General features: G+C 38.7%; 7 protein-coding genes across 30 annotated transcripts; 3 read left to right on the forward strand and 4 right to left on the reverse strand.

The window, feature by feature from the left end:
• The first annotated feature begins 11,082 nt into the window (after window positions 1–11,082).
• Window positions 11,083–16,183, forward strand: LOC112280308 (uncharacterized). Of its 4 annotated transcripts, none has more exons than XM_090248814.1 (13): window positions 11,083–11,325; window positions 12,295–12,508; window positions 12,831–12,920; window positions 13,087–13,152; window positions 13,244–13,309; window positions 13,559–13,644; window positions 13,910–13,955; window positions 14,138–14,192; window positions 14,486–14,562; window positions 14,683–15,126; window positions 15,216–15,320; window positions 15,476–15,652; window positions 15,775–16,183. In XM_090248814.1, exons 2-13 carry the CDS (start codon window positions 12,455–12,457, stop codon window positions 15,877–15,879), a joined length of 1,371 nt encoding a protein of 456 aa, XP_090104940.1. In that variant the 5' UTR covers window positions 11,083–11,325; window positions 12,295–12,454; the 3' UTR covers window positions 15,880–16,183. The 4 variants fall into 4 exon arrangements, with proteins under 4 accessions (XP_090104940.1, XP_090104939.1, XP_090104941.1 ...); XM_090248813.1 differs by having other exon boundaries at window positions 11,087–11,549; XM_090248815.1 differs by having other exon boundaries at window positions 11,098–11,345.
• Window positions 16,184–25,735: 9,552 nt separating this feature from the next.
• Window positions 25,736–30,459, reverse strand: LOC112280353 (histone-lysine N-methyltransferase SUVR4). 2 transcript variants are annotated; one of them, XM_024515752.3, is made up of 8 exons: window positions 29,241–30,459; window positions 29,044–29,136; window positions 28,011–28,850; window positions 27,261–27,476; window positions 26,777–27,048; window positions 26,550–26,616; window positions 26,285–26,335; window positions 25,736–26,086 (listed from the first exon to the last, which is right to left on the reverse strand). In XM_024515752.3, the coding sequence occupies exons 1-8, from the start codon at window positions 29,373–29,375 to the stop codon at window positions 25,994–25,996; spliced, it is 1,767 nt and encodes a 588-aa protein (XP_024371520.1). In that variant the 5' UTR covers window positions 29,376–30,459; the 3' UTR covers window positions 25,736–25,993. The 2 variants fall into 2 exon arrangements, with proteins under 2 accessions (XP_024371520.1, XP_024371521.1); XM_024515753.3 differs by lacking the exon at window positions 26,550–26,616 and having other exon boundaries at window positions 29,241–30,428.
• Window positions 30,460–35,255: 4,796 nt separating this feature from the next.
• On the forward strand, window positions 35,256–38,006 carry LOC112280223 (uncharacterized). The gene is made up of 4 exons (XM_024515454.3): window positions 35,256–35,923; window positions 36,046–36,823; window positions 36,938–37,016; window positions 37,151–38,006. Exons 1-4 carry the CDS (start codon window positions 35,554–35,556, stop codon window positions 37,268–37,270), a joined length of 1,347 nt encoding a protein of 448 aa, XP_024371222.1. The 5' UTR covers window positions 35,256–35,553; the 3' UTR covers window positions 37,271–38,006.
• Window positions 38,007–40,371: 2,365 nt separating this feature from the next.
• Window positions 40,372–42,636, forward strand: LOC112280225 (uncharacterized). The gene is made up of 3 exons (XM_024515455.3): window positions 40,372–40,513; window positions 40,689–42,066; window positions 42,356–42,636. The coding sequence occupies exons 1-2, from the start codon at window positions 40,490–40,492 to the stop codon at window positions 41,748–41,750; spliced, it is 1,086 nt and encodes a 361-aa protein (XP_024371223.1). The 5' UTR covers window positions 40,372–40,489; the 3' UTR covers window positions 41,751–42,066; window positions 42,356–42,636.
• A 5,793-nt stretch (window positions 42,637–48,429) lies between these two features.
• LOC112280311 (uncharacterized) lies at window positions 48,430–50,693 on the reverse strand. Its single transcript, XM_024515659.3, has 3 exons — window positions 50,552–50,693; window positions 49,000–50,376; window positions 48,430–48,710 (listed from the first exon to the last, which is right to left on the reverse strand). Exons 1-2 carry the CDS (start codon window positions 50,573–50,575, stop codon window positions 49,315–49,317), a joined length of 1,086 nt encoding a protein of 361 aa, XP_024371427.1. The 5' UTR covers window positions 50,576–50,693; the 3' UTR covers window positions 48,430–48,710; window positions 49,000–49,314.
• Window positions 50,694–53,058: 2,365 nt separating this feature from the next.
• Window positions 53,059–60,078, reverse strand: LOC112280310 (protein STICHEL-like 1). Of its 2 annotated transcripts, XM_024515657.3 has the most exons (6): window positions 59,850–60,078; window positions 55,893–58,257; window positions 55,142–55,732; window positions 54,242–55,019; window positions 54,049–54,127; window positions 53,059–53,914 (listed from the first exon to the last, which is right to left on the reverse strand). In XM_024515657.3, exons 2-6 carry the CDS (start codon window positions 58,237–58,239, stop codon window positions 53,795–53,797), a joined length of 3,915 nt encoding a protein of 1,304 aa, XP_024371425.1. In that variant the 5' UTR covers window positions 58,240–58,257; window positions 59,850–60,078; the 3' UTR covers window positions 53,059–53,794. The 2 variants fall into 2 exon arrangements, with proteins under 2 accessions (XP_024371425.1, XP_024371424.1); XM_024515656.3 differs by lacking the exon at window positions 59,850–60,078 and having other exon boundaries at window positions 55,893–58,902.
• A 5,121-nt stretch (window positions 60,079–65,199) lies between these two features.
• LOC112279310 (uncharacterized) lies at window positions 65,200–67,390 on the reverse strand. Of its 19 annotated transcripts, none has more exons than XM_024513631.3 (4): window positions 67,121–67,389; window positions 66,421–66,468; window positions 66,061–66,094; window positions 65,200–65,705 (listed from the first exon to the last, which is right to left on the reverse strand). In XM_024513631.3, the coding sequence occupies exons 1-4, from the start codon at window positions 67,347–67,349 to the stop codon at window positions 65,672–65,674; spliced, it is 345 nt and encodes a 114-aa protein (XP_024369399.1). In that variant the 5' UTR covers window positions 67,350–67,389; the 3' UTR covers window positions 65,200–65,671. The 19 variants fall into 19 exon arrangements, 7 of the variants coding, with proteins under 7 accessions (XP_024369399.1, XP_024369401.1, XP_073389167.1 ...); XM_024513633.3 differs by having other exon boundaries at window positions 65,200–65,764; XM_073533066.2 differs by having other exon boundaries at window positions 66,921–67,335.
• Window positions 67,391–70,012: the final 2,622 nt, after the last annotated feature.

The raw sequence follows: 70,012 nt of genomic DNA on the forward strand, positions 1-70,012 counted from the left end.
AGTTTAAGATTCTACTAAGCAAGTAGAAATCCATAAGATTAATACATCCAAACCATTATTGATAGGTGTAATAATTTTCATATATGCTGCAAAAATAATATAAACTTTTATTATATATGTTGTTGTGATATAACACAACTAATAGATGAAAATGGTGAAGAAATTATTATATTATAGAAGATCTTATTTCAAATATTTTACCAAATTATCTTAGAAAATAGAAAATATTCCAAAAAAAAATAAAACTAAAGATGTAAATGCTATCTTTTTGTAAAGTAGGCTTTAAATTACTTTGTAAGACCATAAATAAGGCAAAACAAGGTAGATTAAAAAAAAAGATATAAAAATATGTAAGAAGAAGTTAGAATTTTATTTTAACAAAAATTAATTCAAAATGACAAAATTTGATACCTAAAGAAGACATATTATTAATTTAGGTCGAAATCAGATTTAAAGGTACAAAACTAGGCACCTACAACAACTTTGGGATTTGTATGCATATCAAAAAGTGGAATTTGAAAGAAAACTTGATAAGATTTCTTTAGACATTAATTTTGAGTGATTTAAGCATGTAATGATTTTGTAAGAGCTTTGCAAAGTCACAATTATTTTGGATGATTCTAGAATTTGTAAAATAAAAAGAATATTATATTTTGGAAAATTTTGTAAGTTTGGTAGTAGATATACAGTTCAAATTTTGAAGACTTATGAAAATAGTTGTTTAAATTATATGCTATAAGTTTGAACTTAATCAAATAATTGAATTGAAGATTATTGAATTTTAAGTAGGTTGAGGTCTCAAAAGTTAGACTTTGAAGGGCAATTAGGATTTCTAAGATCTTTAGTAATTTACTAATTTGATTAGAGTGAAATTTATGTATAAAGATAATAGACTTGATTTGCTACATATATGTGAAATTTGAAAATAATTAACTAGTTTGAAAAGGAGATATTGGCACCGGAAGTTCAACATTTAGATTGGAATAAGAAGCCAGCCAATACCTGAGCAGATTTTAGGATTTTATTCTATTTGATAAGTGCAATCATCTTTAAACTTATTATACTATTTTTTAATTAAGGAGCAGAGAGGTGTATAAATTTTTAAGTAAGATCAATGATTTAATCAATAGATATTAGGGTTCTAATGTGCTTTAGGATTTAATTTAGGATTTAGAATTTGTTTAAGAATTGATTTAAGATTTAGAGTTTTCCTAGGATTTGATTTAGAATTTAGAATTTGTCTAAGATTTGATTTAGGATTTAGGGTTTGTTTAGGATTTTTTAAATATTTATTTAGGATTTTATTTTGGATTTAGGATTTGATTTAAAATTTAAGAATTTATTAAAAGTTTGGTTTAGGATTTAGGGATTGTCTAAGTTTTGATTTAAGATTTAGAATTTATTTAGGGCTTGATTTAGGATTTAAGATTTATCTAGGATTTGGTTTAGGATTTAAGATTTGTTAATGGTTTGATTTAGAATTTAATTTAGGATTTAAGATTTATTTAGGATTTGATTTAAGATTTAAGGTTTATCTAGGATTTGGTTTAGAGTTTAAGATTTGTCTAAGATTTGATTTAAGATTTAGGATTTATTTAGGGTTTAGTTTAAAGTTTAAGATTTGTCTAGGATTTGATTTAGAATTTAAGATTTATCTAATATTTGATTTAAGATTTGGAATTTGTTTAGAATTTTGTTTAAGATGTAGGATTTGTTTAAGATTTGATTTAGGATTTAGGATTTAACTTAGATTTAGGATTTTTTTAGGATTTATTTTAGAATTAAGAATTTATTTAAGATTTGATTTAGGATTTAGGATTTTTTTAGGATTTGATTCAAGGTTTAAGATTTTTCTAGGATTTTATTTAAGATTTAGGATTTATTTAAGATTTGATTTATGATTTGGATTAAGATTTAGGATTTGTTTAGGATTTGATTTAGGATTGAAAATTTATTTAAGGTTTAATTTAGAATTTAGGATTTATCTAGGATTTGGTTTAGGATTAAGAATTTATTTAAGGTTTGGTTTTAAATTTAAGATTTGTCTAGGATTTGGTTTAGGATTTAGGATTTATTTAGAATTTTATTTAAGATTTATGATTTTTCTAGGATTTTGTTTAGGATTTAGGGTTTTTTTAAGATTTGATTCAAGGTTTAGGATTTGTCTAAAATTTGGTTTAGAATTTAAGATTTTTCTAGGATTTGATTTAGGATTTAGGATTTAGGATTTGCTTAGAATTTAGGATTTGGCCTAGGATTTGATTAAAATCTATTAAGATTTCAATTAAGATTAAATTATAATTTAATTAAAATTTATTTAAGATATATTTTTTATTATTATAATATTTCTTTAGGATTTCTTAAGGATTCTTTTAAGGTTTGTTGGAGATTTTTTTTCAACTCTTTTAAAATTTCTTATTATTTATTTTGTAATTTCTTTAATACTTCTTTTGAATTTGCTTAAAGCTTGCTTAAAATTATTAAATATTTAATTATAATTATTTAATATTTTATTAGAATTAAATTTTTTTTGTTATAATTTTTATTCTTACTTTCATAGCTAAGTGCCTGGTGCATTCTCGAGTAAGATTTTAGATAATACAACAATGTTATATCTATTATTGATGGAAAAAAAAATTAAGTGGCATTCCAAGCCATTACCAAGATTATTAAGACGTCTTTGAAAAAATAATATAGATATTCTTCTAGAACATTGTTCTTATGATTGTTCCATTGATCTTCAAAAAATAGTTCAATTGCCATTTGAATCAATCTATACCCTATCACAGAACAAGTTGGCTCCACTCAGGAAATATATTAATGAGAATTTGGCTAAGAACTTCATATGCTATTTTAAATCTCTAATTGGAGTTTTTATCTTATTTGTGAAGAAAAAAGATTGATCTTTAAGGATGTATGTAGACTATTGAAGTCTCAACAACATCACTATCAAAAATAGGTACCCTCTATTCTTAATTTTAAGATTTTTTGACCAATTAAATCAAATAAAGATATATAAAAAATAGATCTACAAGGAGAATAAAATCGAGTTTTCATTACAAAAAGAATTAAAAATTAAATTTTAAATCAAGTATGAAAATTTTGAATATAATGTCATATCTTATGGACTTGAAAATGCACCAACTACTTTTCAACATCTAATGAATGATATCTTTTGTAAATTTCTTGAAAATTTTATCATCTATTATTTAAATAATATTTTGATTTATTTCAAGAATATAGAATAACATGAAGTTCATATTTGTTGTGTATTACAAAAGCTAAGAAATGCAAGATTATATGTTAATATAAAAAAGTGTATATTTTATACTACTCAAGTTGACTTATCAAGTTGATTTAATTTAAGATATATTATTTTAAATAATGTTCTTATGATAGATCTTAATAAAGTTCAAACTATTGTATATTAGAAGATCTCAAAAATAGTCAAAGATGTGTAATATATTTTGAAATTTACCAATCATTACCAAATCTTTATTAAGAACTTTTATCAAGTTGCAACTCTTCTTACTTATCTAACATGTAAAGACAAACTTGAATAGAGCAAAGAAATTTAAGCATTTTTTGAAGCCTTAAAGATAGCATTTATTTTTATACCAATTTTGTATTGCATTGGCATTTTAAAGGTATTCTGTATAGAAACAGATGCATTAGACTTTACTATGGATGTTATTTTGTCACAAATGAGAGCAGATAATAAGCTCTATCTAATAGCTTTTCATTCCAAGAAATTTTTAGCAGTAAAGATTAATTATGAGATCCATGACAAAGATGTTCTTGCAATTGTAGATTCATTTCAAGAATGCCATCATTATCTAAAAGATACTTTTAATCTAATCATTATATGTACTTGTAATGAAGCAGGGATAAGATAATTATATTATTGTTGCGTAGAGATAGATAATTGAGACCATTTTTTAGAAGTTTTTAAAAGTTATTAGAATTTTTTAGAATTTTTTAGAATTTGGATTAGATTGGTGGTCTATGTGGAATCCTAAAAGAATTAAAGGTGGTTATTTAAGTATGACTCACCTCTAGAATCTTCTAAAAAGACACTTATATTAATGGAGTCCACTATTAAGAACATTCTATAAAATTCCAAGATGATTGAATAAATTATAAATAGGACTAATCAAGGCCATGAAGGACATTTGATTAAGTATGGCTTTGATTCCTTTCTCTCAGTAAACTTTGGTTTACATTTTTATTTATTTATTTATTTATTTATTTTTTGTAATTTTATCTTTTATATTCTATTCTATTTAGTTTTGTTCAACTTTGGTCTGTTTTGTCGTATTTTGTGATGGAATTTGTGTTGCTATAGATTGGAAGGATTTTAGATTTTTAAGAGAATTTAATCTTTTTTAATAGAGATCACAAGAACCTCAAGTAATTCATATTAATATGTATTTTGAATCATTGATAAGTTCTTTGGATCATATCTTTATCAAGATTACTTATTGATCTAAAAAACAACAAGATTTCTTAGATGCCTTATATAGACGTTCTTATTTTATACCAAAAGAAGGATTCATAGCTTTTGATCAACAAAGAATGATTTTCTTAAAGATAGAGCATTTTCATCTTCAAGCAATAAAATCAACATTGGCTATTGATTCTTCCTTTGTAAAGCAAATTCAATCAAATATGTACTTTGATCCTCTTATTTATGATATCAAGAATAATTCTCCTAAATCTTATAATACTTCTAAGTTTAAATTTATTAATAATCTATTCTATTTCAAGAGACGATTATATATTTCAGAAAGCAAAGCATGATTATGTATTCTTCAAGCTTGTCATGACTTTTTAACAACCAAATATTTTGAATACAATAAGACTTTGGAGCTAATATCAAAATATTTTTTGTGGCTTCAAATATAGAAGGTAGTTAAAAACTTTGTACAATCATGTGATATTTTTTCAAGATTAAAAAGTCCTTGTTATTGATCTTATGGACTTCTCTAGCCTTTTCTTATTTCGAAACAACCATGGTCTTTTATTTCTATGGATTTTATTAAAGAACTTCTAACTCAAGTTTTTATGATTCTATATTTGTGATAGTAGATCATTTTACCAAGATGTTATATTTTATATTATATACAAAATTTATTACAAGTAGAAAAATGATTAAGTTTTTTTTTGATAACATCTATTATTATCATGGATTACCCAAAGATATTATATTAGATATATGGATTCAATTTGTATTAAGATTTTGAAGAATCTTTTTTTAGATTTTAAAAATAGATATAAATTTTTCTTTGACTTTCCATTCTAAAATTAATAGGCAAATAAAATAGATGAATGAAGTGTTGGAACAATATTTGAAGTATATCATTAACCATCATCAAGACAATTGGATAATTTTTTTACTCTTAACAGAGTTTGTGTACAATAATTTAGTATATTTTTTTACTTAATAAAGATCTTTTTTTTTACCAATTATGGTTATCATGTACAACTTGATATTTTTTATTTTTCAAAAGTTGATAATCATATAACAAAAGATTTGGTGAATTTTTTGTCAAAGCTACACACAATAATAAAGATATAGTTAAAAGGAGCTCAAGAACAACAAAAGATCAATAGAGATGCTTATTACAAGGAAAAATTATAATTTGATGTGAATGACAAGGCATGACTACTTCTTTGTAATATTAAGACTATTTGTCCTTATAATAAGTTGGACTATTGTAGGCTTGAATCTTTTCTCATTTATAATCAAGTCAATCATATTACTTATTGATTATATCTACCAGAGTTTATGAAGATCCATCTTATATTCCAAGTATCTCTTGTTAAGTCATATTAGACAATAAATATCTCCAGAAGAAGACAAATGCCACTTCTTCTTATAGAAGTAGATAATAATCAAGAGTTCAAGATAAAAGAAGTTTTGGATTCAAGGCAATGCCAAAATAGATTAAATATCTTATTCATTGGCACAAATATGATAATAATGAATACACATAGAAAGACTGCTCCTTGTAGAACTTATCTTTACAAGGAGGGGAGTAATGCTGTGAACATACATATTTATTCTAATATTTACCTATATAATCAAGTAAAAATAGATAAAAGTAGATTTATTTTATAATATTTTTTAGAAAAACTTTCTAAAAGCTTCATGGATATTATTTTGACTTTACATGTATTTGTAGTTGATTGATATATTAGAAACTTAGTCAATAAATTAATTATATGTTGATAACTTATAAAACAACTTAACTATATAATATATATATAAAAAACTTGCCTTGCAAGTTAAGATATGTATCTTTTAAAATCAATATATTTTAGAGATTATATATGACATTGCAATATAGCTCTTACTTAAGAGTATATATAGAGACAAGAATGAAGCCTTTTTTAGGCTTGTCAATGCCTTTCTAGTCTTTAGTCTTATTTAAAATTTTATAGTCTCCTTTTTTTTAGCAATAGCCATTTTAGTTTAATACTACATCATCTTTGAGTAAATTTTTAGTTCTTTTGACTAGAATAAGAGTATATTAGTAATTTCTTTCTTTAAGATTCATATCCTTGATATATAGTAGCAAAGTAGTATTTAATATTATTAAAATCGTATCCAATCTTATCTTTTTAGAAATTTTGTGGTTGAAAAGATATAATCTATCTATAGATTGGAGGTTTCATAAAGTTGAATTTTCTATAGAATTTTTTTGGATAAAACCTATCTAAAAGTCATTAACAACAAAGCCATTGTTTTTTAGAGTAGAATAGTTTATAAAGATGGCTAAGAAAGAAATGATATTTGTTATTTATACAACTCTAGTTCATAAAGAAGTCAACTTATTAGTAGGTATTTCAAAATAGTATAAGGAATTTCAAGATATCTTCAAAAAGAAGAATGTTGATATATTGCTAAAGCATCAACCATATGATTATACCATCAATCTTTAACAAAGGATTCAACCATTATTTGGCCCAATTTATAATCTATTATAGAATAAATTTTTCTTATTTAAGATTATATTAATAAAAATCTTAGAAAGAACTTTATTTGGCATTCTAAATCTCTAACAAGTGCACCAATACTTTTTACAAAAAAAAAAGATGGAGCTTTGTAAATACGTATTTTCATCATTATTTTGGAGACTGGTGCTTTTGACTTTACATTAAAAGCTATATTATCACTAATAAAAAATGATAGAAAGCTCCATCTAGTTGCATTCTATTCTTGAAAGTTTTTAATTACAAACATCAATTATAAAATTTATAATAAAGAACTTCTAGTGATTATGGATTTTTTTAGAGAATGATGTCAATTGCTAGAAGATGCTATATATCCTGTGAATATATATACAAATCATAAAAATTTGGAATATTTCATATTAGCTCAAGTTTTAAATTACCACCAAATTCGTTGAAATATATCATTATCTCATTTTAATTAGGTGATTATATATTGATCAAAAAAGCAGCAAGGACTATCAGATGTTTTATTAAAGAAATCATATCTTGCTCAAAAGGCTAGAAAAAAAAATTGATTAGTAATATAATACTTTTTTGAATCTAAAATAATTTTTTTTTGTGCTAATTCTATAATTACATCTATTAATTCAAGCTTTCTTAAATAAATTTGTGCAGCATTAGTTAAAGAACCATTAATTCGTAATATCAAGTAATGCCTTATTTATAAAAAAATCAATTTTGTAGAATATCTTTTATATTTTGAAGATTGTTTATATATTCAAGAAAGACCAATGCAACTTTGTATTCTTCAATTTGGTCATAATTTTTCAATTGCAAGACATTTTGGATTTAACAAAATATTAGAGCTTATTTCTTAAGATTTTTGGTGGTCTCAAATATTAAAGACCATGAAGGAATTTATCTTCTCATAAAAAATATGTTCAAGATCCAAGCATTTTTAACATCATTCTTATGGACTTCTACAACCACTGCCAATTTTGAAGCAACTATGGTCTTTAATATCAATAGATTTCATCACTGATCTACTGCCATGATCTATATTTGATGCTATCTATATTATTATAGATCAACTTTCAAAGATAATATATTTTATTCCTTGTAAAAAGATAATTTCTAAATAAGAAATGATAAGGCTCTTTCTTGATAATATGTATCAATATCATGGCTTACTTGATGATATTATTTTTGATTGAGGATCTCAATTTATATTAAAATTTTGGAAATTCTTTTTTGAAATATAGAAAGTGGATACCAAACTTTCATCTACCTTTCATCTTTAAATTGATGGTCAAACAAAATAAGTTAATTATGTTTTAGAGCAGCATTTGCAATGTATCATAAAGTATCTATAAGATAATTAGACCTTGTATTTATTTTTAATGGAGTTTTCTTATAATAATATTGTTCATGATTTAATTCAACAAACACCATTTTATGCCAATTATGGTTATCATCTCAAGCTTGATTTGTTAGGTATATCAAAGCATGAAGATCTAGTAACTAAAGATCTTACGAAACAATTGTTACAATTTCAAATAACTTTGAAGCTCTATTAATAAGCAACTTAAGATTTTTACAAAGCATCTTCAAACAAATTTAGAAAAAAATTCTCTTCTTTTTAAGTTGAAAATAAAATAAGATTGGCACCATTTTTTATTCAAAAAAAATTAATCTAATGGCTTATTGGTTGAAACCACCCATATTTATGAAGGTACAACCAATCTTTCATGTTTCTCTCTTAAAAGCTTATTTAGAATCAACTATTCCAAGAAGTATACAACCAACATTGCCTTGCATTAAAATAGATAATCATGTAGAGTATGAAATAGAAAAGATCTTTGATTCTTGGATGAAAAGAAGAAAATTGAAATATTTTATTTATTGACGCCACTATGATATTAATGAGTGTAAATAGAAACCAACAGAAAAACTAATTAATATACTCTAAAAGGTACATGAGTTTCATCGATGCTATCTTTAAAATTCTATATCTATTTTAAGTTGGCATTTCTATAAAGCTACAATTAGGATATTTTATATAACAAAGAAAAGAAGTATTGCTCATAAAAACCTTAGAATTTAATGTATTGAATTTATGGTCCAATATGTTCAATTGGAAAGTATTTAGAGAGTTTTTAGATCATGAATTTCAAAGTAAAACTAGAGTTGGAGCTTTCCTTATCATTGCTACCAAATCAACTATCCTAGCTCTCACAATCTTTTCAAGATCATCCTCAAGATAAAGTTGGATCTTCTGGAGAGAGAAAATATCCATGCAATAGTCAACTCAAATAATTTTTTTTTGAAGATGATGTTCGAGCTTGATCATTCTATTGGAGATATAAAACCAATCCTCTTTGTCAAACTTGGAGTTAAAAGGAGAGGTGATGTTATTGACATCTAATAAAAAGATTTTATAAATATTCTATTAGATTTTAAATTTTTTTAAAATATTCTTAAAATATTCTAATAAAAAATATTTAAAAGATTCTAAAAAGATTCTAATAAAATTCTAAAAGGTTTTTAGAATATTTTAGTAAGTTTTAGAAAATTCTACAAGAATTAAAGAAGTTTTTTAAGAAGCTTCTACTTTTATTTATATACTTTATTTTTAAGCAATATAAAAACTTCTTAAGAAGCTTCTTAATATCTTGTATATATTAGAGTTGAGGTTGAAATAATCCTCAATCTTGACAATATATCTCTTGGAGCTTTAACTCACTTCTCTTAGTATTGATCTTCTACTCATCTAGTTTAATTAAGTTCTTGTTAGCTTTCTTGTTGAAATTCTTTTGTTCAACTTCTTGTTTGATCTCTTATATAATATATTTGTAACACATAGATCACATAAATTTGGCTTTTATTTATAGACTAGCAAAAAATTAGTGCAGTTCAATAATGTCATCTATTCATTCCTTTATTTATTCATATTCCTTTGTTCCTATGTTCAACCAAAGAGAAGGCTTCTTTGTCTTAAATCTAAGTTGTTTTTATATAATAGATGTGTTAATTAATTAAAACTTTATTCATTTATATTTTGAATATATATTTTTTCAACATAAAATTTAAAAGAGATAAAGTATTAATTTGTAAAATAAACATTTATATATATACATATATATAATTTTTTATATAAAAAAATAAAGTTAAAAAATATAATAATAAGATTTATTTATTTTTTATTATTTTTATATGATCAGTTGATTGTTAGCATTAATAAAATTTATCTTTTCAATTTAATTTTTAAAATATTTTAAAATTTTATTTGTTGGTTATTTGTTGCAAATTTTATTTGGTATGTTAAACTGCATATTGCAATTAATTTTTTTTTAAATACTTTATTAAACTTTTAATATTGGTATGCAATTTATGATTTAAATAAAAATGGTAATGATAGTATTTAAGACAACATAAATTTTATAATTGAGTGTTTTATAGTTTATGATATAATTTCATAGATTCACACACACACATATATATATATATATATATATATGTACTCAATGGTATCATCAAAAAAGAAATTAAAAATTTGGTTCATATTTAATTTAATATTTATTAATTCTAAGCATTATTTTTATTAATAGAAAGAAGGGATTATTACCCATACCAGACATGTCAAGGATGATAATCTATTGGGAAACATCCATCCACAGGTCCAATTTGGGAACAATTCTGCAAAGTCTGTTACATATCATGGATCAATTAAAACGTGGAAAACTTGAAGTATTTGAATTGGCGGAAATGCCCTGTTTGTCACTCCGTCCCACGAACTGCGAGGGTCTGGAAAACCATGTTGGTCAATTCGACGGAAGTCAGTCACCGAGAAATCACAACAATCGCGCCAGTGTGTTAGCGAACGAACGAACGAACGAACGAACGAGCGAACGAACGAGCGAACGAACGAGCGAGCGAACGAACGAGCGAACGAGCGAACGAACGAACAGACGAACAAACTGACGAACGAAAGTGGCGAACGGACGTGGCATTCATAAGGCACGAGAGGTGTATCCAATGGGAGATTCCCACGTGGAAAATAGGGCGAGGTGGCGCCTGGGTCGGCAGCAAATGATGAGGAAAGCACGGTTAGGGCATGGAGGTCTCACGTAGTGTTGGTGTGGTGTGTTGGAGCTTTTGAAACTTAGCTCTTTTGGACTTGAACGGGGAGGCAAGGAGAGGAGAGAAGAGAAGAGAAGTCTAGAGGAGCTTCCCCTTGGATTGTTGCAATATCGTTCAATACCCCCCCCCCCTCCCCCACCCCCTCCACGCATTGATCACCGAGGCGACCAGGAGCGTGTTTTATCTGCACAGCAATGATATTGTTTGTTGCAGACTGTCGATCTAGCGGTGAGGGATTGGATGTGTAGGTAGGGTTTCACCATTGGTGCACAGGGAGGTGCCACGTTACATCGTGGTTCGGAGAGATTGCGTAGCTGTTGTGGCTGATCGTTTGCGCTATTTGAGGACGATTGTGGGAGAGGAGTGTTGTAGAGGCTAAGACTCGGAGATCTCGTGAGGACTCGAGGAGGAAAGATTTTTCAGTGGCATGCTAGGGTTGTGACTATGCCAAGGTGGGGGGATTTGGGACAATTTGGTGGTGTATCTCAGCATTGAGCAGAGTTGAGAGCGTGGGATTTTAACCGTGTTTGATGAGGGCGGAACAGCAGTGAGGAATAGGAGAGTCCTGGAGTCGCTTATCCACGAGGTTTGTCGTTGGCAAAGGGGGTTATAAATCGAGAAAGAGGAGGAAAGTGGAGTTCTTGAACTAGAAGGGAAGCTGCTGCGGTTTTCTTCGTTCATGAGAAGGAGGAAGAGCCGGAGAGTAAACCGCGAGAGAGATCTTCGTCGTTGTTACTATAGTTTTACCTGATGCTGTTTAACTGACTCTGTTAATCTTCTTGTGTGCAAGTCATCTATGAGAGTGGTAAGGATGTCGCTGATGAGGGAGGTTCTTTTAGGGAGAGCTGTCTGTTTTTGTAATATAATTCCTGTGTGCGCTTTAATAATTTCCATGATTAGGACGTGTTTAATCATAGTTGTCGTGTGCGCTAAAAGAGCGATGCTCTGCTATCCTCCGCATTATGCATATGTACAAGCACTGTGGATGGGCAGGATAACCACGTTGGAGCTCGATCCTTTTTTGTGGCGTCCGCCTTGTTATGGGAAATCCGATTTCGTAGCGGGCTTAAGCACACGGTGCTCTGTACTTCGGTTGTGCGTGTTGGAATTATTATTCAGGTCATGTTCCGATGTGATTGTGCTTGTGGGAGGGTGGCCAGGTATTGCAGAGTATGAATGTAGTATGTGTTTGTGCAGGAATGAGGAGAGCGAGAGTGTGAGAAAAAGGAGCTCTGTGAGAGAGAGGAAGAGGAGTGAGAGGGGAGAGGAGTGAAGAGTGGCAGGACAGTGCTTTGCAGGCACCCAGATATTGTCTTCAAGCTGTGAGTGATAGAGCACTCATCTTCTTTCCATCAACATGGCGCAAAATTCTGGCGAGCATGGCATGAACCTTGGATCTCGGAAACTCGTGGTCAGTGAGCTATCTTTTTTCACTTCTGGTGCAGACATGATGCATCATTTTTTGTGCTTATCTTCTCTTGTGTTTCAAGTCTTTGCAATAAAGACCTGTCCGTCTCTTTCATAGACAAGTTTTGTGCAATTGTAACACTCGTGTAGATGCTCGTGATTATTGTTTTTTCTGTGGTTCTGTTGGGTGTTTTGCGTACGGTTGTTAAATAAGAAACTGCAGTAAATGTGAAGTTTTGCATCATGCTTAGAAGCAATTCCCATGGTACTTTTAGTGATCTAAATGTTCATGAATTAGGATGTGATCAATATATGGCTTCCCTCAGGTCCTGGGCATCCCGTGGGATATTGATACGGAAGGTTTAAGGCAGTACATGCTGAAGTTTGGTGAGCTTGATGACGTCATTGTCATGAAGGTCAGTGGCAAGCAGAGGCTTTCAAGGACTTTTGCCATTCGTTTCTATGAACGCTGAGCTTTCTTGTAATTTGACGCGGGTATTTATCTCCATTGTGGACTGGACTCTTTGGCATCAATCACTAGGTTGGATTGAAAGTTTCTGTTTTGTGTGCAAATTTCTTCAGGATCGCGGCACAGGACGATCCCGAGGATTTGGTTACGTGACGTTTGCAGCTGTCGAGGATGCAAAGGTATGCTTTTTATCTTTAGAAAGCAACCACATATTTTGTGTATTTCTTACTTCCACGAGAATTTACTTAAGTCATATTCTGAACTGCGCAGAAAGCAGTTTCCACGCAACACTCTCTAAATGGAAGAATGTTGGAAGTGAAAGTTGCAACCCCTAAGGTAAATTTGCTAAATTTGACAAGGTTTGAAGATGTCTTTTCACGTATTGATTGGACTGTCCCAGAGGTCGATATCTCTCTCTCTCTCTCTCTCTCTCTCTCTCTCTCTATATATATATATATATATATATATAAGTTCATATAAAATTTGGCTTCTGGTTCCAGTTTTTAAAATCTCAAGCCTTTGTGTGAACGCTTAAGAAGTTGATTTCCTATCATGATGATTAATTTTCTTATATTTACGTTCTAGGAGGAGATGAAACCTCCCGCGAAGAAGATCACAAGGGTTTTCGTAGCCAGAATCCCTCCTAGTGTCACCGATGAAGCCTTTCGAAGGTACTTAATTATACATGTTATATCGCTCACATAATATATATATTTAAATTTAGAAGAAGGAAGTCTGTTTTGCTCTGGTTTTCGTACGATTTTTTTTTTTTTTTTTTTTTTTTTTTTTTTTTTTTTTTTATATTGTTGCTTAATTTGTTTTCCTCTTTCTCTCAGCGAGCGATGGTATGAGATTTGCTCCTATATTAGATTTTTTCCTTTTATTTCTCTTTTAGTGGTATGATAATTTGTAGTTGTTTCGAGGATGTTTGTGCAGTTACTTTGAGAAGTATGGAACCCTGACTGATGCTTACATGCCAAAGGTACTCCCCATATTGATACCTCTGGGGCCGTGTTTTGTATCTTTTTTTTTTTTTTTTTCTATTATATTCTCATGTTGTTTTGGCTTTGCTTTTATTGTTATGGTTTTTCAAATCCACACTTCGGAAGTCTTACCCCTCAGCTGCTGTTTGTCGCTGATTACTTGCTTCCTGTGGTTATTTAGGATCAAGGTTCCAAGGCACATAGAGGCATTGGCTTTGTTACGTTTGAGAATCCAGGTAAACCATGACTCTCAGTACTTACCTTGAAACCTGCGGTTTTTTGTTCTTCAATGATTTTGTGTCTCGGTATTCGAGGAGCTTCAGTTGCTCACATTAGAAGTTCGGAATAATGAAAGGGTATCTTCTATGAAGTCTACGTTTGATATGGTAAACGTTGATGGGACCAGTAGAATCAACGATTCTAGTAGATTGCCCATGTCATTTCCTAAGTATCATTATACTGTGCATGCTTTTAAGGATGGAAATATGACTACGTTTTATCTTGCTTACTCATTTGTTGTTTTCCACAGAATCAGTTGACAATCTCATGAATGAAACCCACGAGCTTGGTGGGTCGACTATTGCTGTCGATCGGGCTACACCGAAGGTAAGGTTGTTTCATCTCCTTGAATAAGTTAAAAACTTTCTTCTTAAAGCCGTTGGAAAATGCTCAGTGGCTTCTTGTTTTTTGCTCCCTTCTGAAAATGTGTTAGTAATGAGCAATCAGGAGGACGGTGTGAAGACCTGGGGACGTGGATTTCACGGAGGCAACCAAAATTCTGCCTCCAATGCTGGATCAGGTGCTTATGGAGCTTACGGTGTGTACACAAACGCTGCTCGGTTTGGTGGCTTGGGGGGCGGATTTGGAGCTTACGACTATTCAGGCTCTGGTTTCGGAAGTGATCTAGGTCCTTCTGGTGGACTGGGCAGTGCTTATGGAGGTGGCAATTCCTGGCCCTCTGCGCCCCCAGGTGCTGGTTATGGTGGCCCAGGTTTGGGAATTCCAGGGGGAGGATCAGGGAGTTATGGTTCCGGAGGTCCGCCGATCCCGCCTTTGAGAGGCCTAGGTACTAAAATCTTCGTTGGCAGATTGCCTCCAGAAGCAAATGCAGAGGATTTGAGGCGCTACTTCAACAATTTCGGACGAATCTCTGATGTTTATGTGCCTAAGGTACTATTGGAGGAGATTTTTTCTTAGGTCTTTATGGCGATTCTTAACAACGAAACTATCTTAACACCAACATTGTTTTTTTTTTGTAGGATGCGAAGAAAACATCACATAGAGGATTTGGCTTTGTCACTTTCTCTGACGAAGGTGCTGCAGAACGAGTTGCTCTACGAAATCACGAAATTCTTGGCCATCAGGTCAGGATCCTCATCTTTTTTACGGGATTGACCCTGAAAGTTTTGTGGAGATCTTGTGCATTGTGTAATCGCTCTTCGGTTCTACGTTAAGGTACTGTTGATTTCTAAATGTATCAAAGGTGGTCTGATCTGAAGTTGCACTATTGTTTTGGTAGATTGCTGTGGACCGTGCAGCACCCCAGGATGAAACGGCAAATGTCCCCTACATGAGCGGTGTTGGTGGCGTGGGATCACTTTCTGGAGGAGCTGGAGGCCCTATGAGAGGAAGCAATGCGCCATTGCAAGGAAGCGGATACGGTTCCTTACCTGGCAGCCTCGATTTCAATTCGGGGGTAAGTTCATTGTTTGCATGTATATTTATGTATGTTTCTTTTATTAGAGTGTTCTACGATTTTATTTTATTTTAATTTCTTACAATTGTGTGTCTATATTGACAGTATCGGGTTGTCGTCAGTGGGGTGGTTATGGTGGTGTAGGTGGATTACCATCAGGTTTGGACTCAGGACTTTCTGGCGGCCATCGCTCTTCTAGGTCAGAACCTCGCTACAGACCATATTAGGGAGATAATGAGCGAGTTACTCAAGTTAATCGGTCAATATTTGCGTGGAGCAGGACTAGAGATTGTAGCGAGAAGTGATCGAGACGCAGATCAAAAGATAATATACTCTGCGTCAAAGAGCTACGGTGCGTGCAATCAAGGATTTAAATATGTCAGCAGGTCGGTGCTAGGACTGTTTGTGGAGTAGCTTAGAATAGGTTGGTTGCTCAAGATAGTTTTGCTAGACCACGGCTGCTGGAGCCCGAATTTAGTATTCTATGCAGTGATCCATACTTTGATGAATTGTAATTTCCATTTTTGTTTACTGATGCAGTCAGGAAATGATTTTTGTGGACCTTGAATGGCATTCAAACAACACTGACGAACATAAAAATGGCCATTTTATGACTATTCTAAAATTGATTGGACTAACCTACAGTTCTTTTAATTACCATAAAGAAACTCCTGGGTCCGAATCTTGACCATTGCCTGGATTCACGATTTTGAAATCTGAGACATGCCGTTCGTTACAGAATCTGATGATAGAATTTCAACGAATTATGAACACCTAATTTTAGGTTGATTTGGATGTTAATACACTTGTCTCTAGCTCATACGATTTTATTGTGTACAAGCGGCTGAAGTAAAAGTTACATACAGATTCTTCATGTTCACTTGTAGTCAAATGATCTTTTGCATGATAAACTAACCAAATCGTTGATACGCTCTTCAGCATCATCAGAAATCAAACTATTTCTGTGACACATTCAAATCTCTTCCCATGCTGCAACCATAATCGACTGATCATTGCATCTAGAATGTGTCTAGGTGTTGGTTGACTTGTGGCAAGCATTTGTGAGCATTTCTAGTCTTTCAACATGTTAAAAATAAGAGGCTTGTCTTTGTGCTTTGGTCCTCATCCATGCTGTAAGTCAAATGAGTACACAGAATTTAGTAGTAAGGTTGCCATTATGACTTCCCTGACTTGATGCAAGAGAGCCATTATTACTCTCCTGACTTGATGTGAGAGAGCCATTACAACTCCCTTGACTTGGTGCAAGAGATATGTAATCCTTAGTGTAGTTCATGAATGTTATGTATTTCTTATATAACACACATCAGGGGGATGGATTAACAAGATGAACCAAAGGAGACAAATTTGATCTCTGATTGGTTGCATCTCTCATTGTTTTCATCAAAAGTGAAGTAAAAGCTAAGATATGCAACAATTCATAGGGCTTTAACAATATATATAATTCACTTCTACCTCAAAAAAAATAATATCACATTGGTTTTTGACTCAATCATCATTGTTTTCATCAAAAGTTTTCTAGCAACCTTGAACAACCTTTTTAACTTTTTTTACTCATGCCTTATTAGTGCATTGATTGTATCAAAAGATTATGCACAAATGCATGATATTAAGAAATACAAGCTAAAAGTACAATCTTATGTAATGGGTATTTATAATGAGGTTACATCATGCTTCCATCAGTGCAATTTCTTTTTTTGTTTTGTCACTTAAGCATAGATCATGAACATTCTCTAGGATCTTTGCTCCCATAAGAACCAACCACTCCATTATGAATAGCTAATAATTACTATGAACAACAATGTCTAAGATTGAAGAGAAATTCTTTGTCATTTGAAAGAATGTAATAATATTATAGACATAACATATCTTAGAAGCATGGCTTGTTGCCAATTGAAGTCAAAATTTGCATTGTTCAATTCTTGATTGTGATTGTGATTATTGAGACCATGACCAATAAGATACTTTCAACAATCTTTATTATGTAAATTTGAGACTCTTTGTACTAAGCTTGCCATCTATGAAATGTGAGTAAATATTTGTGATGGATGGTGATGTAGTGTAGATTGTTGCATGGATGAATAAGTAGTAGATGGGGATAATTTGACCAAATAATGTATTGGGATAAGTGATATTGCTCAATAATTTGAATATTATGGTGAATTATGCCATGACTACATTATGTAAATGATTGATAAATCAATATAAGATTGCTTTGCTTGATTATTTGGTGAGTTGCTCTCACAATGGTTCATTATAGATGCTCATTATAATTTGTTGTTATAGAAGCTTTTGTTTAAATCTTTCAATGAATTTCGATCAAGATTTTTTATGGCTAGCAAAATATGGGCTCCAAGGGGTTGTTAATTGCAAAAAAAGTTGTGTGAATATTCATGAAGCAACAATCTACTTCTTCCTCAATAATTAGTACTAAATTTGGACCATTTCTTATTCCTCCATGCCTTCTATTACTTGCTAAATGTTGAAAAGGAATATTGCTTGATTTTCAAATTGTTAAGATAAATTTTTGTGAAGTTATTCAAGTATTATATCAAGTATCAAGGACATCCAAATTTACTGCTATAATTACCTAGATAGTATGAATAAATAGAAGTAGATAAAAATAGATAAATTTAATAATATCTTATAAAAAAACTTCTTAAAAGCTTGATAGATGTGGCTTTGTCTTTATATATATATCTATAAGTGATTGATAGGTTGAAAACTTGGCCAATAAGTTGGCCATGTATTGCACATGTTGGTGACTTATAATACAATTCAGACATTTGGCATACATATAGGAAACTTGTCTTGCAAGTTAGACACGTGTACTACAAGTTGGACATGTATTGAAGGTCCTACAGAACATTGCCATATAGCTTCTAGTTACATAAAATATATATGAAGAAAAGAGTAATGCCTTCTTCACTTTTGTCAATTTCTTTCTTGCTTCTAGTCTAATTTTAAGGATTTCTAATTTTTTTATCTTTTGATAAGAGCCATTCTAGTTTCTTCTTGAATATACATATTTTTTTTTTTTTTTTTTGATATCTTTCTTTGAGAAACGTGTGACTTTTTTATTTATATTTATCAAGTTTTTATTCTTGATAAATTGATAAGAGTGTATTTACAATATTAGAGCTTTGTCTTTCTTGATGAAGAATAGATTTTTTTTTTGATAAAAATAAATAATATTAGAAGTTGTAGATCATTCAATTTTAAATTGATATTATTTTTAAAATTTCTTAAATTTTAAATCATCTTTTTTAATTATCTTGAAAAATATTAAATATCTTTTTTATTATGTTATAATGGCAAAGATTATTGAATGAAGAGTGCAATGGCACAAATTCAAGATCAATTGAAGGAGTTTATATTTGCAATGCATGAACTTAATTTACTACTAAAAAGAACAATAAAGTTGGTAGAAAGTGAAGATTTAGAGATGATTGGAGTTGCTTCAATATCTATACCAAATTATGTTACTTTTCCTATAATAGAACATCCTTCAAGTATTAGAAAATCCAAAGTTGCCTTATTCAAGAAATTTGATGGCATAAGATCAAAATTTTGAAGATTCATCAATCAAGTATAATTTTTGATTGAACTTCAATTCAAAAGTTATATAATTATAAGATCATATGTCAAGTTTATTAAAATATTACTTAAAAGTTTTTTTTTTTTTTTTTTTTTTTTTTTTAATCTTAATTTTTAACTTTTTTTGAATGATGTGAATTAACATTGAATAATTTGAGGTTTTTTTGGTCAAATTTTAATCAATATATATAAAACATGATGCAATTTGTATTACAACCAATAACATCAATATTTAGTGATAAGAGAATTAATCAATAACATTATATGCTTTGCAATCTTGACAACTTGTAATTAATATTAAATAGAATAATATTGCAGTCATCAATCAATTTTTTTATAAATTATAATATAAGGTGAAGAAATTGATGTTAAACTTATTTGATTTTTAAACATTGAGTGAAGCAATTGACTTTGTTATAAAGTGAGACAATTGGCCATTTGAATTTTGATATGAGAGTTACACAAATAAGTTTGTCTAGCTACAATAAAGACTGTGTGATTGAAATCTTGTACAACATCTAATAAAGGTCATATTTTCTCTTTAAAATCTTCTCTTTGTTTTTCAATAGATATTAGATTAGGATCTAAATATCACAAAACCTTTGCCTTGCTAGATTCAAGAGTCTTAGCTTGTTTTATAATTGAAGAATTTGTTAAAAGGTATGACATATTTTTATTAAAGAAAAGTAAAATGATACATATAGGAGTCATAGATAGTTGTTTGTTGTTTCTTAGAGATATTATCTATGAAATCCTTCTCATAGAAGTAGAAATTAATAGCCATAATAGCTTTGTGATATTTAATATTATTAAATTTCTTTTTAATCTAATCATATTAGATTTAACATAGCTAAAAAAATATAATCTTTAAATAGATTAGATTTCTTATAATATTAATTATTTTTAGAATATAACTAAGAGTTTTGAAAATTAAGTAGAAAGTCATAAGTCTAGTGCAACCAAATCTTTATTTGTGGCTATGAGATCTTTCTTATATGTTGCAAAAAAAAGATCACCTTGTATTATTTAGGCCACATCTATTTCTAATGGTAGAAAGACTTCTATTAGCATTTTAAGTTAGTATCAAGATTATTAAGATTTTTTTGAAAAAAAAAATACAGACACTCTTTTAGAATATTATTCCTATAATAGTTGAGTGAATTATTAAGAACAAATTTAACCACTTGTCAAGGATATGAAGCTCAAAGAAAGAAATCCTTCATATACTCTTGTATCATTCAAAACAACTAAAAAGTTTCTCAAAGATGATATAATATTAAACTAGAATAGCTATTGCCAAAGATAAGAAAACTAGAAAGTCTTGAAACAAGACTAAATACTAGATAGGCATTGCCACAAGTGAAGAAGGCTTTATTCTTGCCTCTATATATATTCTTAACTATGAGCTGTGTGGCAATGTCCTATAGGACCTCCAAAGTTTGTTGATTTTATAAGACATGTATCATAAATTATAAGACAAGTTTTTTATATGTGCGCCACATAATTAACTTGCTCCATAAGCTTCTAATACATGATTAACTTGTTAACGAAGTTTTTAGCCTACCAATCAACTACAAATACATGTAAAGTCAAAACATCAATTATGAAGCTTCTTAAAAGCTTCTTAAAAGCTTCTCTAAAATATATTATGAAATAAATCTATTTTTATCTATTTTTATTTAATCATATAGATAAATATTAGAATAAATATGTATGTACATGATACCACCATTTGAACTAATTTATAATTTATTACAAAAAAATTGATTGAATTCAAAGAATACGTTGATGAAAATTTAGCCAAAAATTTCATATGCTATTCAAAATTTCTAATAGAGAATCTTATCTTATTTGTGAAGAAAAAAAATATAGATTATTATAGATGTATATAAATTATTGAAGGCTTAATAAAATAATCATTAAGAATAGATATATTCTATCTTTTATATCTAGACTTCTTCATTAATTGAATCAAATCAAAATCTATATAAAAATAGATTTATAAAGAGTATATAATTTAATATAAATTTTAAAAAGACATAAATAAAAGATTTTATTTTAAACAAGATATGGATATTTTAAATATAATGTCATGCCTTTTGGAATAAAAAATGAACTAGTTGCATTTCAACATTTAAAGAATGTTGTCTTTCAAAAGTTTTAGAATGATTTTGTTGTTGTTTTTTTTTTTTTATTTAGATAATATTCTAATCTATTCTAAGAATATAAAAGAAAATAAACTTTATTTTTGTTGTGTATTACAAAAACTTAGAGATATAAGATTCTATACCAGGATAGAAAAGTATATATTTTAGACTACTCAAGTTGATTTTTTAGGATACACCATTTTAAATGATGGCTTTATGATAGATCTTTAGAAGGAATTTGTTATAATAGATTACAAGGTTCCAAAATAATAAGAAATATCCAATTTTTCTGAAATTTATCAATTATTATTGAATCTACATGAAAAATTTTATTCAAGTTGTAATTCTACTTATATGTGTGACTTCTAAAGACAAATTTGAATAGAATAAAGAAATTGAAGCATTATTTAAAATTTTAAAGACAACTTTTATTTTTGCATCAATCTTATATTGCATCAACTTTTCTAAGGTAGTTTTTATGGAAATTGATACATTGGAGTTTGCTTTGGATGCAATATCATTACAAATGGAAATATATGACAAACTTCACCTTGTTGCTTTCCATTCAAGAAAATTTTGAGTAGCAAAGCATAACTATACCATCCACAATAAAGAATTTTTTTACAATTATGGATTCATTTCAAGAATAATATTATTATTAAGAAGGCTCATTTAATACAATAACTATTTATATGAATCACAAATTTTTTGGATATTTCATATGAACACGTATTTTGAATTGTCGCCAAACTCATTGAAATATATCTTTATGAAGATTCAAATTTAAAATCACATATCAAATAGAAAAAATAATAAGGTTTGTAAGATGTTCTTTTTAAATGTTTTTATCTTGTGCTTAAAGAAAAAGGTGTAGCTTTTAATCAACAAAGATTTTTTTTTTAAAGCAAGAATAATTTTATCTTTGAGAAATGAAATAAACACTAATTATTGATTCAACTTTACTCAAGTAAGTTCAGCTAAGTATGTCTTTTAATCTTTTTATTTGTGATATGAAAAATAATTTTTTAATTCTTATGATATCTCTAAGTTTGAATTCAAGAAAAATATATTGTATTTTAAAGAATGCTTATAAATTCTACAAAGTAAAGCATAATTACATTCTCTTTAAGATTGTTATGATTTTCTAGTTGTAAGATATTTTAGATACTATAAGACATTGGAATTGATCTCAAGAGATTTTTAGTGGCTTCAAATGTAGAAGGTAGTTAAAGACTTTGTATAATCATCTAACATTTGTTTAAGATCAAAAATTCCTTGCCATTGACTTTAAAGACTTCTAAAATCACTATCTATACCAAAAAAAAACATGATTTTTTATTTCTATGGATTTCATTACAAATATTTTAATTTAAAATTCATATGACTCTAAATTTGTAATAATAGATTGTTTCACTATGATGGCATATTTTATATCATATACAAAATTTATCACAAGTAAAGAAGTAACTAAACTTTTCTTTAACAATATATATTGCTATTATGAATTGCTAAGAGATTCATATTTGATAGATGAATCCAATTTTTATCAAGATTTTGAAAATTTATTTTAAAATATTGAAAGTAGATATAAAATTGTCTTCAATTTATAATCTTCAAATTCATGGACAAACAGAATAGGTGAATCAAGTTTTGTAGCAATATTTGTAGTATAGCATCAACTACTATTAAGATGATTAAGCAATTCTTTTGTCATTAGTAGAGTTCTTTTATGATAATACAATACATTCTTCTACTCAAAAAATAATTTTTTTTCTAATTATGGTTATTATCTATAATTAAATATTTTTTTAAAATTAATAATCTTATAATAGAAATTTTGAATTCTTTTTATTAGAGCTACATGTTACAATTAAAGTACAATTAAAAGAGACTCAAAAAAAAAAAATTCATTTCAGATGCTTATTACAAAGAACAACCTTAATACTATATTGGCGATAAGATATGATTTCTTTGTTATAGTATCAAAACTAGTTGCTCTTATTACAAATTAGATTATTATAGACTTGAACTATTTTTTATTTATAAATAAATAAATTTGATTGCTTATCTATTATATCTATCTAAGTTCATAAAGATCCATTATATATTTTATGTGTCTCTTCTTGAGCCATATAAGACAATGGATATTCCAAAAAAAAGACAAATGCCACTCCTTTTTATAAAAGTGGATAATAATCAAGAGTTTAATGTAGAAAAAGTCTTAGATTCAAGGGGGCACCAACTAAGATTGGAATAACTTGTTTATTTGTGTAAATATGATAATAGTAAAGACATGTAAAAGCCATTCAAAAATCTTGCAAATGTAGGAAAGAAGATCAAAGCCTTTTATTAATAACATCCATCAAAATTAAGATAAAAAGTCAAGCAATCATTTTTTTTTAAAAGAAAAGATATTCAATTGTATCTCATCTTTTATCCTTGATTGTGATTTCTTTGTATTTGTAGCATAGAAAAAAATGAAGAATCAATACTTAGAAAATTTAATTAAAAAGTTATTACTTGTTGAATTATCAAACGAGACATTTCAATTGTCACAACCTTCCAGATGATGTAATAAAGATGAAGATCTTCAAAAACAATATGTTTTTCTTTAAATAGATGGAAATCATATAATGCATTTGGTATTACAATATTAATAATGACTTTTGATGTTTGGTGATATAATTAGTAGAAATGACTCATAATAATATTACAAATACTTTGTTTGAAAGAAGTTATGAATGCCTAAATAATGATCAAATATCAAGGTGGTCTTTTTGTCTTACTTTGAGACACTATTGATGGTTAAGATGACCTATCAAGTACCTTCAAAGAGAATAAAGATCAAAATCTGTAGCAAATATAGTTTGTTGTGTCTTCAACTTTTTCAACATATAATCATTGCTCCTTGTAGAACTTATTTTTAGAAAGGGAGATAATATTATAAACATCTATATTTATTAAAATAATTATCTAGATAATATGAATAATTAGAAGTAGATAAAAATAGAAAAAATTAATAATATCTTATAGAAAAGCTTCTTAGAGGCTTTATAGATGCAACTTTACTTTTATACATATTTACAAATAATTGGTAGATTGAAAACTTGGCCAACAAATTGGCCTTGTATTGTAGGTATTGATAACTTATAGTACAAGTTGAATATATAGCACACACATAAAAAACTTATCTTGTAAGTTAAACAAGTGTCTTACAAGTTGGACACATGTTGGAGATCCTATAGAATGTTGCCACATAGCTTTTAATTAGATAATATATATAGAAGCAAGAGTAATGTCTTCCTTGCTCTTGTCAACTCCTTTCTTGTTTCTTCTTTAGTTTCAAGGATCCCTAATTTTTTTATTTTTTAGTAATAGCCATTGTAGTTTCTTCTTGAATATATATATTTATTTATTTTTCTAGTATTATCTTTTTTTGAAAAATATTTTATTTATTTATTTATTTATTTGCATTTATCAAATTTTTGTCCTTGGCATTAATTATGATCTAGGATTATGGAGGTATCAAGGTTTGCTAATGCCAAGGTAAATAATCACTCAACTTTATAATCAAGTTAAATCAACTTCTTAATTCACCACAACTCTCCAACCAAATTAGTAATATTCATATTGAAATGAAAATAGAATAGATTAAAAAAAGAGTAAGAACAAGAAGAAGCACTTTTAAAGCATATGACATAAGATGCAATAGAATCACCTACCTTTTACACTATGAAGGAAAGTTGAATAAAAGATAAGAAAGATAGCAAAAAACTTAGGAATTACTTTTTGTAAGAAGAATGATAGGATATACTTAGTTGTGAAGTAAAAAGAGAGATGAATCTAATGTTCTCGATCATATGTACATATAAACAAAATTTTGTTCTATAATTAAAGCATGTACTAATTGAGATGGTGTAAGTGTGCAAAGAAACTCAATCATTACATATCAAGGTATTGAATTCAAGATCTTTGGAATTGATCCTAAATTCCAAATTTTGTGACAACAACATGGATTCAACTAATATAATACATAATGAATCTACTTATGTTGAATACTTCACAATGATGAGTGATATCTCATGGCTTGGTGTGCTGTTGGTATCCTGAGATCCTCTGTATTGCTTACCCTCCTGAACCCCCCTTATTTCAGCTTTTCATTCCTAAATAGTGGACAATCCTTCGGTGGTATTTACAATTGTAAGATATTGTTGATTCTATTCATTTGCATGGCGCATAGGTCTCATTCTGTACATGTGTAGTGACGAAAAGAGATATACCAGAGTGGCAGATAGGTAGTACAATGGGAGCGCGAACAGTATACACGAAAATACCAAGCAATAGTGCTTACAATTTCGAGGTAGATACTTCTCCATCCAATCCTGACATAAATTGCTAACCTTGTTTTTCGGCTAAGTTCAACGCCTAAGTGAGAAATGCTGCCACCCGAGCCTTGGATTTTGATGCCTCGATTCGTAAAATAACTGTCAAAATTGTAGAGATTACTCATATGTAATAATAAATGTTGATTTTCTACTCTTTTAAGTACTAACTAAAAAAAGAAAAAAGAAAAATTGTCTCAAGCCATCTTTCCCCTGCAGTACTCACTGCCACAGCAACAAGGAAATGCTGGTATTGGATGTTCTTCATCTCCAAAATCGATGCCATAGTCCTGCAATGAATACAAGCCTCCGTTTTAAATCGAGACCATTGGAAAAAATTCTTCAAGATTCGAGGATAGTTGTTTCATTTCAAAATCAAGAATTGTATTCTAAGTAAAGCCAAGTTTATGATTACAAAGGACTAAAGCAGATCTCTAGCACATTACCATGTAGATTACGAATTTATTTACATGAGGTGAGTCACTTACCCATGTGAGCTCCTCCTTGGCTTTCACATGACGATTAGTGAAAAATGCCACCTGCAAAATTTGAACACAAATAGGCCATAATCATTGGAAGTCCACAGAACTTAACATATAGTTAAAATGTCACATTCTAAAACCATAATATCTCCTCAATTTCAGCTCGCCAAATTCTACACTGTAAGTTTCGTAAAAGATACAAGTCCATAGTTTGCGTGTCCAAGGAAAAGTCCTAGAAGACATCAGAAAAATGAAGTGATGAAAAGCACACATGGTAGTAATGGCGGTCAGGACTTTCAATCTCGACTGGCATTTCCATAAGGTTTGCATCTAAGCACCTGCAAGCCACACTTGATAAGTACATGAATTGTAACAAACCCAAGCATAATGCTTGCTATGCAGACAAAACCAACTCTTACAGCTTTTCATCACAGCAACCATGTTGTAAAAGCTCTTTGAAGAACAGAAGAAACAATATCCAAATACGACGATACTTACCTGTGATTAAGAAATCTTGCAACATTGCCAAAGTATGTGGCATCCAAGCAAAGTGCCTCCTCATCCTTCAGGTTGGCTTCAGAACCCCAGTCGCCATCCAAGGCCACAGGGTAAGTGTGACGTCCCTCACCATTTCTAATGATCTCATTGTTTCGCTCCCACATCTCAGTATTTGTGAGGATTTCGCCTACATATTCAAAAACAAACGCACCGGCCGGAAGATCCTCCAAAGTCCTGATGCCCCACCCCTTGCCTTCAGGCGTCATATACACCTGAAAGCAACCCATTCAGTAATTCTATAAGATATAAATTCCGAACACCTCTAGGCATTGAAATAACAAGAACTGCTTGGCAAGCTTTGTGAGCACAAAGATTCATTGAAACATGCGCACAAAACCCGTATATTCCATGGAATAGTCACAACCTTTCAACGAGAGAGATCTTATAAAAAGACACGAAGGTAATCAGGAAAGGTTTCAAATACCTCCAGCTTACGACTGATACCACGTTGTACCACTCGATTGCCACATTGTTTGCTGCATCCACACTTGGATGAACATTCCTTCAAGAAGTCTCGCACAGGATGTCCTTTACAACTCGTCGGGTTCTCTTCATTCTTGTGCCGCTCGTGGGGACAATGGAACCCTGATTCACAATAGTGCTTCCTCTCTGCTGACAAGCCCTTCTTTATCCTCAGAAACTGCACGTTTCAAACACCAAAATCTCCACTTGAGTAAATATCACAAATCCTCAACAAGAATGTTCAAGCTATGATGATAACCTGGAAGATATTTTTGGCAACCATAAAAAGTCAATCTTTAGGTAACAATGATGTGGTCTTTCTCCCTGTCTTTTACTAACTTGTTTTGATTTTATCCAACAATGATTAAGATGTACCTGTGCTTCATTAAGCTGTAAAGTCAGTGCCAATCAAACGTTCGGATTACGAACATTAGGAGCACATTACAGTCCGACTACGATTCGCATTCGATGATTACGAAAAAGAAACAAGACAAAATATATATATATATATATATATATATATATAAGTTTATAAGAGGATGCAGGCTATACAGCATGACTTCATCTGCAGTAAGAGGATCAGACACTCAACTCCTCGGGCGGATAAGTATATCATAGGCTTCCAATCATAAGTTATCCCAAAGTTCTGGAGAGACACGAGGTACGTCAATAATCAGGGTAGAATTTCATCTCTATAGGAAGAGCTTTGAACCTGATCGATGTAACGTCGATGTAAGCAGCCATCTGAAGTATATGCAAACTCTCCACCTGTCTCCCGGGCACAAGCGCAGAGATAGGGGGCAGATAGGCAATCATTGTGGCAATTTGGACAGCAATCGTCGTCTCCTATTCGCGAGATAGCAAGGTTTACGAAAGCTTTTTCATATGGTCTGCTCTTATCAATGTAGAAGAAGGAGGAAGGGAGAGTCTCCGAGTTAATATGATTCACAATGGGGATGGGAATAGCTTCAAACCCACGAGATAGGTCTTTGTCATCATGTCTACATTGGCCTTTCACATAACGATCAATGTCATGATCACTACCATGTGCTACTTCACCTGCCTCTCCACCAGGTTCGTTGAGTTCACGCAGTGCCACCAAGCGTTGTCTCTTCTTCCTGATGTCATGTGAACCAGAAACCTGGGCTCTCAACGCCGGAGGAGAGATCTGAGGCTTGAATTCCTCTTTGCGTTGCTTAAATTTCTTATGTGCGATATTATTGTCTGGTCTTCTTCTTGCTGCAGTAACTTCAGAAGGATCAATTATTCTAACTGCTCGTCCATCAGTTCGAGGGGTTGGTCCTCTTCCTGAGAGTGACAAAGAGGGATCCTTTTGAGCTGATACCTTTCTGTCACTTTGCATCTTCTTTCTTCCAGCCTCTTCTTCTTTTTGAATAATGTTACTGGCAAGAGCCTTGAGGGCAGCTGCACTCCTTTCTGGATAACTGTTTACTCTGGGAGTACTTGGAAAAGAGGATTGGGCGCGATTAACATTTCTACTAGGCCTTTCTGAAGCGTCGTCATCAGCAGTCGCACGTTCTCGCTTTTTCTCCTGCCCCAAAGATAATTCCACAGACAAATCTTTACTAATAAATGCTTTAGAAAACAATAGCTCGCTAAGGACGCTAGCAACGAGATAAGCTGCTCTTAAGAGGAACACTTCAAGCACGAAGCATTAGACTCCAAAGATAGACAAATGCGCAGAATGTATAAAAAAGGCCGGCTCCATGTGTCATAACACTCACTAGCTTTGTTTGAAGGTTTAATGCCTCATCCGCCAGCATTCGATAATTCTCCATCTCAACATGATCCCACATTGACTGTGAATACTCAAATGCCTGATGAACATCCAGCATTCGTTAAAAAGGAAAAAAAAAAAGAAAAAAAAAAAAAAAAAAAGGTCTTGAAGAGAATGCACAGGACCATTGCTTAAAGATCTTACCTTGTGGAGTCTTTTCAGAGTTTTGATGACCAGATCACGCTCTAGACCAAGAAATCCCATGGCCTCTACTGCTTTCTCCGTCCTCTCGCGGACATCTCCTGGAGCCATAGCCAGGGCATCTGCTTCGTCGGCCATCTCTTCAAAATTCAATAAGGTGCCCAGAACTCTGCCCTCATATGTGATGATCGTCAAGAATCATCCCCCTCCATTAGTATTCATGGCCCCTCGGCCACAAGCTAGGCAAAAAATCGGTTGCTCATGGTCCAGTCAAAGCAAGAGATCATTGAAATCAAGCAGCAACCACTGATTATCATGCTCACAAAATACACGGATGCCGTGGATACAAATTTTGAACCAGGAGACATCCCAACTCCTACAACAGCAACAAAAAAGCTTTACAGCTGAAGAAACAACAAACATGCAGTCTTCAAAATCTTCAACGATAGGGACCAGCGAGGGATTAGCATAATATCGCTGCCGAAGCCGCAAAAGAGAAACATGAGTAATGGGTGCTTCATAGAACCTCACACTCTTGCCCTTGACCACACCTCCAACAGCCTAAACTCCGTCGAATGAAACTTACAAGCGATCGCCTCTTCAAGACCTAATTCTACTCATAGCATCACCTCAACCGCATCGCGAAATTACTCAAAAACGGTTCCCTCACTACCACAATACCACCAGCTTCCGCTGGCGAAGAACAAAAAAGACCCACCTATAAAAAATAAAAATAAAAAACACTCCCGGAACAATCAAAACTTGCCTCTACAGTAAACCCTTCAGCTCTGCACATCCAAGAATCGCTATCGAGACTTGAACCACGCCAGAACGCAATCCACCCAAAATCCGGTAGAGATTTTCAAGACGAAGACGAAAATTGCTTGGAAACTTGGGCAATTCTGGGATGGATCGCTGCAATCGCACAGCACAGCACACGGCGACAGAATCACAGTGCCTGTCCCGTCGGGTCCGGGGCTTGAAACTTCAACCGCACTCCCCTTGCATCACAATGCTTGCGCCCTAACCGAGTCCCACCGCCAGAGCTCGATTCACTGCCCGACGCAGTGCAATGGCTGTGCTACGGGAGGCCAAGGGAGGCAACACAAGCAAGCAGTAGTAGTGCGGCGACGGTGCTTCCTCCTGTGCGACACCACAAGCAGCAGCATCATCGCTGCTCAAAGCCACTGCATACAGAGAGAGGAATAGATGAGTGGAGAACCCACACTCTCATCACCCTCCCTCCATCGCACACTTTACTTATCGCACACTTTACTTGAAAAGAATGTATAGTATAGTCAAGGGTTTTTCTTCACCTAATTATTCTCACCACCCTCCATCACACACTTTACTTATCGCACACTTTACTTGAAAAGAATGTATAGTATAGTCAAGGGTTTTTCTTCACGTAATTATTCTCATCACCCTCCATCACACTCTTTACTTGAAAAGAATGTATAGTCAAGGTTTTTCTTAGCCTAATTATTCTCATCACCCTCCATCACACACTTTACTTGAAAAGAATGTATAGTCAAGGTTTTTCTTAGCCTAATTATTCTCATCACCCTCCCTCCATTGCACACTTTACTTAAAAAGAATGTATAGTCAAATGTTTTCTTCACCTAATTATTCAAATTTTAGTTAACACTAACAAAGTCAATTAACAAAAAAAACTCAATGGATAAAAAATCAAACTAAATTGTATACATTTGACAAGATTTGGCACCAAATGCTACATCACTAGACAATATAGAAGTAAGTAGAAGTAAATAAATTTGATAATATCTTATGGAGAAGTTTTATAGATGTGATTTGACTTTACATGTATTTATAAGTGATTGGTAAGTTGAAAACTTGACCAACAAGTTGGCCCTGTGTCATACATGTTAGCCACTTATAATAGAAGTTTGCCATGTGGCACGCATGTAAGAAACTTGTTTTGTAAGTTAAACATTTATCTTGTAAGTTGAACATGTGTCAAAAGTCATAAAACATCGCTACATAACTCCTACTTAGATAGTTAGATAGTGATAAGGGTGAAGCCTTCTTTACTCTTGTCAACACCTTTCTTATTCTTAATCTAGTTTTAAGAATTTCTACTCTTCTTATTCTTACCAATAGCCATTCTAGTTCTAATAATATACTACTTTTGAGTGAATATCTACTTTTTTGGAGTGATACAAGAGTGTATTGAAGTTTTTATTATTTGTGATTTATGTCTTTGTCAAGCTTTTTATATCAAAATTTTAAAAGCCAATTATTGTACTTGATAAGAAATTCAATTTCTTAATTCAATGTTAAAAATTATGTAAGATTAGCATCAATTTATTTACTTTGTATTGCAATTTATTGAAAAAATAGCTAATAGATGCAATATTATCTTATTTGATATTATGTATAAGTTTTTAGAATTATAATGCTTATAATAATATTCAACTTCTTGCCTTGATGAAAAATACAAATTATATTGGTTTCAAAACAAATTACATTATGTTTTTTATACATGGATGAAAATCTTACTAAAAAAACTCTAAATTATCCAATATTGAATCATATTATTTTAAAAAAGATAAAAACCATAATAAGCTAAACTTGAAAGCATTGTCATAATAAACCTTCTTTGTGATTTTAGACTTTCATAACTTTAAGATTAAACCTCAATCATCAATTATACTTAATTAATAAAATTTTATAATATTCATCTTATATTAAATTTCTTTAAATAAGATAATTTTTTATTTACTATTACTTGTGATGACACTTAAATAGTATTCTAATGTAGAAAAAGCAATATGATTTGGTATTGATATTGAAGCAGCTCCAATTATTTTTACATCTTTACTTCCAACCAAACTTATTTCTGCTTATGGTAGTGAATTGAGTTGATGCATTGCCATCATTAACTCCCTCATTTCCTCATCTATTTGTATTATTGCACCCTTCATTTCAAGAAGCTTTGCAATAATAATATATTAAAAAAAAACTTAATATCACTTAAAACAAATAAAAGAGAAGACACATGAATAAAAAAAAATTCTAAGAATAATATCAATTTAGATGTATAACTCTACAACTTCTAATATGATATTTTTTTAAATTAAGAAATGAAAAAGCTTTCATATTATAAAGACATTTTTATCAATTTATTAAAGATAAAAACTTAAATAATGTAATTAAATAAGTGAACTGGGTCTTAAAAAAAATGACATAAAAATAGTGAAAAAATATGTATATTCAAGAAAAAAATTGAATAGCTATTGCCAATGATAAAAAAAACTACAAATTCTTGAAAATAGTCTACAAGTAAAAAAAGAGTTGATAAAATTGATGAAGGCCTCATTCTTGTTTCTATATAGATCATTTGACATGTATCTAAGTTTTAAGGCAAATTTCCAACATGTATGCCATATGGCAAACTTATATATTGAGTGGCTAATTTTTGGACTAAATTTATAAATAATCAATCACCTAGAAAAACTTATAAAGTCAAAACTACGTTTTTAAAGCTTTTAAAAAGCTTTTTTATAAGATATTATTGAATTTATCTACTTTTATTTATTTCTACTTAATTCTTTTTATGTTAATAATTATTAGTATCAAAATATTTGTGACATAATGGTTGTGATCCAAGTACGAAGTTATAAGTTGTTTCAATATAACTTCTTAAAAGTTAAAAACTTCAACACATTTCAATAGCCACATGGCATATCTATAAAATTCTAAATATATAATGTACACTAAAAAGACTTCTTCAAAGCTTTTTAGAAAATATATTATTTTTCTATTCTATTTTTTTCTATTTTTATTTACTTAAATAATATAAAGATTTGTTAAAGTAGTCTATAAGAAGATTCTTCAAAACCTTAGTAACTAATATATGGAAGCAAGATTCAAGCCATTTTTAGTCTTGTCAATACTTTTTATAACATTTTGGTCTTAGTTCAAGTTTCTTTAGTATTTTTGTAATTAATAATATTTATTCTAGAATATATATATATATATATATATATATATATAATTTTTGTATTTTTTCTCTTTCAATGATATAAGAATATATTTTTTTTCAAAGTTTTGTCTTAATTTATATCTTTGACACTATTAAATATTCAATATATCTTTTATGTGTTTTATGATTTTTTCTACTATTATCTAATACATAGAGCTAACTTTGAATATATATATATATATATATATATATATATATAGATTTAAAAGAATTCATAGATATACAAGATCAATTTATATTTTTACTATTGTATATAAGTTAATTTACTACTATTTTACATAAATTAATTTTTTTTCTTTAATTATGCATTTTGATATCTTTTGGAAATAAATCTTATCATATAATATATTATTACATCAAAGATATCTTTTTTGGTGCAAAATACCTACTTATAACAAATGTTTGTGCAATGTAAATGAAGTTTAGTTAATTTCTATATATTGCTGTTTACAAAAATAAATATTCATCTTCCATTTCATATTCTTATTCAATTGCATCTTTGAAGTTTATGGCATTAATCCTTATAAGCAATTTTGAGTAGAAATTAGTATTAATATTACATTAGCTACAAAAATAAAATAAAATAAAATAAAATAAAACTTTGATATATAAATTTTTCTTAATTTTACAAAAGATGTAACTTTTCTACTATTTATAGAGTAATTTCTTATCTCCAATATGACATTTTTTTTTAATAGATTGTTGGTTTCTATGTTTTACATCTTTTTTAATTTTTGCAATCTTTCTCATGACTATTTTGGCTGTTTAGATGAATAAAATGTTCTTGTTTGTTATACTTCTAAGTCTTTATATTTTGCACTAAAAACTTTTATATTTAAAGATTGACAGAATTAAAAGATGTGTTTACAAAGACACCATTGTTTCTTCTTAAATATATTTTAAATGCTTTAAAATTTTAATATCATTGCTTCAATAATATTTTTTTATCAAAAAATATTAATCTATAAATCTTAGTACATTTTTGAAATTCTAAAACATACATACTTTGAATTTTTCATATTAATTTTTTTTATATAATCTTATATTTTTGCATATATATATATATATATATATATATATTTAAAAGTAAAAATATTATATCTTCTTTCACTTAAAGCTTTTTCAGTACCAATAATATTATGATACTTTTATAACATCTACTACATATATAAACAATATTGAACATATTTTTTTTGGCATAATTCTAAATCAAAGTAATAGATATAATTTATTATTATTATATAACATATGATATTAATAATTTATTTATAATTTATTTATACTTCAATTATCATTTTAGAATTATCAAATTATTTTGACATATACTTGTTATTATTTCTCATTCTTAATGTCTTGATATTTATATATAACTACTTTGCATTTGCCTTAAAATCATTCATTTTTCTAAAAATTCTAACTTTAAATTATAAAAATTTTAAAAAATATTAATAAATATCAAAAAAAATTATATCATATCGTTATCATGGTTTTTATTTATAAAAAATCATCAAAATAAACAAGTTCTAATAATATGGTATTATATGATACAATGTTGCTTGGAAATAAAATAAATTCGAATTTTTTTAAATATTTCTTTTATAAAATTAAAAACAAACATATAACTTGAGCTTATTTCATAAAGATTCATACAAATTAGTATATATTAACTTTTTAAAATTATTATAATTAAATAATTAAGGCAATGACAATAAATCTTTTTTATTCATAGTATTACAAAAATCTAACAAGAAGATTATGGAAATATTTTTAGAATATTTTATCATGTTCTAAATGATTCCAAAAGATTCTTTAAAAGATTCTTAGAATATTTTAAGAGGTTTTAGAAAATTTTTAAAATATTCCAACAAGTTCTAAGAAGATTAAGGAAGTTACTTGAGAAACTTCTTAAGATTGCTTTGTCTTCAAGTAACATAGGAACTTCTTGAGAAGCTTCCTAATATTTAATACATATTGGAGTCGAGGCTAAGGAAATCCTTATTCTTGACAATACATCTCTTAGAGCTCTAGGTCACCTCTTTTGGTACTGATGTTGTACTCATCTTGTTTAATCAAGTTCTAACTAGCTTTTTCGTTGAAACTCAACTATTTAACTTCTTGTTTGGTCTACTATATAGAGTATCTGACACACATAGAATTCGAGCGGCAACCGATAAGGCGACCTGGCTGACAGCCGCGCTTTTGCAATTTGCTCCCGATCGGTCGTTTGTTCCTTCCGAAGCAAACAACAGTGTTGCCCAAAGCCCTACTGTGGCGCCTATAAACGCCATTTATAGGGCGGAGCAACCAGTGATGAACAAACCAGAGCATCAGAACCAAGTTCCAGTGTCTGCAGTGGTTGGTCAATCTCTTGAAGCAAACGTTGAAAAAGAAAAAAGACCTCCCGAAGTTCCTGAGGACCATGAAATACCGGTCTCGGAGCAGACATTTGAGGAAGATTGGGGTCGGAAGCCAGCTGAACAACAGGGATTCGAGGAACTGCAGCTTGCAGAGACTTCAAAACCACTAAGACATGAACCAGAGACGACGTTAGATTTTCAGGTATTTGGAGAAGAAATTTTGGCTAGGCTTTGGAACCGAGTGCTGTCGGAGATAACGTCGAGGAGTTTGAGGCAGCTTCTGCATACAGACGCGCGACTTGTTGCAGCAGGCGCAGCTATTGGTAATTTTTCTGAAAAAAAACCATGCTTCTGATACTTGTTATCCCGATCCTGCAAGGGATTCCCTGAGAATATGGTTTAGGGTGTAATGGTTCAATATTACGCTTGTGCTGTGAATATCCAGATGGCTCGCGTGCTATAGTCGCATTGGAGTTCGATCACCCGCGCGATAAACACAAAGCAGAGCGGTCATGGCGGAGCATCTGCATTGCATTTCAAGCCGTGCTGAACACCGCGGTTGAGCTTCGAATCGGTTTGTGCGAAGTTGCACCTGGCGATGGTTCGCTGGCACGCGCTGGTGAAACAATGGTTGGCACAAAGCCGGGCACATCCACTCAACACAAAAACTCCGAAATTGTGACCGAGGATTCCAGCAGTGAATCGTACAGTCAATCGGGCCCATCAACTCAAGGTCAATACAGAAACAAGTGGGTTACGGATGAGGACCCCATTTCTTACGATGCCCATCTTCAAGACATGCAGGAAGCGCGTTCACGTAGCCATCGGAGACGAACCACGAGACCTCGTAGGCATCGTCAAGCAAGAGACGTAGCAGACACTCAACTGCAAATACAGCAGAATTCAGACCCCAGCGCCATCACTCCTCGCCGGCCGCCACCAAGTCGGAGGCGAAGGGTGAAACGAACCGGTTCTGCAAGAGCAAGCTCTGGAGCAACCCAAACGGTCATTCCAGTGCGAGAGACGAAGGTAGGCTCACGGGATTCTGGCAGTTTCGGTGACGTCGGTGGCGATATTTTGGCATATAGAGGCAAAAAACAGTTGAGTACTATGGTGGAGGAGCCTCTAAGCGAGATTGAAGACCTTCAGTCGGCCCAGCGAAAGATCTCGCAGCAGCGAGCCGACAGCTCCTTGTCAGCAAATTTTGACCGCCGCACTAACATGTAAGCACATGCTCATTCAAACGATTGCAACAGATGCAGAGAATGTACGAGTTACGAATGCCATTAGTTAGCGTATACACTCTAAAAATGCACTGAAATATTGCTTGAATTCAGAGTCTATGCGGAGCGTGGATCGCAGAGAGGGAGCCCTCTTTGCTGTAGAAGGGCATCACCCCAGCCCGAGTTTTTGATGGTAAGATCCTTATCTATAGGGTGTCAATCCCGCCACCATTTACTTTCGAGTTCGTTTTCGCATCTCAGACCATCCTTGTCTGCTTTCTAGTTATGTTCCACTCTGACACCATCAACTTGATTGAGCTTGAACAGCGCAAGTCCAGGGTGAAGACCATGAAAAAGGGGCGAGGGAAGGCGCTGCTCCTCAAACTGATACCCTGCGCCGAATCCAGAGTCGCAAAGAACACTGCACCGGTTTCCAAGGCACCGTAAGGGGCCTTTCACTCTGCCGAGTCGAAACTCAAAGTGACCAAGTCGCAACAGCCAATCTCCACCACCCGGGCTCTACAGGAATCGTCGGTGCATCGAACATGCGTACCATCCTGTTATTTTGATCTTGATCAATTATACCACTGGGATGTCGCGAACGGCCTTGGTTCATGTCTAGCACACGGCTGTGGCCATTAGGACGGAACACAGCTCCGTCGAAACATGGAAAATCTAACCTGGCAATCACATCCTGCACGCTTGCCCACCGCGAGGACAGTTCGCCAGCCCCTCGCACTGGTGCGCACCAAGTTCGGCGTCAGAATTGGTGACGGCACCACTTGTACAATATGACAAACGATAGGGATACAGAACACCCACAATCTCGAGCAAACAATGAAGATCTCACGACGAGAGCTTCCCCCGAGTCAGAGCAGCCAAGAGAAAAAGCCATGGCTGCTTCTGATCTGGCGAGGGTAGCGCCGAAGCAAGGGTGGAAACGACAATTCTTTTGGGGCCAAGGGTCTCCGGGAAGGAGCAGCTTGCCGGTGCCTGCTATGGATCTACACACGAGCCCTGCGTATCTTGTGTAGAAGTGCACCAACTCAATAATTTTGGGTCCTTAATGTAGTACGTTCGAATTTCAATATCAATTGTTGAACACCTCCTCCATGGAGGTTGTGTCCATAATGGCATGCTGTTGAAGCTTGAATAATTATTATAGACGGTTTGCCTCATGAAATCTTTCTCATCCTAACCTTTTCGCAGTTGTCCTTATTAATGTCATTCATTTAATATGCTTGGAAAAATTCTCCAATTTTGTCGCAACTGCATTCAACTTGGCCACACTCAATCAAGTGACTATCTTGTTTGAATAAAATTCGCCGGTCTAACTATCTGAAGTACTTTCCGTTACGCGTACACAAGCCTGCAGAGACCGTTGCAACTCTGTTGCCGAAACCGCTGAGCTCATGTGCAGGCATGGTTGTTGCTGAGCCCACTCCCTACCAATCAACCTTGCATTAACTTTTGCTTCCTACCCCGTCAACTCTCGGGTTGAACAATGCAATGGCTCCCCAGTACCTTGATGAACACCTTCGCCCTGACGTTCACACGTCTTTGTGTGCCAGGAAACGAACAGGCTTGTCTTTCGGCAGCACCAGCACGTTTCCCACGAGACGGCCTGTCCAGTTCTCCCGGTCGGCGATGACCTCGATTCTGCACGAGCATGTGCAAATAGTTCTCGGCCGACCTCTGTGCGCTATTTCTCACGATACGTCAGGACGCCGTCACGCTGACAGGCGCCCAAAATACTTGCACTCGGCTTCCTGCATCTCACTCCGTATATGGTCGATGCTTGTGCCAGGGGATCCTGCCAAGGAGGCTTCCGCAGGAAACCAACACATGCTTGTCGTCGAGTGGCACACACGAACTCCTGAACTCAGTGCCATTGCCAGCACCCCTCTCAAAAAGCACCAGTCCGCCGCATCAAGCTCAGAATACTGTATATTCATCCCACCGAGTTCGTCGCCATCCACCGACATGTATCTCCCGCACCCAGCCACCTACGCGAACTAAAACCATCGGTCACCTGCAACTAAGCTAGCCACCTCACACACCGAGTGTGAGCAGGGGGTCATGGACGATATTACTGGCGCCTCCAGCAGGAGGTACGCAGTCCCCGCTCCCACCTGAATCCACGATTTCCGACACAACCACCATTCAAATCTCAACCTTCGAGGCTTGATTCGACAAAGAAGGCCCGTCAAAATCCATGACCGTCCCTGGAAGAACACGCCTGCATCCAAAGTAGCTCTGCGCACACCACTTCAGCAAATAACACCACCTCAACTTGCGAGAGCTGACTGACATCCTGACCGCCACTAATCTGTACAGTAAGTTACTGCGCCTCCAGTAGAAAGACGGATATCAATGTGAGGGAAACCACCGCTCTTTCCCTCCGGACAACAACCTGCCTGCGCTTAAAAAAGTGGTCCTGTGCGCAACCGGTACTCCCCAATGCTCCCACATTGCAAGCCTGCAGTAGCAAAGGAAGCCTCGAGAGTCCGGCAGCAGGCTGCCGCTGTTCAAGTGCCGGTCCGCAGTGGACTCGTATCTGCATGCCGAGCATCCCAACAATCCAGGGTGAATCTCGTGCGAGCTGCAACTAGAAAATGTGCAAACTGCCACCTCGTCCGGCGGACCCACTTGCATCCTGTGGCGCTCTGGGAGTCATCGACGTATACGAGGGTGAATGGTTCCAACGCCAACGACACTAGGCAAGGCCCTGCACAGAAAACCGTTCCGATCCATTCCCACCCCGGGAACAATTCTGGGGCACCACCACCACTCCCGGCTTGGCCCACATCGGACGAGGAATCGGTTCTGCAGTGCAAGCCACGATCGCAACGCGAACCCCTGAACCCACCGGCAGATGGTATCAGACTACGATTCCAACAATTTCGTCTCATCTGTGGCATTGTCAGGACACTTGACGGGAACTGAAAGATCGGTGTGCCCCACTCGACACACCGATCCACATCGTGCGTGCCGATGCCGAGCGAGAATGTCTGCCGGGACGCCTCCAACCGGACAATGTCGCGGAACGGCGAGGCTCCGGACCATGGGATGAGCGAGGAGGAGCGAAAGAAGATTGCGGGTTTGGCCTCACGCCGGAGCTGGAACCCGCGGAGGAGTCTCAGTGGGCTGCGCGGGGGGCCTTGAGATTCCAAGCTCTCGCGTGTGCCGCCATAGCTTATTTTGGTGCTGGGTTCGGCGTATTATAATGGGATGCGGTAGTGGAACTGGGATACATCTGAAGCGGGAGAATCTTTTATGATACTTTTTTCCGGCTTGGCTTTACTCCACGTCAAAAAGTAAAAGCTACAGAACAGTGTGTGGATGGCGTGGCGTGGGCCGGCCGCTGCCGCAAGCCCTAGAGAGAGGGCGGAGGCGGGCGAGCGTCGCAGAGTCTCACTTTCGTGGCCTCGGACTCCCGGACTCACCGCAGCCCAGCAGCAGCGCTCGTCGGCCGTCTCGGATTCGTGGTCGGATCGGAAAGTTTCTGCTGCGCCCCCTCGGCCTCGCGCTGCCGCCGGTACCTGCCGCGCGCTTCCCCGTTTGCGGTTTTCGAATTGGTGACCAACTGAGCTCGGGAGGCGGATTGTGCTCTTCGGGGCGGGCCGCCCCGTAGGGTTTGCGGTCAGTGTGGTCGGGCTCGGTGTGATGATGATGGAGTACCTGGCCGAAGTGAGCTCGTGTTGCTTGCTGAATTGCTGATTGAACTGCTGCTGCTGCTGTGATGGACGATGTCGTGTGCAGTGTTGGCTTGTGTGTTGAGGGGTAGTAGTGGCGAGGACGTTGATTGTTGTGCGGAGGTGTAAAGAGGATTGTTCCTTTTCTGCTTTTTTTGGCTTGGGGTTAGGGGGAGAGGATGGATGGCACGTCAGGCCTGCAGAACCTGGGGTCGGAGAGGGAGACGTGGATTGACGAGGAGGTGGAGGCGCTGCTAGACGTTTGGGGCGATACGTACATTCACGTGAAGCGGGAGAATTTGGGGAAGCGGCATTGGGAGACGGTGGTGCGCGAGGTGAACGCGCGGCTGACGCACCAGCGGGAGCAGCCGCAGATGAAGAACAAGATTGACTCGCTGAAGAAGCGGTATAAGCGAGAGAAGCTGAGCAAGGGCGAGAGCGACCGGAGTTTGATCACGTGGAAGTGGTACGATCGGTGCGACATGCTGTGGGGGACGCCGAAGCGGGAGATGTGCGGCATTGGCATTGGCCCAGTGGGCGGGGTACACCCGCTCCAGCATCGCGTGGAGGCCGCCCATGCCCATCCGGCGGACGTGATGCACCACCAGGACAGCGGCCGGTTGGTTCCGTTTGTGGCCGCGATGCAGCCCGAGGTTAATGGCGATCACCAGGGCGTGAACGTGAAGGACGGTGCGGCGTCGAGGATCGGCGATTGTCACGAGGAGCATTGTCCTCCGCGTGCCGATCAGGCTCCGCCGTCTCCGTGCACCCGTTGCCGCGGCAATGCGGGTGTGGAGCCCAGCAGAGAGAACGTGAAGCGCAGGAAGCTGGGGACTGGCATCACGGCTGCGAACCTGGCGAAGATCGTTCAGGGCTTCGCAGACACGTGCGCTCGCGTGGAACAGGCGAAGATGGAGATGAACGTGGCCATGGAACAGCGGCGGCTGGAGTTTCTGGAGAGGATGGAGCAGAGACGGCAGGAGAGCGAGGATAGGCACAGGGAGAGGAAGCTGAAGATGGAGGAGCGGCGGCTGGAGCTGCAACAGAAGCTGGCGGATCAGAAGCTGGAGATGCAGGAGAAGCACATGGAGAGACGGGAGAATCTGAAGCTGGAAATCATGCGCCTGCGGCTGCAGGCGATAGGGCAGGGGAACAAGGCGCCCGTGATGGAGCAGCAGGCGGTACAGACGTGCGAGAAGTTTAGCAGCTCGAACATCACGACGTGCATTTGAGTGTCCGGCTGCACGCATGCGTGTAGAAATCTTTCAACTCCTCGGTCTCGTGGTACGCTTGTCGATATATAGTGCTATTTGTGTACAGGAAGGCAGTGCGACGCTTGCAGATAAGCTCGGGTCAGGAAGTCGCACCGGCCCACCGCAGTGTCCCGTTCCCTTGGACGTGTGTTCCAGCGCCATCGGGGGGGGGGGGGTGGGAGCGAAGACGAGGAGAGGAGCTGTTTGCAGGGTGAAGTTCCTGCACAGGAGCTTGCACATATTTGGTGTCGCTTGCCCACGTCGGGGAAGAAGGTGGCGTCGACACTGTGAAAAGGTGAGGAGTTTGACATTCGCCCGCTCGTGAATGTGAACCAGGTTTTTTTTATCGATGGGATAGAGCGTCCTCACGATGCCGGGTGGCTGGGAATCATCGTTGGACGGGCATGGAAATGGCTACGCTCGATTTATGTTTGGTTGGGCTCGCGTCCATGGGCGATTTGTTTTCGATGGATGGCGAGCATGTTAGGAGCACCGCTATGCTGCGTGGACGCATTGCATGTCGGAGGTTCGCAGCAATGGGATATTGACTATTGACGCGAGTTGGGGGCTTGTGGTGTTTGCAGCAAGTTTTTTGAGGGGACGTGACGGAGGGCGGTGCGTCGGGGTTGTACTGCTGGCCGAGAAGATCCTGGTTTGTACGATCTGTTGCGGAGCTCGTGTCGTGTGGGATATTGTATATTTGGTCCGTAGTGTAGGATTAAGCAAGTGCCCTGGCGAGGAAGGACGAGGTTCTTCAGAGTGGAGACAGGACATGGCAATTCCTGAGAGGAGGGGTGTTATGCGAATTGAGAGTGTGTGTGACGGTGCTTCGAATCACATAATTGTATCCATCTTCTATGTTGCACATGGTTCAGAGTGGACAGTTTTGGTTGTATGGTGCGGCGTATTTGCATTGCATGCAAAATCCTCGACGACATAGCGCAAGGTAATAGGCCTAATGAGATTGTGAGTGAGGAGTTCACTGGAGGGTTTAACTGACGAGTAGGCGCAAACGTGAAGGTTGAGAGGGTTACACGGTAGTTGGGAAGGTTGAAAGCTTTCTCTGGAGGTAGATGGAGTGAGGTTCAATTATCACCCACCCTGCATAGTTTGGGGCACCGTCTTTTGGATGGACAATCTGTCGCAGAATGGGAAGTGTTCTGCGAGTTTATAGAGTGTTCGTGCGTCGTAGAGCTGGGAAGCGTAGAAATGTTTCCATGTTTGATGTTGCACAAACTTTGACAGAAGTGAGGGGAGAGGTCAAATGAATTCAAAAGTTCATCAGGCTGTCACTTGTCGTATGGAGAAATTGCAGTCGCCCGCTGCTATAAACGTGTTCTTTCAAGTCATTACGAGGGCTAATAAATGAGAATTAACAGCTGCTCGTGCATATTACCCACGCATATGTATTAGACGATTTATTGTGCTCCCCACTATTCTCCGCTCGCTGTATAGAATACTTTTTGGACATTTCCGATGAGGCATTTTCCATAGTATTCACTGTGCGCGGTTTGTCAAACATTTTATTGGTGCCCTTGTCAACAGCTTTCGCTGTTGAACAATTTCATTACTCAGATTTATTTATAAGATTTTTCCGAATGTTCATTGCGTAACAGATTTCTTCACCATTTGTTTTGTAATTTAAACTGACCACTCCGAACTCGTCCACTGCGCTGCTCTCCCTTACATGGGTCCAAGGAAGTGGATGAGCAGATAAGGTCATGAATATCCCCGCGGAAAGCCCCCAGTTCAATGACGTATAGCCGGATGAGTTCCCAGACGGGCGCATAGAAAAGTGTACCAGTCGTGCAGACCCCTTCGTGACAGAAAAACTACATCGCACATTCAGTGCACACGACCAACACTAAGACGCGTCGACCCAGAAGTTGTACAAATCTCGCACCATGGATTGAACCTGTTGCCATCAAACAGACAGTGGCTCACCACCTAAAAATGATGCATAAGCTCTTCCTGCAACTGACGAGAGATCAGCTCATTGGGATATCAATGACCTCTGCTTTTTGTACAGGACGCAGACCCCCATAAACCCTCTACTCCATGAGGCCATCATACGTATCAGCATCGTCACCACCCGAAAGTGTCTACGATCCGAAAGATGGTATTTTGAATGGTTGTAATCATCGACCTCTTCGCTACGCACGCTTAACCCGCTCAAACAGATGATGTCTCTCTGTAGGTCGCATGGTCTGTCCCAAAGGGTAATCGCAGCGACGCCACTCCCCAGGGCAATGGAATATGCCACCCCGCGTCCACCGATAAACCCACCGCACACGAATGCACAGCGGGCCTCTCCGTGAACAAGTCTGTCTTTGACGTTAGCAAAGGACTCTACGGCCACAACGGCATCAAGTGGATGCCAATGCCGCTCCACGCTGCTAATGTAGCACCCCGCCAAGGGTGCTACACCCGTCATCTCTACCACTCCCGAAAGTACCCACTAACGTACGAAACTCTCCACAGAAAGGCTGTCAGTTGGTAGTGCATGTTTGTTCCACACAAAGGTTCAGAACAGGTCTATGTATTCTATCTTCATCCAGCCTCCCTTCCACCCATCCCCTTAACACACCGAGCCTCAGTCGAAAGATGGTGCTAGCTTGAGCATCACAGAAATCAGAAGCTTTGGGTATCATCTTCATCAACGGCTTCGCCCCCACACCTCACTGCGATTACAATTACACCCAGACAGACAGCAACCGTCTACTCTTCAAACGCCGTAGCACCCACCAGGAAGCCTCAGTTTACATTGAAGCGTCACAGAAATGCAGGAGGCATACTGAGGAGGTTCTCCTTGTCAAACAAGGTCCCAGCACCACCCACAACTAACGCCCGTAGAGGTAACCATCCTTGGCTGAGCAACTAAACCCTAAGCCCCCCATCACAACCAAACTCGACTCGCTAACACCTCCTCGATCCCGGTTCATCACACGCAGACACATCGTCGCAAACCTAAGCACCCCATATCGGAGGGAGAGAGGCTCTCCGCCAATGCGCAGAAGCCCATCGATCCACCCACGGACACCCTGGTCTGTGACATCCATCAGCCAGGCAGTCTATATACCCAACAGTTGTGCGACGGACTGCAGCAACGTGGGCAATAAGTATGATGTGAATGCGCACCAGCAGCCAGCAGAGCCAAACCCTAAAACATGCGCCCACATCTACAAAGGGCATAAAGCTGACATCACCTTCTCGCCCAAACCCTAATCCAACGATCACCTGAACCAGAGTCCAAGGATGCGTCGATGGAGACCGAGGGGCATTTCGAGCCTTGTCGACGACACAAAGAGTGGGGGGAAGGCTTCAGATTCATTCCACGATTCAACATAATGGCAGCAAATGAAAACCCTGCATTTCTTCAGGTATGTACTCCTTAATCTTTTTATTACCGTGCTCATGTTTGTACCTGCATGGTTCTTTTTAGGCTTGATTTTTTTGAACAATTTGGTAGTATAAGTTGGTTTCAAAGTAATTGGAATGCTCTGAATTAATCAAGTTTGTTGATTTACTTTTGTTTTCAAATGTCATGTGACTTTGGTCTAATGACTGTTTAAGACCACTTCTTTGCATTCAAATCTCATTTTTTAAAAGATTTACATTATATGTAGAACAATTGTGGGCCATGAGTTTCACATAGACACCATGAAACAAGGTTTATTTTTTTCCTTAAATGATTCAGAGTAATATTGAGAATTTTATTGAACAAAACTTATTTAAAAGTAGTAAGTCAAAATTTAAAAATTAATTTATTGAATATTAATAATGCTAGAAGCCTTTTATATGTTAACAAAAAAATTGCCCAATTTTCCTTACAAATTGTGTAAAAAAAATAAACCTTGTTTCATGGTGTCTATGTGAAACTCATGGCCCACAATTGTTCTACATATAATGTAAATCTTTTAAAAAATGAGATTTGAATGCAAAGAAGTGGTCTTAAACAGTCATTAGACCAAAGTCACATGACATTTGAAAACAAAAGTAAATCAACAAACTTGATTAATTCAGAGCATTCCAATTACTTTGAAACCAACTTATACTACCAAATTGTTCAAAAAAATCAAGCCTAAAAAGAACCATGCAGGTACAAACATGAGCACGGTAATAAAAAGATTAAGGAGTACATACCTGAAGAAATGCAGGGTTTTCATTTGCTGCCATTATGTTGAATCGTGGAATGAATCTGAAGCCTTCCCCCCACTCTTTGTGTCGTCGACAAGGCTCGAAATGCCCCTCGGTCTCCATCGACGCATCCTTGGACTCTGGTTCAGGTGATCGTTGGATTAGGGTTTGGGCGAGAAGGTGATGTCAGCTTTATGCCCTTTGTAGATGTGGGCGCATGTTTTAGGGTTTGGCTCTGCTGGCTGCTGGTGCGCATTCACATCATACTTATTGCCCACGTTGCTGCAGTCCGTCGCACAACTGTTGGGTATATAGACTGCCTGGCTGATGGATGTCACAGACCAGGGTGTCCGTGGGTGGATCGATGGGCTTCTGCGCATTGGCGGAGAGCCTCTCTCCCTCCGATATGGGGTGCTTAGGTTTGCGACGATGTGTCTGCGTGTGATGAACCGGGATCGAGGAGGTGTTAGCGAGTCGAGTTTGGTTGTGATGGGGGGCTTAGGGTTTAGTTGCTCAGCCAAGGATGGTTACCTCTACGGGCGTTAGTTGTGGGTGGTGCTGGGACCTTGTTTGACAAGGAGAACCTCCTCAGTATGCCTCCTGCATTTCTGTGACGCTTCAATGTAAACTGAGGCTTCCTGGTGGGTGCTACGGCGTTTGAAGAGTAGACGGTTGCTGTCTGTCTGGGTGTAATTGTAATCGCAGTGAGGTGTGGGGGCGAAGCCGTTGATGAAGATGATACCCAAAGCTTCTGATTTCTGTGATGCTCAAGCTAGCACCATCTTTCGACTGAGGCTCGGTGTGTTAAGGGGATGGGTGGAAGGGAGGCTGGATGAAGATAGAATACATAGACCTGTTCTGAACCTTTGTGTGGAACAAACATGCACTACCAACTGACAGCCTTTCTGTGGAGAGTTTCGTACGTTAGTGGGTACTTTCGGGAGTGGTAGAGATGACGGGTGTAGCACCCTTGGCGGGGTGCTACATTAGCAGCGTGGAGCGGCATTGGCATCCACTTGATGCCGTTGTGGCCGTAGAGTCCTTTGCTAACGTCAAAGACAGACTTGTTCACGGAGAGGCCCGCTGTGCATTCGTGTGCGGTGGGTTTATCGGTGGACGCGGGGTGGCATATTCCATTGCCCTGGGGAGTGGCGTCGCTGCGATTACCCTTTGGGACAGACCATGCGACCTACAGAGAGACATCATCTGTTTGAGCGGGTTAAGCGTGCGTAGCGAAGAGGTCGATGATTACAACCATTCAAAATACCATCTTTCGGATCGTAGACACTTTCGGGTGGTGACGATGCTGATACGTATGATGGCCTCATGGAGTAGAGGGTTTATGGGGGTCTGCGTCCTGTACAAAAAGCAGAGGTCATTGATATCCCAATGAGCTGATCTCTCGTCAGTTGCAGGAAGAGCTTATGCATCATTTTTAGGTGGTGAGCCACTGTCTGTTTGATGGCAACAGGTTCAATCCATGGTGCGAGATTTGTACAACTTCTGGGTCGACGCGTCTTAGTGTTGGTCGTGTGCACTGAATGTGCGATGTAGTTTTTCTGTCACGAAGGGGTCTGCACGACTGGTACACTTTTCTATGCGCCCGTCTGGGAACTCATCCGGCTATACGTCATTGAACTGGGGGCTTTCCGCGGGGATATTCATGACCTTATCTGCTCATCCACTTCCTTGGACCCATGTAAGGGAGAGCAGCGCAGTGGACGAGTTCGGAGTGGTCAGTTTAAATTACAAAACAAATGGTGAAGAAATCTGTTACGCAATGAACATTCGGAAAAATCTTATAAATAAATCTGAGTAATGAAATTGTTCAACAGCGAAAGCTGTTGACAAGGGCACCAATAAAATGTTTGACAAACCGCGCACAGTGAATACTATGGAAAATGCCTCATCGGAAATGTCCAAAAAGTATTCTATACAGCGAGCGGAGAATAGTGGGGAGCACAATAAATCGTCTAATACATATGCGTGGGTAATATGCACGAGCAGCTGTTAATTCTCATTTATTAGCCCTCGTAATGACTTGAAAGAACACGTTTATAGCAGCGGGCGACTGCAATTTCTCCATACGACAAGTGACAGCCTGATGAACTTTTGAATTCATTTGACCTCTCCCCTCACTTCTGTCAAAGTTTGTGCAACATCAAACATGGAAACATTTCTACGCTTCCCAGCTCTACGACGCACGAACACTCTATAAACTCGCAGAACACTTCCCATTCTGCGACAGATTGTCCATCCAAAAGACGGTGCCCCAAACTATGCAGGGTGGGTGATAATTGAACCTCACTCCATCTACCTCCAGAGAAAGCTTTCAACCTTCCCAACTACCGTGTAACCCTCTCAACCTTCACGTTTGCGCCTACTCGTCAGTTAAACCCTCCAGTGAACTCCTCACTCACAATCTCATTAGGCCTATTACCTTGCGCTATGTCGTCGAGGATTTTGCATGCAATGCAAATACGCCGCACCATACAACCAAAACTGTCCACTCTGAACCATGTGCAACATAGAAGATGGATACAATTATGTGATTCGAAGCACCGTCACACACACTCTCAATTCGCATAACACCCCTCCTCTCAGGAATTGCCATGTCCTGTCTCCACTCTGAAGAACCTCGTCCTTCCTCGCCAGGGCACTTGCTTAATCCTACACTACGGACCAAATATACAATATCCCACACGACACGAGCTCCGCAACAGATCGTACAAACCAGGATCTTCTCGGCCAGCAGTACAACCCCGACGCACCGCCCTCCGTCACGTCCCCTCAAAAAACTTGCTGCAAACACCACAAGCCCCCAACTCGCGTCAATAGTCAATATCCCATTGCTGCGAACCTCCGACATGCAATGCGTCCACGCAGCATAGCGGTGCTCCTAACATGCTCGCCATCCATCGAAAACAAATCGCCCATGGACGCGAGCCCAACCAAACATAAATCGAGCGTAGCCATTTCCATGCCCGTCCAACGATGATTCCCAGCCACCCGGCATCGTGAGGACGCTCTATCCCATCGATAAAAAAAACCTGGTTCACATTCACGAGCGGGCGAATGTCAAACTCCTCACCTTTTCACAGTGTCGACGCCACCTTCTTCCCCGACGTGGGCAAGCGACACCAAATATGTGCAAGCTCCTGTGCAGGAACTTCACCCTGCAAACAGCTCCTCTCCTCGTCTTCGCTCCCACCCCCCCCCCCCGATGGCGCTGGAACACACGTCCAAGGGAACGGGACACTGCGGTGGGCCGGTGCGACTTCCTGACCCGAGCTTATCTGCAAGCGTCGCACTGCCTTCCTGTACACAAATAGCACTATATATCGACAAGCGTACCACGAGACCGAGGAGTTGAAAGATTTCTACACGCATGCGTGCAGCCGGACACTCAAATGCACGTCGTGATGTTCGAGCTGCTAAACTTCTCGCACGTCTGTACCGCCTGCTGCTCCATCACGGGCGCCTTGTTCCCCTGCCCTATCGCCTGCAGCCGCAGGCGCATGATTTCCAGCTTCAGATTCTCCCGTCTCTCCATGTGCTTCTCCTGCATCTCCAGCTTCTGATCCGCCAGCTTCTGTTGCAGCTCCAGCCGCCGCTCCTCCATCTTCAGCTTCCTCTCCCTGTGCCTATCCTCGCTCTCCTGCCGTCTCTGCTCCATCCTCTCCAGAAACTCCAGCCGCCGCTGTTCCATGGCCACGTTCATCTCCATCTTCGCCTGTTCCACGCGAGCGCACGTGTCTGCGAAGCCCTGAACGATCTTCGCCAGGTTCGCAGCCGTGATGCCAGTCCCCAGCTTCCTGCGCTTCACGTTCTCTCTGCTGGGCTCCACACCCGCATTGCCGCGGCAACGGGTGCACGGAGACGGCGGAGCCTGATCGGCACGCGGAGGACAATGCTCCTCGTGACAATCGCCGATCCTCGACGCCGCACCGTCCTTCACGTTCACGCCCTGGTGATCGCCATTAACCTCGGGCTGCATCGCGGCCACAAACGGAACCAACCGGCCGCTGTCCTGGTGGTGCATCACGTCCGCCGGATGGGCATGGGCGGCCTCCACGCGATGCTGGAGCGGGTGTACCCCGCCCACTGGGCCAATGCCAATGCCGCACATCTCCCGCTTCGGCGTCCCCCACAGCATGTCGCACCGATCGTACCACTTCCACGTGATCAAACTCCGGTCGCTCTCGCCCTTGCTCAGCTTCTCTCGCTTATACCGCTTCTTCAGCGAGTCAATCTTGTTCTTCATCTGCGGCTGCTCCCGCTGGTGCGTCAGCCGCGCGTTCACCTCGCGCACCACCGTCTCCCAATGCCGCTTCCCCAAATTCTCCCGCTTCACGTGAATGTACGTATCGCCCCAAACGTCTAGCAGCGCCTCCACCTCCTCGTCAATCCACGTCTCCCTCTCCGACCCCAGGTTCTGCAGGCCTGACGTGCCATCCATCCTCTCCCCCTAACCCCAAGCCAAAAAAAGCAGAAAAGGAACAATCCTCTTTACACCTCCGCACAACAATCAACGTCCTCGCCACTACTACCCCTCAACACACAAGCCAACACTGCACACGACATCGTCCATCACAGCAGCAGCAGCAGTTCAATCAGCAATTCAGCAAGCAACACGAGCTCACTTCGGCCAGGTACTCCATCATCATCACACCGAGCCCGACCACACTGACCGCAAACCCTACGGGGCGGCCCGCCCCGAAGAGCACAATCCGCCTCCCGAGCTCAGTTGGTCACCAATTCGAAAACCGCAAACGGGGAAGCGCGCGGCAGGTACCGGCGGCAGCGCGAGGCCGAGGGGGCGCAGCAGAAACTTTCCGATCCGACCACGAATCCGAGACGGCCGACGAGCGCTGCTGCTGGGCTGCGGTGAGTCCGGGAGTCCGAGGCCACGAAAGTGAGACTCTGCGACGCTCGCCCGCCTCCGCCCTCTCTCTAGGGCTTGCGGCAGCGGCCGGCCCACGCCACGCCATCCACACACTGTTCTGTAGCTTTTACTTTTTGACGTGGAGTAAAGCCAAGCCGGAAAAAAGTATCATAAAAGATTCTCCCGCTTCAGATGTATCCCAGTTCCACTACCGCATCCCATTATAATACGCCGAACCCAGCACCAAAATAAGCTATGGCGGCACACGCGAGAGCTTGGAATCTCAAGGCCCCCCGCGCAGCCCACTGAGACTCCTCCGCGGGTTCCAGCTCCGGCGTGAGGCCAAACCCGCAATCTTCTTTCGCTCCTCCTCGCTCATCCCATGGTCCGGAGCCTCGCCGTTCCGCGACATTGTCCGGTTGGAGGCGTCCCGGCAGACATTCTCGCTCGGCATCGGCACGCACGATGTGGATCGGTGTGTCGAGTGGGGCACACCGATCTTTCAGTTCCCGTCAAGTGTCCTGACAATGCCACAGATGAGACGAAATTGTTGGAATCGTAGTCTGATACCATCTGCCGGTGGGTTCAGGGGTTCGCGTTGCGATCGTGGCTTGCACTGCAGAACCGATTCCTCGTCCGATGTGGGCCAAGCCGGGAGTGGTGGTGGTGCCCCAGAATTGTTCCCGGGGTGGGAATGGATCGGAACGGTTTTCTGTGCAGGGCCTTGCCTAGTGTCGTTGGCGTTGGAACCATTCACCCTCGTATACGTCGATGACTCCCAGAGCGCCACAGGATGCAAGTGGGTCCGCCGGACGAGGTGGCAGTTTGCACATTTTCTAGTTGCAGCTCGCACGAGATTCACCCTGGATTGTTGGGATGCTCGGCATGCAGATACGAGTCCACTGCGGACCGGCACTTGAACAGCGGCAGCCTGCTGCCGGACTCTCGAGGCTTCCTTTGCTACTGCAGGCTTGCAATGTGGGAGCATTGGGGAGTACCGGTTGCGCACAGGACCACTTTTTTAAGCGCAGGCAGGTTGTTGTCCGGAGGGAAAGAGCGGTGGTTTCCCTCACATTGATATCCGTCTTTCTACTGGAGGCGCAGTAACTTACTGTACAGATTAGTGGCGGTCAGGATGTCAGTCAGCTCTCGCAAGTTGAGGTGGTGTTATTTGCTGAAGTGGTGTGCGCAGAGCTACTTTGGATGCAGGCGTGTTCTTCCAGGGACGGTCATGGATTTTGACGGGCCTTCTTTGTCGAATCAAGCCTCGAAGGTTGAGATTTGAATGGTGGTTGTGTCGGAAATCGTGGATTCAGGTGGGAGCGGGGACTGCGTACCTCCTGCTGGAGGCGCCAGTAATATCGTCCATGACCCCCTGCTCACACTCGGTGTGTGAGGTGGCTAGCTTAGTTGCAGGTGACCGATGGTTTTAGTTCGCGTAGGTGGCTGGGTGCGGGAGATACATGTCGGTGGATGGCGACGAACTCGGTGGGATGAATATACAGTATTCTGAGCTTGATGCGGCGGACTGGTGCTTTTTGAGAGGGGTGCTGGCAATGGCACTGAGTTCAGGAGTTCGTGTGTGCCACTCGACGACAAGCATGTGTTGGTTTCCTGCGGAAGCCTCCTTGGCAGGATCCCCTGGCACAAGCATCGACCATATACGGAGTGAGATGCAGGAAGCCGAGTGCAAGTATTTTGGGCGCCTGTCAGCGTGACGGCGTCCTGACGTATCGTGAGAAATAGCGCACAGAGGTCGGCCGAGAACTATTTGCACATGCTCGTGCAGAATCGAGGTCATCGCCGACCGGGAGAACTGGACAGGCCGTCTCGTGGGAAACGTGCTGGTGCTGCCGAAAGACAAGCCTGTTCGTTTCCTGGCACACAAAGACGTGTGAACGTCAGGGCGAAGGTGTTCATCAAGGTACTGGGGAGCCATTGCATTGTTCAACCCGAGAGTTGACGGGGTAGGAAGCAAAAGTTAATGCAAGGTTGATTGGTAGGGAGTGGGCTCAGCAACAACCATGCCTGCACATGAGCTCAGCGGTTTCGGCAACAGAGTTGCAACGGTCTCTGCAGGCTTGTGTACGCGTAACGGAAAGTACTTCAGATAGTTAGACCGGCGAATTTTATTCAAACAAGATAGTCACTTGATTGAGTGTGGCCAAGTTGAATGCAGTTGCGACAAAATTGGAGAATTTTTCCAAGCATATTAAATGAATGACATTAATAAGGACAACTGCGAAAAGGTTAGGATGAGAAAGATTTCATGAGGCAAACCGTCTATAATAATTATTCAAGCTTCAACAGCATGCCATTATGGACACAACCTCCATGGAGGAGGTGTTCAACAATTGATATTGAAATTCGAACGTACTACATTAAGGACCCAAAATTATTGAGTTGGTGCACTTCTACACAAGATACGCAGGGCTCGTGTGTAGATCCATAGCAGGCACCGGCAAGCTGCTCCTTCCCGGAGACCCTTGGCCCCAAAAGAATTGTCGTTTCCACCCTTGCTTCGGCGCTACCCTCGCCAGATCAGAAGCAGCCATGGCTTTTTCTCTTGGCTGCTCTGACTCGGGGGAAGCTCTCGTCGTGAGATCTTCATTGTTTGCTCGAGATTGTGGGTGTTCTGTATCCCTATCGTTTGTCATATTGTACAAGTGGTGCCGTCACCAATTCTGACGCCGAACTTGGTGCGCACCAGTGCGAGGGGCTGGCGAACTGTCCTCGCGGTGGGCAAGCGTGCAGGATGTGATTGCCAGGTTAGATTTTCCATGTTTCGACGGAGCTGTGTTCCGTCCTAATGGCCACAGCCGTGTGCTAGACATGAACCAAGGCCGTTCGCGACATCCCAGTGGTATAATTGATCAAGATCAAAATAACAGGATGGTACGCATGTTCGATGCACCGACGATTCCTGTAGAGCCCGGGTGGTGGAGATTGGCTGTTGCGACTTGGTCACTTTGAGTTTCGACTCGGCAGAGTGAAAGGCCCCTTACGGTGCCTTGGAAACCGGTGCAGTGTTCTTTGCGACTCTGGATTCGGCGCAGGGTATCAGTTTGAGGAGCAGCGCCTTCCCTCGCCCCTTTTTCATGGTCTTCACCCTGGACTTGCGCTGTTCAAGCTCAATCAAGTTGATGGTGTCAGAGTGGAACATAACTAGAAAGCAGACAAGGATGGTCTGAGATGCGAAAACGAACTCGAAAGTAAATGGTGGCGGGATTGACACCCTATAGATAAGGATCTTACCATCAAAAACTCGGGCTGGGGTGATGCCCTTCTACAGCAAAGAGGGCTCCCTCTCTGCGATCCACGCTCCGCATAGACTCTGAATTCAAGCAATATTTCAGTGCATTTTTAGAGTGTATACGCTAACTAATGGCATTCGTAACTCGTACATTCTCTGCATCTGTTGCAATCGTTTGAATGAGCATGTGCTTACATGTTAGTGCGGCGGTCAAAATTTGCTGACAAGGAGCTGTCGGCTCGCTGCTGCGAGATCTTTCGCTGGGCCGACTGAAGGTCTTCAATCTCGCTTAGAGGCTCCTCCACCATAGTACTCAACTGTTTTTTGCCTCTATATGCCAAAATATCGCCACCGACGTCACCGAAACTGCCAGAATCCCGTGAGCCTACCTTCGTCTCTCGCACTGGAATGACCGTTTGGGTTGCTCCAGAGCTTGCTCTTGCAGAACCGGTTCGTTTCACCCTTCGCCTCCGACTTGGTGGCGGCCGGCGAGGAGTGATGGCGCTGGGGTCTGAATTCTGCTGTATTTGCAGTTGAGTGTCTGCTACGTCTCTTGCTTGACGATGCCTACGAGGTCTCGTGGTTCGTCTCCGATGGCTACGTGAACGCGCTTCCTGCATGTCTTGAAGATGGGCATCGTAAGAAATGGGGTCCTCATCCGTAACCCACTTGTTTCTGTATTGACCTTGAGTTGATGGGCCCGATTGACTGTACGATTCACTGCTGGAATCCTCGGTCACAATTTCGGAGTTTTTGTGTTGAGTGGATGTGCCCGGCTTTGTGCCAACCATTGTTTCACCAGCGCGTGCCAGCGAACCATCGCCAGGTGCAACTTCGCACAAACCGATTCGAAGCTCAACCGCGGTGTTCAGCACGGCTTGAAATGCAATGCAGATGCTCCGCCATGACCGCTCTGCTTTGTGTTTATCGCGCGGGTGATCGAACTCCAATGCGACTATAGCACGCGAGCCATCTGGATATTCACAGCACAAGCGTAATATTGAACCATTACACCCTAAACCATATTCTCAGGGAATCCCTTGCAGGATCGGGATAACAAGTATCAGAAGCATGGTTTTTTTTCAGAAAAATTACCAATAGCTGCGCCTGCTGCAACAAGTCGCGCGTCTGTATGCAGAAGCTGCCTCAAACTCCTCGACGTTATCTCCGACAGCACTCGGTTCCAAAGCCTAGCCAAAATTTCTTCTCCAAATACCTGAAAATCTAACGTCGTCTCTGGTTCATGTCTTAGTGGTTTTGAAGTCTCTGCAAGCTGCAGTTCCTCGAATCCCTGTTGTTCAGCTGGCTTCCGACCCCAATCTTCCTCAAATGTCTGCTCCGAGACCGGTATTTCATGGTCCTCAGGAACTTCGGGAGGTCTTTTTTCTTTTTCAACGTTTGCTTCAAGAGATTGACCAACCACTGCAGACACTGGAACTTGGTTCTGATGCTCTGGTTTGTTCATCACTGGTTGCTCCGCCCTATAAATGGCGTTTATAGGCGCCACAGTAGGGCTTTGGGCAACACTGTTGTTTGCTTCGGAAGGAACAAACGACCGATCGGGAGCAAATTGCAAAAGCGCGGCTGTCAGCCAGGTCGCCTTATCGGTTGCCGCTCGCAACTGCTTCTCAGCTTCTGCGAGAACCTTTAGCGCTTCCCGGAGCCGTTGTTGCTCCTCCTTCGCAGCTGGAAGAGAAACCAAAATCTAAATTATTTTTTCGTATAATTCGTAGCTTAAATTTTATTTTAAAATACAAGCAGTATATAAAATTAAAGGGGAACAAATAAATTAATAATGAGTTTGTATAAGACGGTGAACTGGCAGACCAACCATTAACTCACTTACAGATATTTCGATTGAAAAATGATCCATCTCTTCGCCTGCCCCGGTTCACATCGAGGCTACCAGCGAGAATGTCTGTGATTAAGGCCCCCAGTAGGGACACGAGTCCGAGAGGCTCAACGCCGGAGGCTAGCACTTTTCGCATGGTCTTAATGATATTCACAGTGTCGGCGGAGAGCGCGTAGTCCAATAAATCTAGATTCTGGTTGTCTGGAAGAAGTCCACCGACCTCTCGAACTAGGGCCACCGTCACGGTCCTGTCCAGAAGGCATACTTGGTCAAGAAAAATTTCAGCATCACGGAGGGATCCATCTGATTTCGACGCAATGAGCGACAACGCTTCCGCTTCGAAATGCAAGCCCTCTTTCTCCGCCAATAATTTCAGCCGTCTCACAATGTCTGGTTCGCTTACTTTGGAGAAATGGAACTTTTGGCACCGCGAAGTCGCAGTCGGGGGCAGCCGCTCCGCATCGGTGGTAATAAGGATGAATACCACGTTCCTTGGGGGCTCTTCCAACAATGTTAGAAACGCATTCCACATATCGATGCCGAGAAGATCGCACCCCTCGACAACAATCACCTTGTAGCGAGCATGAGGTATGAAGCTCCCCATCATGGCTTTCATGCTCACCATGTCCATACTTGAGACAGCCTCAATCTGCCGCAAATCTGCGCTCTGATTGAGACTACACTGCCGACAAATTCCACACGGGCGATTGGCAGAATTCAACGACTCGCAATTCAACCCTGCTGCGAACATTCTCGCAGCAGAGGTCTTCCCAGTTCCGCGCGGACCCATAAGCAGATACACTGGAGCGATTTTATCCTTTATAATCGCAATCGACAAGCTCTTCACCACCACAGGTTGACCCACAATCTCCGTGAAGTTCTTTGGCCTGTATTTTTGACTCAACGTTCGATGTTCCTCGGGTGGCACCTGCTCTTTTAATCTGCTTGTGGAGGCTGTTCCCACACCTGGAATATCTTCGATGGCGCCTTGAAATGTCGACCTACAACCCTCGAGTCCCCCAAGCTCCCCTGAAATCTCTCGAGTTCTTCCCGTGTCTACGTTATACCCCGCAAGATCGTGCTTGCGTGTCCCGTCCCCGCTTAATATCGGTAATGAGTTCGCTTCAGAATTCAACGAGGAAACTGACTTCTTAGCCGGGGTACTTTGCTCTGCGAGTAAAGAATCAATCTCGGGACGTCTCCTGGACTCCGAAACTGCGCAAGTCAACCCAGTCAAGTCGTAGAAAGCCTCATCACTATACTTGTGATTCCGAGACCAATCCCACGAAAGTCCGCATCCGTTTTCAAGTGGAAGTTCCGAGACATCCAGATCATCGTCCATGAAATCCATGGAGTTGGTTGCAGCTTTACGGATGCTGGGGTGGGCTGAGTATGCACTCCTCTCTCCTGACGGGATATTCCTCCAGCCATGACGAAGTTCAGGCTTCGACTTCTTGAGATCCTGCTTTCCACGCGACAATGAGCCCAAATGCAACGGAGATGCAGGATTCAAGGTTGCCGGCTTTGGTCGCATCATCTCCCTCTCCATGGGGCTGAGCTCATCCTCATCCGTCTCAAATAAGCTCTCGCCAACGAGATTGCTCCGACGCTCTTCGTCCTCCAGCATGCCCAGGAAGTTATCACTCCGTCCACTCCCGTTATGGTTTCCCAGTAGCTGTGATAGTGAGGAGATTGAGGGACGACGCTCTTCGATTACTCTCCTCGCAAGATGTTCTCGTCGAGCAGGCCCGACATCCCATCTCTCATCCGACCTTGGAATCTCCTCAAGCTCTTTCTCAGCGTCTCTCGGCAAGCGCCCCCGCGCTTTCAATTCCTTGATGAGACCCTCCTTTCGCAACTCCCCGGAGAGAGCCCCAGTCATGGATCCATCAAAAGCCTGCTCAACTGGTTTGACCCTCCTTCCGATAGCTGCCTTCAACGGCTCGTCGATGCCAAGTGTTTCGTCATTGCGCACGTACATGGCATCTTCGGCTGTCATTTTCTTCGACGTCCCTCTTGTAGGAACCTTGTCACTTTTGATGTTTCTATCCGCTCGACAGTTTTGTTGCTTCGGTATTCGGCGGCTCCCACCAACGCCGTGGAGTTCTTTAGCAGACTTGGCGAGTTTGGCCGAGAGCTCATAAGCGAGCGCTTGAGCATCTTTGTGAGGATCGCCAATGAAGGCGTTTGATGTCACTCGCTTGTTGCCTCCTGAAAAGCTACCTCCAGGGGAGACAGAGGGACTTGTCCCCGGGTCCTTCAAGGTTCGATTCTTCCGCAGGGCCGTCACCTCCCGCATAAGAGGGAGCTGGAGTGACGACGCCCGCCCGGCATCCAACATCAGACCGATCTGGAGGCTCTGCAAGAGTAAGTGAAAGTGGCGATTGACATGAATAATGTTTGTCAAATGCACACGACTAGACTCTCCGTGAATCTGTGACTTCACAGCTCTCCGTGATTTCTCATCAGAAGCTGAACTCTCAATCACATGAGCCTTGCCAGCCCTTTGGCTCATACCTCGCAGGGGAGTTCTCGCATACCTCAAAGAAATTAAAAAATGTGGGTGAAGTCACTAAAACTAGTGGCGGAGTCACTAGATGGCACTCTACAAAACTGTCTTCGCAAGAGCGCTGAAACAAGCTCACCCATCCTACCCCAAAATAGGAACTTGCGCACAGCCTCACAGCCTCTTGTAGATTCACCATAATTTTGGACTAGAAAACAAACTTCACAAACAGCTGAACTGAATTTCAAACGCATGGGAGGGCGACCATTCCGCCCGCCTAATCGCGGAAAAATTCCCTCCATGGACGAAGTCAAAAGGTTTTAGTAGCGGACTAAGTTGTTGATCTATTCTGGTAGAGCACTCCAGCACAGCCCTCTCAGTCGAGATGGCGAAACCCAATTCTTGCATCACGCAAAGCAAGTGTGACCCCCGAAACGCTACCACCTTGGCACTACGTCGCAACATTCTAGGAAAGAGAATCTGATCGACCGACCAACAAGCTCTAGTTTCCTTCGCCATAGAGAAGAGTGATTGATTAGAATTGGATAGAGAGTCAACAACTTAACCACCCGTATTATGACAGGAGAACCATCAATGAAAAAGCCGACAGGAATTCGGGGATATTCTCGAAATACCAACAGGACCACTTCTTAATGAGTCGACGGTTCAACACGTTTCTGAAAACCACAAAGAAGATATCATCGCTACTTACAGATAAGGGATTATCTGCGAAAGCTTCTGCAAAGACGAGGTCAACCACGAAACGACTTCTCGTGAAAATTCCTAAATGGCAACCAATGTGCTGTCGAAGCACCTTGTACAATCACATTGATAGGTGCACAGTCGAAGATCTTGCAGTTTTAGCTTCGCGACAAAACCATTTATTCTCAGTGAGGCGTAAAGCGAGAACTAGCTATGAGTCCTGGAAATCTATTGGAAACGATTTCGAGCTCGCTTTGAGAAGTCTTTGTCGCAAACAGACGTCCGTTGCACGGTGTTCCGATGTGGCTCCTAAATCGAACTAAGAAAGTAGCGTGTACACGATAAAAGCAGCCACTGGAATCTAAGCCAACTTGCAACACTGGCTCGACTACGAACTCCGCTCTCTCTCGAACGAAAATTAGACCCCACATATACCGGCCGAACACTAAACTCGCCAATGTAGAATACTCATCAGTCGCCAGCTTGTTGCCACCACGTCGCAGCAATCAAGCTAAACAAGATTTCCACGCAAGGATCAATGGTGGTCAGCCCCCACCAAACCCGACCACAACCTAGGCTTTCTAAACCTACTGCACTCGGCCTAACCCAGTCAAGGATTAACGAAGAACAAAAGACGAAGGTGGCGCAGCCATCACAACGTCGCTGCCGATCCCGGCTTCAGCAGCTGTTGTTGCTGCTGCTGCTGCTCATGCTTTCCATGGATCTAATGCTCAGAAACGAACCTGCGCAGTTGACGACGATGCAGCAACTCCTCCGCAACATGGATGGTCGCGTTTAGCTCTCCTCCTGGTAAGCTACACACCCAACTTTCACGAAACTCTCCTCAACCACAGATTTACTCCCCACGCTTCCCCATGCTCGATCGAAACCGCCCCCCGAAGGTGCCCATCACCGATAACCCTGCACCACCCTTTACCTCAGGAGTACACCCAAAAAAATAAAACTACACCAGCCTCGAAAATGCCAGCTTAGTTCCAACCTTCCACATCTTTTCATGCCTCAGACGACCATTTTTCTTTTGTCAAGCATAATCTTGTTTTTTGTTTTTTTGTTTTTTCCAGTATCCAGGGTCCCAAAACGGCAAGGGGAACATGACTCCTCCTGGCTTTATCAGTGCCAACACCATACCCTCTTCTTCTTCTTCTCCTTCTTCTTTTTATTTTATTCTTTCTTTTTCCTCCATTCATTGGTATTGTAGGACTTTTACGACTTTCCTCCATCCAGCAGGCAGGAAAATTCCTTGTGAGAATTAAACGGGCTGGGTTACGGGAAACCAGGCCCGATGGAGTGGTAGTTGCATTTTTTCAGTACTATTTTTGGACAATGCGTCGGGTGGCGTCACATAATTGCAGATTGCACATCCCGATCGCTTTGAAGTGCGCAACGACCTTCCGTAGCGGATGTCGAAGCGGCTTGCAAGCAAGCAAGCAAACAAACAGGTCTCCTCGTGGACGTTCGGTGAGCAGAATCGCATTCAATGGGGGTGAGTCCCCGCGTATCAGGGCAGTGAAGCTATGGCAGATATCCCACCCATCCTCAGTCGCTCTCTCTCTCTCTCTCTCTCAAATGAGAAAGCCTGCTCTGCAACACTAACACCAACAATAACCACAACGCAGCACTCTAATCAACAACGCTGCGACGTCCCTTCCTCACCCTCTGTTCGTTCACATTTAGATGAATTACGGTTTCAGTTGTTTTTTATTTATATTTCTCCTCAGTACAAAGGATGTGGCTACAGAAAGGAGCTGCTGTGTGCAAGTGAAATCTCCAGGTTAGGCAGCACGTTCCCATCTTCCTTCCAGGAGAGGGGGCAAGTCCTTGTGATATCCCAATTGGGTTCTGTTTGATACATGACCCAATTCCAAAGGACCCCTATTGCAGTTGACATAGGATACCTAAAGGAAAGGAATAAAAAACAATAAAACTATTCACATCTATGAGTTCTATTTTCTCTTTTTCAATTCTGCCACTATAAGAGACAAAAGAGTCATAAACTTTGTGCCACGAGGGAAGCATTTTTTTATTTTTTATTGTTCGTTAACACAGGCTTGTCCTTGAGCTGCAAAGCCATGTATAATGGTAGACCTAGGTGGATTGAAAATGAACCTGGAGTATCCTGGTGGGGAAAATTCTATAAAACTTAGCATTGTACCCTTCTCTGTGCCACACACGCACTCACCGCCCCTCCACCTGAAGTAAACTCCAAAAATTAACTATCTTTTAAATAGATCCAGTTTGGCCCTCACAATAGTTCCGTATTCTGCGACGTAACTCCTACTGTTAACAACCCACTTTCGACAAAGTTTAGTGCAGTGTTTTTGTTTTTTCAAAAAATTAAAAACAGCTAACAAACAAACAAAAAGGTCTTAGGTCCAGTTCTGTGGTGTAATGTGAGCTGTTGCCAAATTTGCATTAGTGATTTTTGTGGTTGCACAACACGACCTGATCCTCCACGACCACGAGTATGGTCAAAAACATGCAGGAAATCGTCAATGACGGTGGAATTTCTCCCTTGGACTGCCGGTAGTGGGTGACACGTTACACTGTGGGGCCTCACCGAACATGGATTGATGAATACATTCCTGTGACTTTGGATGTACGACGGCCGCTTATTCCACAGCAAAGCGCCTGATCATCCACATGGCTTCGGAACCCTAACCGCCAAAATATCCCAACACGAAGAACCTTTTCACGACATGAACGAAAAATCCCAGACGAAACCCGCGGCAGTTAGACGATCGTCCACTACTTATCGTCTATTTGGGATCGCACGGTGATGTGTAGGGGACGAAACTTCGGGACCCACCATAGGTCTCGTCGACGGACCGTCCATTTTCTTCGTCCGTCTGGCTCTTCGCACCACGCTGGCTGTTCTCGAAAATAGCTTCACACACTTCATTTATGAGTTTTAGTATTATATAAGAAGAAATGTTTATATATAATATACCAGGCGTTATGTTTATTCATCACTTTCAGTTGTTTATGACAAAAGGAAGCATATGGATCCATGCTGTTGAAGGAGAATGGGGAATAAAGCAGACAAGTCTGTTCCCACCTCTTTAAAATGGAATTTTTATTTTTTTCCATCATTGGTATTGGACAAGTAGATTCCACGTGGGTCATCCACGTCAACCACTTAACCTCCCTCCCCTCCAGGGTGATACCCGGATGGGAAGAATCCTGTGTATCAGCATTGACATTCTGTATGAATTTTGATGAGCAGTGCCACCGAAAGTTAACCAATTCCACATTCCACAGTTGGTCTTCTAGGTCCTATTGTTCAATAAAAATATTCATTTTGTGTTATAATTCTCTTAATGAACAGGCATGGCACCGCCCACCTCCCAAATCCTAATAATAGTAATTGATATATAGGGTGTTGTTTTCAATCTAAAAATGGGTTTTTCTTGCTCTATTCTTGGTGGGATACACTATGATTTTGTTGTCTAGTGTCACTGTAGAATCTTGGGAAATTTTGGCATGCTTCAATTAGGGTTTATTCTAGAGGATGAGTAGAAAGTTATCTTCACAAATACTAAGAAACCTTTTGATTTTTGCAGTGTTGTAAAAAAATCACAAATTTTCTAGACTCTTTCTATTCCAAACTCAAATGGTTCTATGCTTTGAATTTAAAACATATGATTTTGAATTGTAAAGATTTGAGAAATCAAAGAAAGACAAAGAGTACATCATGTTTTAAATTAGATTCTATTCAAACCTCTTGAGTAAAACACAATATATTGATAAAGTAAAGTATGCAAATGTTTTCTAAAATATTAAACAGTATTGAATTTATATTATGAAGTTGAATAAAATAACTGAATTACAAGAGTATAAATCATGTAAATCCTTTTTTTATGAGAATTATAGTAAAGTTGTTTATGTTTGTACAGTAATTGATTACACGAGTATATTCAATTTACACTATCATATGCATTTGTTTACAAATACAAATTAAAGTTGATTTATATTTTTTTTCTTTTTATTAAAATTTAATTACATTTTCTTTAAAATTACAAATCATTAGCATAATAAATGTATGTATATATATATATATATATATATATTTCTTCCTTAAAAATTATAAGACTTTGAATACCTTTTTGATTTTATGACTTTATCCTAGGCTCTATAATTACAATTCTTATTATTATTACTTCTTGACTATCTTTGTGTAATTTAATTATATATATATATATATATATATATATATATGGTTTGATTCTATGTATTAATAAAAAACACATTATCAGATGGAATAATTATACTAATAATAATTATTATTAGTACACATTAAATTAGAATGTATATATGATCCATGTCCAAAATCGTATTTTATTAACTTTATATTTTTGGGCATCTTTTTATGTTTGAAAAAATGTTGCAAAGATGCTTATATTCAAGATGTGGAATTAAATATAGGAATATATGGTAAATTCATTACAATGTGTAAATTCTACACTTCAATTAACACACACACACACATAAATATATATATATATATATATATATATATAAATGTAACATTACATATGTTTAACAAAGACTTGTAAATAACTTAAATATGCTCATAAAGACCATTTTCAAAAAAATTAATGGAATATTTTTGTGTTTTTTTAATGGATAATGGTCAACCTTCATTTGGTGCATTCAAATTACCAAAGCAAGACAATTCATAGTAAAGAAAGATTTTATCACCTTCTTTGGTTGCAAGATCTTTGTTATGTAAGTCAAAAATAAAATAAAATGAAATAAAATAACTTAACTTCTATCTCATCAGATATGAATCATTACTATATTCAAACAATTATTTGATTCTACTTGGATGAATTATCAAGTAATCAGGCTAATTATATACAACAAGCTCCCACAGAAGAAGTCAAATCGTAAGAATCTATTAGTGTGTGTATATGTATATATATATATATATATATACTCATTCACACACACACATACTCATACACGTACATATTCCTGCCTGAGATGAAGAGAGTGAAGCACAAGAGGCAGTAGAATCTCATGGGGGAGCACAGATCCAGGCCTCTGAATGCAGCATGTGCAAGTCCACGGCTGGCAATAAATTAGTACAAAAGAAATGAACACCATCTCATCATCAGGTGTATCTATAGCCCTCTTTGTTTTTCATGTGGAACAAACACTAAGCCAGAGGGCAGATGTGTTGAGAGTGAAGGCAAAGCAGGTTTGGGTCTTATTCCATTACAGGCTGCTGCTGCTGCTGCAAAATATGCCTGGAACCCCTTTGTACTGCTACGATTGGTCTAGTCTTCCTTTTTGCAGATGATTGAAGCAAGAAGGAGAAGTGGGTGGCCATTGTTGCAGAAAAAGATCACTTCTTTGGCTCTATATTACATATGTATGTTACTCTTTAGTACCGGCAATGATGCCTCTTCAACCGTTGCACGAGAATGCTGCAGATGTTTATGATTTTGTTCACCTAATGCTACAGGTCAGCCTGAAGGTTTTGTACCCTTTCTTGCAGAGTCGGCAGTTGATACGATGTGATTTGCTGTCCTCTGTGTAGCTGTTTACGGGGCATATTATACGATTGTCAGCAGTAGAATACTGAGTTTCGGCACTGTGAACTGGAGTTAAACCCTGAAGACGGCTGCTGTGTTTGCAGGCTTCACGTGGTGGTCTGCACCGATGCTTGTAAGTAGATAAACTCGTCTTTGGCAGGCTTTCAGTAGATGCAAAGGTAATCCTAACACTGTGCAGTTTCTGTCATCTGGCAGACCTGGTTGTAGAGGTCGGGATTTTTTTTTCACTGAGGTGCAGCTACTTACTGCACCTCCAGTGACTAGGAAGTGCACGTGATTTACTCAGAACAGAGGGAAGCAGTACAGCTTGGATTTTTAGAACTCAGACATGCATGAATGCAGCCTTGACTTGGCTCACATGGTGTGGGATGTACCACATAACGAAAAGAATCAGGCAGCATAGATCATTCCAATGTGGTTATAAAAATGTTCAAAACTTAAAACTTACGTCGTTGCTTTCCTTCAGCTTGTGAGATAAATTCGAAGACAAATTAATTTGGACAGGATTCCAAGGTTTGCAGCAAAAGCGGTTCCTGAAATTCAAGATGTCTCTGATTCACAGACAAAAAGCTTTAGCCTACAACCAGTCACACACAAAAATCAAATCCTTTTAATTTGTGTAGAAGAAACTACAACTTATCGATTTCTACGGTCGAAGTCCATGGATTTCAAACTGTGCCATCGGAGGTATTTATAGCATGTATTCATAACTGGTTAATACTCAGTTCTGTAAACAAGCATTACAGCATGTGTAAAGCTTTTAAAAGTGAAGTTGTCTCACTGTAGCAGTTCAACAGATTGCAAGAAGTATCGAGTTGTTCGTCATCCTTTGATCTCAGTAACAGCATCCTCGGCTGACGTCCAGTGCTTGATCGAACACATCTGGGCTCACTTCACCAAAAGTAAGCAAAATTGTAGCAGTAGATTATCCAACTGTAAGATTCGCAGGGAGTCTGCAACATCATCTGCGGCAATCCCTTGCTTATTCATGTAGATGAGAGACGCCCTTCCTCAGTACTCCTGCTCAGTGGTAACATATTGTGAGAGTGCGAGGAGCTCAGCAGCAGGAACCGCCACATCTACATGCAACACCGGGACCGATGACATGCTTGATAGGAAGAAAGTACTCTCCACCGTCCACACAATCAACCATCATGTCAAATGTCTTCTGTGGGAAGCAATTCGTAACCTTCAACTGCTCAAAATTAATGCCATTGGGCTTATTCGAGTAATACTGTTTCACCAAGTTCCAAAATTTTCTTGTATACATAGAAGTACCAGAGGAGTGACATCCTCGAAAGTAGTTCGATCCTGTTAAGTTCTTCAAAAACCACACAGAGAATATGTTCATGCATGTACGGGCTGCTACAGTTACCTGAAATTATACTTGGCAGAGGTCATTGCATCAACTGCATCGTCATTGCATCAAAACATCGTCACTGCATCAACTTGTGAAACATGTCCAATACGATATTGGCCCACAGAAAATACATTTCTACATACAAGGATCCTTCTTGACGAAAACGAACGCTTATCAGGAGTGCATTTCTATGAAACGGAAATGGCAGGGCAGAGTAAACTTCCAATCAAGTATATTAGTTGATTCTATGGTAATAAGAAAATGCATTTTAAGATCATTCATCCTACATCTGATACCACAAGACAGGTATAACATATGAATAATCCGATTGTTATTCTGCACAAGCTGCAAGTTCCTATATGTCGAACAACATACCTCCACGTGTTTGAAACCTTTGGCTGCACAGCTTTTCAATGGAGCAAGCTGCGCACAGATCAAAGACAAGTACTAAGTTTCCAGCTGGGGAATATGGCCACCTTCCCCTGCATCTCCACAAACATGGCATGACTTTCAATCAGGTACATGTAGAAGACAGCTTAACTTTAGAAACGAAACTAACCTAAAACCTGGAAAGTAAATAGGTAAAGCAAGAATGTGACAGAATTTACAGAAAAATGTACTTCATGTAGGAACCATGTCTAATCAATGATGAAATGATGGGAACAGAAACTGAAGTGCGATTTCTGAAGTCCAAAGAAGGCATGATCCTCAAAGAAACCCCAAGTAAATTATCCGTAAAAGACTAGAGCCTATCCCAGTGGGCAGTTATAAACATTCAAAGTGAACTTCCGAAACAAAAATATAAATTAAAAAACACAAAGACATAACAGATTCTACGAGCAACATATGACACCACGGAGGAAGTGATGGATTACATGAGGAGGGCAATGAGCTAATGAACAAACAGCAATCGTTTGGGTTGGAATTGCAATAACCCCATACGCACATCTGCCGGGCTGCTGCTGATTATGCCCTGAAAACCCTTTCATGTTGTGCGTGGAAAATGGTTTCACTGTAAATGGGGTCCCTACAGAATCCAACAGTGAGCAGTTGCAACCAAGCTAGGAAGACCTACAGTTTCTGGAAGGCCACAAACAACCAACGTGGGGAGCAACCATTCGCATTCCCATTTTCCGACCACGGTGATTCTCGACACCGACCACACAGCAGGGGTGGTGCTTTGGGAGACCCACTTTAATGCGCCATCCCTCCCTCGCATCGAAATCGCATAAACAGTAGCAGAAGCATTGGAACGGGAAACAGGAATCAGAACCCACAACAACAACAATAACAAGGGGATCCATCCATCACTTCACCATCGCTGGTCTTCTGTAGTCGCCTCCAACCTCGTCGTCCACGCTCCTGAATCCATCGCACGTGCGTTGCGGCCGTCTGCGTCTGTCTGCGTCTGTCTGCGTCCAACCGTCGTGGGCCATCGGATCGCAGTTGTGCTCATATTCAATCGTGGCGGATGATCTAAAGTGAGGGAACGGAGGGAGGGAGCGCAGGGGAACCAACGGGGGGGCTGATTGTTAAATATATGTGTATATGAATTTTTTTCCTCTCCATGTTAACGCTCTTTAATTAATTAATTATTTGATTAATTTGAAAAAAATACTTCTATATGAAATAATTCGTGAAGCAATATGGGGAGAAGAAGGAAAGCTAGCTAGAATAAAATATGTGCTTTTTCATTAGCTCAATCTATTTTAACAGGTCGTTCAAAAAGCTTTCTGCACCCCAACTGAAAAAGATTCTGATTCAACAGAATATTTTAATAAATCATTCAAAAATTATAACCAACATAATCATTCATGTAAGAAATATACTTCTTAAAAAAGACATTTTTATTTATTTATTTATTATTTTTTAAAACATTTTTTCAGAAAACCTAAACATTTTTTTTTGTGGAAAAAATCTAAACATATAAATTAAAAATAATATTTGAAAGAAATTAGATAGTTTCATATAGTTAAAAATAAATGAAAATATCTTTAATAAATAAATAAAGTAAAACCTTATAATATATTTTGGAGCAGTGGGATTTGTATCCACAATCTCCATCATACTAATGTGGTACATAACCAAAGTTAGACTATGCCCCATCAACATAAAAATAAATAAATAAATAAATATATAAATAAATAATAATTAATCAACTAATTAAAGAGCTTTAATAGCAAGGGCTCAAACAAGAAAAACAAGTTTCCTTCTCTTGTGTTTCAATAAAAGTACTTGAATCATCAAAGAAAAAGAAAAAGAAAAATGTCTCGACCAGATCAATTTACATATTTGACGCAATTAGTTTGGTTATGTGTTTTTATTTTTATTTTTTAATGGTCTTTTTTGAATTATTATATGATGATGGATTACCCAAAATAAGCTGTATTCTCAAATTAAAAATATCAAAATATAGGCAGCGAGCCAAGCGATTACAATATGGAGCCATGCCCCAGTTCCCATGTTCCCTTCCGTTGTTCCCACTTCTTGTTCCCCAATGCATCAATGGTTCACAAAGTGATCACAGGAATCTTGCAAATTGGCGGCCGTTAATCGACGCACGCTGCTATCTTTTGTAAAATTTGTTGTATTGAATCCTAACGCTGCGAATTCAGGCATGGAAAGTAATATTTAAAATATTTAAATATATATACTGAAAAATAATCATCAAGTTACTCAAAGAATTAGAAACTCATGAATGTGATTGGTTGGAAGTTAAGAATGCCTCTAATGGCCTTCGCATCACATGTTACTAATCTCAAAAGAAAATTGTGGTCATGCCTGCAAAAACAACACAGCAAAGATCAATTACAAATTAATTCATACAACAAATATGTATGGCATAATTCTTTGATAAAAAATTTCAACATGTCATTGTTAATTTGTAATTCACACAACAAAGCTCAATTACAAATTAACAATGACATGTTGAAAAATTGTGCAAGTCTTCTTGATTAGGTGACTCTAATAAATATCAACTTAGCAGGATGTATTTTTATTCAATGTACTCTCACATGAACAACCAAACCTTTTGGCAGAGGCTGAGATGCCCAGCTCAGTTCAGCATGTGGACAATAATTGCCCAAAATGGATTTCAAAAGCTAGAGATGTATTTCTATGTAGAAAAGTGTTGTTGTGGCCATTACATACCTTTGAAGTCTAATTTGTAGCATAAAGTAGTCTATATGGGTGAGAATCTTATCCAAGAGAGAAGGTTTTTGCTGCTGCACCATTCTTACCTGTTATTTTGTCAATAGAATTCCTTGCTGCTTAGGAAGCATTCTCCATCCTCTTGCCAATTGAATAGTCAGCCAACTCCATGCAACAACCAGGGTGAAAGGGAACATCTTCTTCATGAGATGCAAATACTAATACACTGTCATCAAGATTACTGTTTATGAGAGCTTCAGTAGTTTGTGACCCATTAGCACTTACATGAGATGTTAACATCAGAGCAGGTCACAATTTGTGTGACAGTGCCCAGAATGAGGTGCACAGAGTTTTCATGTTTAGAAGTAGAAGAGTGCCTGGGAATCTCTGCTACAATCGATTTTGCAGCTCATCACATCCACATGATGTTAGTCTACATGGAGACATAATGTAGACCTCTGACCTTCCATCATCAGCATGGGAAGTTTAGGGTGACCATCACGACCTGTCAACATAACCTGAAATGTTGGCAGATTGTGATGAGCATTCTCAATGCAACCACCAGCCTTTAGTAAGCTTCAATTGCCTGTGAACTTCTTTGCACATCTGACTTTGTCAAAACATTGCACTGAGTCCAGAAATTGGATCAATTTGAGGGACAAGATTCACAGCCTGCAGCTTCAACCGTGCGGAGGGTTACTTGCACATGGGGCCTGCATGCCACTGATCTGCTGCCACTGTCCAACCTCCATCACTTCACCATGGACACTGAGTGTAATTCTGTAAGAGTGGTGTGCAGGATGGATGCAGATCTATT

The sequence above is a fragment of the Physcomitrium patens genome, chromosome 3 (assembly GCF_059467195.1).
Source record: "Physcomitrium patens ecotype Gransden chromosome 3, ASM5946719v1, whole genome shotgun sequence".
Taxonomy (NCBI): domain Eukaryota; kingdom Viridiplantae; phylum Streptophyta; class Bryopsida; order Funariales; family Funariaceae; genus Physcomitrium; species Physcomitrium patens.

Coding starts and splice junctions, on each gene's coding strand:
- LOC112280308 (XM_090248814.1), top strand. CDS start 12,455: ATGGCGCAAAATTCTGGCGAGCATGGCATGAACCTTGGATCTCGGAAA. Junction 13,153..13,243: donor CAGCTGTCGAGGATGCAAAG/GTATGCTTTTTA, acceptor TGAACTGCGCAG/AAAGCAGTTTCCACGCAACA. Junction 14,193..14,485: donor TGTTACGTTTGAGAATCCAG/GTAAACCATGAC, acceptor TGTTTTCCACAG/AATCAGTTGACAATCTCATG.
- LOC112280353 (XM_024515752.3), bottom strand. CDS start 29,375: ATGGCCGACGAAGCAGATGCCCTGGCTATGGCTCCAGGAGATGTCCGC. Junction 27,477..28,010: donor ATCGACGTTACATCGATCAG/GTTCAAAGCTCT, acceptor TGAAACGTGCAG/TTTCTGAGGATAAAGAAGGG. Junction 26,336..26,549: donor CTGACCGCCATTACTACCAT/GTGTGCTTTTCA, acceptor CAAATTTTGCAG/GTGGCATTTTTCACTAATCG.
- LOC112280223 (XM_024515454.3), top strand. CDS start 35,554: ATGAACAAACCAGAGCATCAGAACCAAGTTCCAGTGTCTGCAGTGGTT. Junction 36,824..36,937: donor TTTGACCGCCGCACTAACAT/GTAAGCACATGC, acceptor GCTTGAATTCAG/AGTCTATGCGGAGCGTGGAT. Junction 37,017..37,150: donor CCCAGCCCGAGTTTTTGATG/GTAAGATCCTTA, acceptor GAGCTTGAACAG/CGCAAGTCCAGGGTGAAGAC.
- LOC112280225 (XM_024515455.3), top strand. CDS start 40,490: ATGATGATGGAGTACCTGGCCGAA. Junction 40,514..40,688: donor TGATGGAGTACCTGGCCGAA/GTGAGCTCGTGT, acceptor GCTTGGGGTTAG/GGGGAGAGGATGGATGGCAC.
- LOC112280311 (XM_024515659.3), bottom strand. CDS start 50,575: ATGATGATGGAGTACCTGGCCGAA. Junction 50,377..50,551: donor TGATGGAGTACCTGGCCGAA/GTGAGCTCGTGT, acceptor GCTTGGGGTTAG/GGGGAGAGGATGGATGGCAC.
- LOC112280310 (XM_024515656.3), bottom strand. CDS start 58,413: ATGAGCCAAAGGGCTGGCAAGGCTCATGTGATTGAGAGTTCAGCTTCT. Junction 54,128..54,241: donor TTTGACCGCCGCACTAACAT/GTAAGCACATGC, acceptor GCTTGAATTCAG/AGTCTATGCGGAGCGTGGAT. Junction 53,915..54,048: donor CCCAGCCCGAGTTTTTGATG/GTAAGATCCTTA, acceptor GAGCTTGAACAG/CGCAAGTCCAGGGTGAAGAC.
- LOC112279310 (XM_024513629.3), bottom strand. CDS start 67,264: ATGCGAGGGAGGGATGGCGCATTAAAGTGGGTCTCCCAAAGCACCACC. Junction 66,469..67,120: donor TTTGTGGCCTTCCAGAAACT/GTAGGTCTTCCT, acceptor ATCTGTGCGCAG/CTTGCTCCATTGAAAAGCTG. Junction 66,007..66,420: donor AAGGTTTCAAACACGTGGAG/GTATGTTGTTCG, acceptor TGGTTTTTGAAG/AACTTAACAGGATCGAACTA.